This window comes from Oncorhynchus clarkii, chromosome 4, assembly GCF_045791955.1.
Source record: "Oncorhynchus clarkii lewisi isolate Uvic-CL-2024 chromosome 4, UVic_Ocla_1.0, whole genome shotgun sequence".
Taxonomy (NCBI): domain Eukaryota; kingdom Metazoa; phylum Chordata; class Actinopteri; order Salmoniformes; family Salmonidae; genus Oncorhynchus; species Oncorhynchus clarkii.
Window position 1 is genome coordinate 26230526 of NC_092150.1, and position 60948 is coordinate 26291473.

General features: G+C 41.6%; 2 protein-coding genes and 1 pseudogene across 3 annotated transcripts; 2 read left to right on the top strand and 1 right to left on the bottom strand.

Annotated features, from left to right (window-relative positions):
• Positions 1-7337: 7337 nt before the first annotated feature.
• LOC139406646 (cytochrome P450 2J2-like) lies at positions 7338-24433 on the top strand. Its single transcript, XM_071149483.1, has 9 exons — positions 7338-7717; positions 7971-8133; positions 21275-21424; positions 21754-21914; positions 22162-22338; positions 22482-22623; positions 22698-22885; positions 23149-23290; positions 23852-24433. The coding sequence occupies exons 1-9, from the start codon at positions 7535-7537 to the stop codon at positions 24025-24027; spliced, it is 1482 nt and encodes a 493-aa protein (XP_071005584.1). The 5' UTR covers positions 7338-7534; the 3' UTR covers positions 24028-24433.
• Positions 24434-29740: 5307 nt separating this feature from the next.
• LOC139406645 (protein Hook homolog 1-like) lies at positions 29741-52733 on the bottom strand. 2 transcript variants are annotated; one of them, XM_071149482.1, is made up of 22 exons: positions 52349-52733; positions 41781-41866; positions 41465-41537; positions 41081-41131; positions 40827-40959; positions 39950-40017; positions 39611-39673; positions 39226-39309; positions 37969-38132; positions 37715-37855; positions 37206-37407; positions 36873-36983; positions 36653-36740; positions 36117-36189; positions 35901-36041; positions 35741-35828; positions 35556-35587; positions 35235-35317; positions 35041-35141; positions 34806-34907; positions 34579-34647; positions 29741-34433 (listed from the first exon to the last, which is right to left on the bottom strand). In XM_071149482.1, the coding sequence occupies exons 4-22, from the start codon at positions 41129-41131 to the stop codon at positions 34275-34277; spliced, it is 1953 nt and encodes a 650-aa protein (XP_071005583.1). In that variant the 5' UTR covers positions 41465-41537; positions 41781-41866; positions 52349-52733; the 3' UTR covers positions 29741-34274. The 2 variants fall into 2 exon arrangements, with proteins under 2 accessions (XP_071005583.1, XP_071005582.1); XM_071149481.1 differs by lacking the exon at positions 52349-52733 and adding an exon at positions 49087-49373.
• An 84-nt stretch (positions 52734-52817) lies between these two features.
• Positions 52818-60508, top strand: LOC139407957 (E3 ubiquitin-protein ligase RNF170-like; annotated as a pseudogene).
• The last annotated feature ends 440 nt before the right edge of the window (positions 60509-60948 follow it).

The following is a 60948-nucleotide window of genomic DNA, read 5'->3' on the forward strand; positions in this document are numbered from 1 at the left end:
TAATATAACTCACATATATTAATTATTCCTTTTGGTTGCCTATCCTGACATGAAGTATGTTCTATAGAAAGTATTTGAATCTGATGTGTGCCACAGAAAGTATTTGACTCTTGGGGGAGAATTCTGACAGGGGGAGATTTGGAAGGCGCCTCGCGTCAGGACAGGCAAGGGTCAAAACCAGGAGGGCGAGAATAAGAGAGACTGGAAAAGCAGGAGCTGAGAACAAAAATACTGGTTGACTTGAAAAACAAGACGAACTGGCAACAGACAAACAGAGAACACAGGTATAAATATACAGGGGATAATGGGGAAGATGGGTGACACCTGGAGGGGGTTGGAGGCAATCACAAAGACAGGTGAAACAGATCAGGGTGTGACAGGATTCCCTCAAAGCATTTTCAACCCCCGTTCTCAAGTACGTTAGCTAGCCACGGTAGTCAGCTAGCTAGCTGGCTAACTTTTATCTACGTTTTTACTTCTGACACCAATGTAATGACCTGACTAGATCATAAAAGAACAATTGTCCAGACAGAGGATTGAGACAAATAAATTAAAGATACCCGTATAAAACAACCGTGACCTTCACTTGTGAAGACCAGACGTAAGAGAGAGAACATTAGCTAAACGGTCTTAACTTGCAATGCTCCATCCCCCTGCCAAACCCTCCCCACCACTACATCAATCACCAGGATCCCCGGCATCAGAACAGTCCAGGCATTCCCGTGATTGACAGATAGCAGGTTGATTGGTATGTCGGACCCCGCGAACACTGAGTACTGGTAAGTACAACACAACCAACTAACAGCACAACACATAACCCACAGCTGTCTGTGCGGGTCACTACTATATTTAGGATGTGAACACTCGGTGTGTTTGACCTGACGAAGATCCGTTTTGGATCAAAACGTTGTCAATAAGGCGGTGAATTGGGAGCTTTAACAGTGTGCGGGCCTTCTTGTTCTATACTAGTATTCTTTATTAGCCCAGCATCTATGTTTTTAAGGATGTGCGTATGATCACAAACCTTTTTAATGAATACAAACCTTTCTAATGATCACAAACCTTTCTAATGAATACAAACGTATCATCATGAGCATAGCCTCGTTTCTTCTACTCTTTTATTGTTCACTCAGTTAAGCCTGTACTCGAATGAACTATTCATGGTGTTCTGCTTTTTGCACTCTTGAACTGAGTGTTGATTCCCTATCCTGCCGCTGTGTACTTTGTATCCATTCAAAATATACAAAGGTGAATGACTTCTGGTTGATTTGAAAGCAGTGACCTGTCATTAGTTATGCTAAGTAAGGTATAGGTACAATACAAAGGCAGATAGTGTTGACTGTATAATATTAAGAGAGCAGATAAAGTACAGCTATTTGTGTTGTAAATTATATTGCACTGTAAATTATTCATCAGTTGTTAATTATTAGTTATAGTGGGGCAACAAAGACAAAGAAACATTGTAGATTCAGTAGTAGTGGAGGTGGTCTACGGAGCACGTACTGTAACATCCATTTTTTATTTTTGTGTGTGTGTGTGCTTCTCTGTAATTTGAGAACCAAGCAGTTAGAAAGCAGAGAGAGAGAGAATGAGAATGAATGATGAAGACTGTCCTCATAGATTTGCAAAAGTTCAAACCACTGTTAGCCCTATTCCCCTCTTTCCAGGAAACTCCTACTTGTTATATAATACAAAGCTAGCCTTTCCTACTATACATCAACAACCATATTTTGGCCCCCTCCTCCTCCAGCCCAGCACGAAGACCCAGGATTCACATTGATGTGTTCCATCTGACTCCCAGTCAGACATGGGTTCATGGAGCGATTTCAGTGCCAACAGAACGTTTATTTGAATTCAATCATTTTGAATTAAAACACTGAATTTGAATTCAATATTTTTGCATTTGTAATGCACAAATGTAATAATGGAATTCACAAATGTAACTTAAATTTCATGATTTGAAACTGAATCGAATTAATATTGCATTCAGTTTTGAAATTACATTTAAATGTAGTTCAATATTGAAATTCAATATTTATATATTCCGTTTCAATATGGTAAATATTGCGATTTGAGATTACGGCACCAATATAACTGACTGGGTTCCAAATCAGGCCTACTGCACAACAGCAACAACCCTTTGTGGCAAACAGAAGGTGAAGGATTTGTGCAACCCATTTAATGAGAGTGCAACCGAGGTGGTTTGGTGATCCATGAATTTGATGAGCAACCTTGTCTGAGACCTGAAGACAGGTGTTAGTTTGACTGATGGGGTTCTAATCCAGGTCTCCTGTGCGTCAGACAGGAAATTTAACTTTTCAAGTTGCTCATAATAATATATGCCATTAAGCAGATACTCTTATCCAAAGCGACTTATACATGCATACATTTCACGTATGAGTGGTGCAGGGAATCAAACCCACTTTCCTGGTGTTGCAAGCATAATGCTCTACCAACTGAGCTACAGAGGACCACACAGACTACTCATTACGCAAGCGCGGTCACTGAACTACCTGTGTTACACATCACCCCCCTTTGACCTCCTTGAAGAGACCCATTTAGCTTAGCAGGCTAACACAGTCATAACCCAGTCAGTCACATGTTACCCTTACAATGACTACCCTTGCCGGAGACTTGAAACTAACATATCTAACACAAACTAACAAGTCAAACTAGATTACCAAACCATGCTCTCTTGATAAGTAACCTTGCTGAATCTTGAAGACTTGTGGCAAAAACCAGTCTGCAAGTCATTTTTTGGGGCCCCCCAAAGTTTTGAGTGTAGTTTTTAGTAAAAAAATATATAATAATTCAGCTAGTTGCCTACCCCTGGTGTAATCGATGGGAATCTGTGAAACTCACTCCTCAGCCTGAAGTGTTGCCCCTTGCACAATTGAAAAAGGCCTTTTTCAACAGCACGATGGGTTGGATTGCTTCAAGAAGGAGGTCACATGTTTACGAGGCAGAGGTTCTGAGTTTGAGTCTTGATATTAGTTGAATCAGGAGGAAGCGTTACTTGCAGCGTGGTCTCGTTTACAATGGTGCTGCTGAAGTTGGATCTAAAATCCTAGAGCCATATTCATATGAAGAAAATAAATTGTAATTGCCACATTGGCTTCAGAAACCATTCGTACCACTAGCTTCTATTTACCAGACAGCATTTGATTCTATCTGTTCTCCGCTAGCTTTCCTGGCTGGCAAAGTACCCGGATGTTGTTTTTAGGTTTTTAATCCGAATTTAGATAACGACATTTGAAAACGGAATCTAAATGCATCTGAGAAGTTAAATGCAGAAAATGAATGCAATGTTTACCATATCAAAACTAATATATAAATATTGAATTTGAAAATGGAGTTAAATAGATTTTTTTTTTTTTACTGAATACAATATTAATTTGATTCCGTTTCAAATCATGAAATTGAAGGTCAATTTGTAAATTCAATGATAAAATCTTAATATAAATTCAAAATTATGGAATTCATATACAATTTCTGTTGGCAATTAAATTGCTCCATACATTTTAACCTAATGACAATAAGGGGGTGAAGAGGCAATCATGTGATGCATGAGTCATTTATTTAATAATTAACCAAAATATACAGCTGTCTAGCTTTCCTTTCTATAAAGAAAAGAGCGCTTGACTCTGAGGACATTTATACAGACAGAGGTGGGAGGTTGGGTAAGCCACTTACTACTGCAGATTTACTAAATGTTTTCCAGTCCAATTATAGATTATCTCAATATATGTACTGTACACATACAGTGTTTCCCTGCTTTTTACACCCTTGAACGGAGTATTGATTTCCCTGTCATATTATATATTAACCTAAATATATACTGACAAAAGCACACATAACACTATAGTACAGGTCGTGGAGGAACCTGCAATTTTCTTTGGGAGTATGACTGTCAGAAGGTCAGTTCTGGTGAAGGAAATTCTACTCCAAAATGAATAAAAATCAAATGGTCCATATTATAAGGCAGGTGTGCTATTTAGCAATAAGCATTATCACCTGATCAAATCACATTTTATTTGTCGGGTGTAGACCTTACAGTGAAATGCTTACTTACAAGCCCTTAACCAACAATGCAGTTTTAAGAAAAATAAGTGTGAAGAAAGTATTTACTAAATAAACTGAGGTATAAAAGAAGAAAAAGAAGAAGAAAAATAACAATTAAAGAGCAACAATAAAATAACAGTAACGAGGTTACATACAGGGAAGGGGTAACGGTACAGAGTCAATGTGTGGGGGAACAGGTTAGTCGAGGTAATTGAGACTATGCATATATAATAAACAGAGTAGCAGCAGTGTAAAAATGGAGGGGTCAATTGCAAATAGTCCAGGTAGCCATTTGGTTAGCTGTTCAAGAGTATTATGGCTTGGTGGTAGAAGCACTTAAGAAGCCTTTTGGACCTAGACTTGGCACTCCATTACCACTTGCTGTGCGGTAGCAGAGAGAACAGTCTATGACTAGGGTGGCTGGAGTCATTGCCAATTTTTAGGGCCTTCCTCTGACACTGCCTGGTATAGAGGTCCTAGATGGCAGGAAGCTTGGCCCCAGTGATGTACTGGGCCGTACGCACTACCCTCTGTAGTGCCTTGTGGTCGGAGGCCGAGCAATTGTCATACCAGGCGGTGATGCAACCAGTCAGTCAGTCATGTTCTTGATGGTGCGGCTGTATAACTTTTTGAGGATCTGAGGACCCATGACAAACCTTTTCAGTCTCCTGAGGGGGAATAGGTGTTGTCGTGCCCTCTTCACGACTGTCATGGTGTGTTTGGATCATGATAGTTAGTTGGTGATGTGGACAACAAGGAACGTGAAGCTCTCAACCTGCTCCACTATAACCCCGTCGATGAGAATGGGGGTGTGCTCGGCCCTCCTTTTCCTGTAGTCCATGATCATCTCCTTTGTCTTGATCACGTTGAGGGAGAGGTTATAATCCTGGCACCACACCGCCAGGTCTCTGACCTCCTCCGTATAGGCTGTCAGCAGACACTTTTATTCAGAGCAACTTACAGTCAATGCATTCAACTAAGGTACAGTTGAAGTCGGAAGTTTACATACACCTTAGCCAAATACATTTAACTCATGTTTTCACAATTCCTGACATCCTAGTAAAAATTCCCTGTCTTAGGTCAGTTAGGATCACCAATTCATTTTAAGAATGTGAAATGTCAGAATAATAGTAGAGAGAATGATTTATTTCAGCTTTTATTTATTTCATCACATTCCCAGTGGGTCAGAAGTTTACATACACTCAATTAGTATTTGGTAGCATTGCCTTTAAATTGTTTAACTTGGGTCAAACGTTTCGGGTAGCCTTCCACAAGCGTCCCACAATAAGTTGGTTGAATTTTGACCCATTCCTCCTGACAGAGCTGGTGTAACTGAGTCAGGTTTGTAGGCCTCCTTTTCCCACACGCTTTTTCAGTTCTGACCACACATTTTCTATGGGATTGAGGTCAGGGCTTTGTCATGGCCACTCCAATACCTTGACTTTGTTGTACTTACGCCATTTTGCCACAACGTTGGAAGTATGCTTGGCGTCATTGTTCATTTGGAAGACCCATTTGCGACCAAGCTTTAACTTCCTGACTGATGTCTTGAGATGTTGCTTCAATATATCCACATCATTTTCCTCCCTCATGATGCCATCTATTGTGTGAAGTGCACCAGTCCCTCCTGCAGCAAAGCACCCCCACATCATAATGCTGCCACCCCCATGCTTCAAGGTTGGGATTGTGTTCTTCAGCCTCCACCTTTTTTCTCCTTTTTGTTTCATCAGACCAGAGGACATTTCTCCATAAAGTACAATCTTTGTCCCCATGTGCAGTTGCAAACCGTAGTCTGGCTTTTTTATGGCGGTTTTGGAGCAGTGGCTTCTTCCTTGCTGAGCGACCTTTCAGGTTATGTCGATATTGGACTCGTTTTACTGTGGATATAGATACTTTTGTACCTATTTCCTCCAGCATCTTCACAAGGTCCTTTGCTGTTGTTCTGGGATTGATTTGCACTTTTCGCCCCAAAGTATGTTCATCTCTAGGAGACAGAACGGTATTGTAAGGGTTTTCCTTCTCCTCTTCGTCTGAGGAGGAGAAGCGAGAAGGATCGGAGGACCAATGCGCAGCGTGGTAAATGTCCATGGTTGTTTATTTAAGAAAACATAAACTGAACACTATGAATTAAAAAAAATAAACGTGAAACGAATGAAAACCGAAACAGTACCGTGTAGTGAAAAACACAGATACGGAAACAAACACCCACAAACAAACAGTGAAACCCAGCTTACCTAAGTATGATTCTCAATCAGAGACAACTAACGAGACCTGCCTCTGATTGAGAACCATACTAGGCCGAAACATAGAAATCCCCAAATCATAGAAAAACAAACATAGACTGCCCACCCCAACTCACGCCCTGACCATACTAAATAACGACAAAACAAAGGAAATAAAGGTCAGAACGTGACAGGTATGACGACTGCGTGGTCCCATGGTGTTTATACTAACGGACTATTGTTTGTACAGATGAACGGGGTACCTTCAGGTGTTTGGAAATTGCTCCCAAGGATGAACCAGACTTGTGGAGGTCTACAATTGTTTTCTGAGGTCTTGGCTGATTTCTTTTGATTTTCCCATGATGTCAAGCAAAGAGGCACTGAGTTTGAAGGTATGCCTTGAAATACATCCACAGGTACACCTCCAATTTACTCAAATGATGTCAAATAGTCTATCAGAAGCTTCTAAAGCCATGACATAATTTTCTGGAATTTTCCAATCTGTTTAAAGGCACAGTCAACTTAGTGTATGTAAACATCTGACCCAATAGAATTGTGATACAGTGAATTATAAGTGAAATAATCTGTCTGTAAACAATTGTTGGAAAAATTACTTGTGTCATGCACAAAGTAGATGTCCTAACCGACTTGGCAAACCTATAGTTTGTTAACAAGAAATTTGTGGAGTGGTGGAAAAACAAGTTTTAATGACTCCAACCTAAGTGTATGTAAACTTCTGACTTCAACTGTATATAAACACCAACATTCCACAGTAATACCAAAAACAAATAAATGTTACTGAGAATGTTATTGTAGTTAAACTTGTCTGTTCGTTTATTCTGTAGATAGCCTTCTTGTAACAAGATCACTGCTAGTTTTACAGCTTCTGAAAACATTTACAAAAGTGCATGTTAGGGAGAAAGTTTGTGCTCCCTCTCCTGCGTGTCTGGTATTCCTTTGTTTTTCTCATAAACTCTGAAAGGTTCCCCATTACAGAACAACACTACTCCTGAGACCACAAGTTAATGGTCGGGCAGCCTCGTTTTCATCCTTGTCACTGACTCTTATAGTTACTACTGCCAAGGATAGGCTTGGTAGTGGAGAGGCTGCTAAGAGAAAGAGAGACAGAAAGAGGAGGGCTTCAGAGAGAGAAAGACAGAAACGGAGAGAAAGAGAGAGGCTACCGAGAGAGAATATCACAGAGAGCATTTCAACCTGTCTTAGAGTCTGCAAAAACAGCTGTTCTCACCATGATTCTGCTGGCAGTATTGGACTGTTTCGATGTGAAGGGCTGGCTGGTGTTTATCTTCGTGTTTCTCTTGGTGGTGGACATCGTCAGAAACAGAACTCCAACTAACTTCCCCCCTGGACCCTGGTCTGTTCCTTTCCTGGGTAATATCTTCACAGGGCTCGACTTCAAGACCATTGACAAGGTCAGAAAAATACTCATATAATCATTGCTAATATTAATCAGAAATATTTGATTACTAATGACTTATGTTACCAATACTATATCTTTACTAGTGCAGTGAAATAATTGACACAGATTTGACTTGCATGTGGCGTGTTTTACACAGGGCACCATTGAAAAATAACTGTGGTCTCAATTGGGATTCTCTAAATAAAGGTTCAATATTTGATAAAAATGTAATAAATGTGTCCCAACCATTCCTTCCTTCCCTGTAGATGGCTGAGGACTATGGTCCAGTGTTCAGCCTGCGTCGAGGCAGTGACAGGGTAGTGTTTATCTCAGGGTATAAGATGGTGAAGGAAGCTCTGGTCAACCAACTGGACAGTTTCTATGACCGGCCCATTGTCCCTCTGTTTCATGTCACCTTCAAAGGCATTGGTGAGTGAGTGGCACACTATTCCCTACATAATGCACCACTTCTGACCAGGCCAGGCTCCAGTGAGAAAGAATGTGAGCACTAGAATGTACTCCTGTTGCTTTTTTGGAAAGGATAAACATGTTAGATATGACAATTCTGCATTATGTACATTACCAGTCAAAAGTTTGGATACACCTTTTTTTTTTACTACTTTCTACATTGTATAATAATAGTGAACACATCAAACTATGAAATAACACATATGGAATCATGTAGTAACCAGAAAAGTGTTCATCAAAATATGTTTTAGATTCTTCAAAGTAGTCACCCTTTGACTTGATGAAAGCTTTTCACACTCTTGGCATTCTCTCATTCTTTTTCAACAGTCTTGAAGGAGTTCCCACAAGGACTTGTTGGCTGCTTTTCCTTCGCTCTACGGTCCGACAGTTATACTGTTAGCATTGAGGTGGTGTGCCCTAGTAGGCAGACCCCTGTGTGCAGCTCACCCTGTACTATCAGCTCCAATATAAATAACATGAGCAAGTCTACTTCTGATAAGCTTCCCAGTAAAGCATTAAAAACAATCAAGCAAACCAGAAAAGTGCTCAAAATAACCCATGTTAACATGTGCAGCTTGAGAAGTATATAACTTGCTTGTAACAGATGACATTCATATTCTGATCTCTGAAACTTACTTAGATAATACCTTTGATGATACTGTGGTAGCAATACATGGTTATAACGTCTACTGAAAAGACAGACATGCCAACGGGGGCGGTGTTGCGGTCTATATTCAGAACTACATTCCTGTAAAGCTTAGAGATGATCTCATGTTAAATACTGTTGAAGTAATATGGCTACAGGTTCATCTGCCTCACCTTAAGCCTATTCTTGTGGGAAGCTGCTATAGACCACCAAGTGCCAACAGTCAGTAACTGGTGTGGTGGTTCATTTCTTTACTATCAAATGAGGAGAGACAAACTTATCACACAAGTCAGAGTTATACTTAAACTAAATCTTTAAAAGTGAGAGTTTGCAATAGTGATGGCTGGTCGACGAATCACCATCTCTGATGATTCGTTGAGAGCAAAAGTACAAAGGTACAAAAGTACAAAGGTCTTTTATAGCCAAGATACACCCCTTTCAACCTACATGATGAACAACAAATATATAGAATGGGTCACAAGGTTAAGATCTGTATGAAAGATACCTATAATACATAGCAGACAGTATCTGCTGTGTCAACAGTTTTCATTGTATAGACCAGTGTCTGGCCCTCCGACTCCAAACTGGAACCATCTCCCCCTGGTACGGTATAAACAGAAAACATTAACCCATGCTCTGGAATGCTCTTTAGGTGTTATCACCCAAATGACATCGTAAATCTCCTGTCAGTGTTATCCTCAGTAAAACACACACACAATAGTTAAGAATAGTCTATTCTGTTGAAATAAAACAACCATTTGATTCAATAAAAGTATTATAACATAATCTTGCACTTTTGCCACCATACTTGATAACATGTGTGAAATGCTTGATAATGTAAATGATATCAACAGAGCTATATTTTCTGGGGGATTTAAATATTGACTGACTCTCATCAAGCTTCCCACTCAATTTTTTAAAAACTGTAACCAGTGGCTGCAACTTGGTTCAGGTTGTCAGTCAGCCTACCAGAGTATTTACAAACAGCACAGGAATGAAATCATCAACATGTATAGATCATATCTTTACTAATGCTGCAGAAATTTGCTTTAAAGCAGTATCCAAATCCATAGGATGTAGTGATCACAATATAGTAGTCATATCTAGGAAAACCAAAGTTCCAAAGGCTGGGCCTAATATAGTGTATAAGAGGTCATACAATAAGTTTTGTAGGGATTTGTATGTTGATGATGTAAATAATATTTGCTGGTCTGTGGGGTGTAATGAGGGCAACTAGATACTAAACTTGACACATTTATGAAATTGCTCATTCCAGTTACTAATAAGCACGCGCCCATTAAGACAATTACTGTAAAACCTGTTAAATCACCTTGGATTGATGAGGAATTGAAAAATGGTGTGGTATAGAGCAGTGGTTCCCAAACATTTTATAGTCCCGTACCCCTTCAAACATTCAACCTCCAGCTGCGTACCCCCTCTAGCACCAGGGTCAGTACACTCTCAAATGTTGTTTTTTTGACATCATTGTAAGCCTGTCACACATACACTATAAGATACACTCATTCTTATGTTTAAAAATGTGAGTTTTTGTCACAACCCGGCTTGTGGGAAGTGACAAAGAGCTCTTATAGGACCAGGGCACAAATAATAATGTAATAATAATCAATCATTTTGCTCTTTATTTAGCCATCTTACATATAAAACTTTATTTGTTTATCAAAAATTGTGAATAACTCACCACAGGTTAATGAGAAGGGTGTGCTTGAAAGGATGCACATAACTCTGCAATGTTGGGTTGTATTGGAGAGAATCTCAGTCTTAAATAATTTTCCACACACAGTCTGTGCCTGTATTTAGTTTTCATGCTAGTCAGGGCCGAGAATCCACTCTCACATAGGTACGTGGTTGCAAAGGGCATCAGTGTCTTAACAGCGTGATTTGCCAAGGCAGGATACGCAGCCCAATCCAGAAATCTGGCAGTGGTTTCTGATTAAATAAAATTTTCACAGAACCGCTTGTTGCAATTTCGATTAGGCTCTCTTGTTGAGATATCGGTAAGTCGACTGGAGGCAGGGCATGAAAGATATAACGAATCCAGTTGTTTGTATAATTCGTTTCGGGAAAGTACTTGAGTAATTGCGCACCCAACTCACTCAGGTGCTTCGCTATATCACATTTGACATTGTCCGTAAGCTTGAGTTAATTTGCACACAAATGGAAAGACCTGTGTATTTCCTTGTTAATGCAGACAGAGAAGAGCTCCAACTTCTTAATCATAGCCTCAATTTTGTTCCGCACATTGAATATAGTTGCGGAGAGTCCCTGTAATCCTCGATTCAGATCATTCAGGCGAGAAAAAACATCACCCAGATAGGCCAGTCGTGTGAGAAACTCATCATCATGCAAGCTGTCAGACAAGTGGAAATGAATGGTCTTTAAAGAAAACTTTAAGCTTGTCTCTCAATTAAAAAAAAAACATGTCAATACTTTTCCCCTTGATAACCAGCGCACTTCTGTGTGTTGTAAAAGCATTACATGGTCGCTGCCCATATCATTGCATAGTGCAGAAAATAAACAAGAGTTCAGGGGCCCTGCTTTAACAAAATTAACCATTTTCACTGTGGTGTCCAAAATGTCTTTCAAGCTGTCAGACATTCCTTTGGCAGCAAGAGCCTCTCTGTGGATGCTGCAGTGTACCCAAGTGATGTTGGGAGCAACTGCTTGCACGAGCGTTACCACTCCACTATGTCTCCCTGTCATGACTTTTGCGCCATCAGTACAGATACCAACACATCTTGACCACCAAAGTCCATTTGATGTCACAAAGCTGTCCAGTACTTTAAAAAATATACTCTCCTGTTGTCCTGGTTTCCAGAAGACAATGTCTTTCTTAATTGACCCCCCATAAAGGTAACAGACATATACCAGGAGCTGTGCCAGGCCCACCACGTCTGTTGACTCATCCAGCTTTATTGCATAAGATTCACTGGCTTGTATGCGAAGCAGTAATTGTTTCAAAACATCTCCTGCCATGTCACTGATGCGTCGTGAAACAGTGTTGTTTGATGAAGGCATTGTCTGTATAGTTTTTGGGGCTTTTTCCCCCAGCATTGTCCCAGACATATCCGCGGCAGCAGGAAGAATTAAGCCCTCCACAATAGTTTGGGGCATGCATGTCCTAGCCACTCAGTTGCTCACCATATACGATGCTTCTAGCCCCTTCTTATGAATGGTATCTGTTGCTTTTATACATGTCTTACTACTCAAAAGTCATCTTAATTCTTACTCAAAAGTAATCTTAATTCTTGCTCAAAAAACTCCTGTGGCTTATTTTTCAAATGGGCATGTTTTGTTTCTAAATGTCTGCGCAAGAGTGAGGGTTTCATCGAGTTGTGAGATATTACTTTTGCACCTTTAACACACTGTGGCTGAGGAAAGCACTACTCCCAATATACAGTGGGGAGAACAAGTATTTGATACACTGCCGATTTTGCATGTTTTCCTACATACAAAGCATGTAGAGGTCTGCAATTTTTAGCATAGGTGCACTTCAACTGTGAGAGGCAGAATCTAAAACAAAAATCCAGAAAATCACATTGTATGATTTTTAAGAAACTAATTTGCATTTTCTTGCATGACATAAGTATTTGATCACCTACCAACCAGTAAGAATTCCGGCTCTCACAGAAGCCCTCCTGTTCTCCACTCATTCATTACCTGTTTGAACTGCACCTGTTTGAATTCGTTACCTGTATAAAAGACACCTGTCCACACACTCAATCAAACAGACTCCAACCTCTCCACAATGGCCAAGACCAGAAAGCTGTGTAAGGACATCAGGGATAAAATTGTAGACTTGCACAAGGCTGGGATGGGCTACAGGACAAATAGGCAAGCAGCTTGGTGAGAAGGCAACAACTGTTGGCGCAATTATTAGAAAATGGAAGAAGTTCAAGATGATGGTCAATCACCCTTGGTCTGGGGCTCCATGCAAGATCTCACCTCGTGGGGCATCAATGATCATGAGGAAGGTGAGGGATCAGCCCAGAACTACACTGCAGGACCTGGTCAATGGCCTGAAGAGAGCTGGGACCACAGTCTCAAAGAAAACCATTAGTAACACACTACGCCGTCATGGATTAAAATCCTGCAGCGCACGCAAGGTCCCCCTGCTCAAGCCAGCGCATGTCCAGGCCCGTCTGAAGTTTGCCAATGACCATCTGGATGATCCAGAGGAGAAATGGGAGGTCATGTGGTCTGATGAGTCAAAAACAGAGCTTTTTGGTATAAACTCCACTCGCCGTGTTTGGAGGAAGAAGAAGGATGAGTACAACCCCAAGAACACCATCCCAACCGTGAAGCATGGAGGTGGAAACATCATTCTTTGGGGATGCTTTTCTGCAAAGGGGACAGGACGACTGCACCGTATTGAGGGGAGGATGGATGGGGCCATGTATCGGGAGATCTTGGCCAACAACCTTCTTCCCTCAGTAAGAGCATTGAAGATGGGTCGTGGCTGGGTCTTCCAGCATGACAACGACCCAAAACACACAGCCAGGGCAACTAAGGAGTGGCTCCATAAGAAGCATCTCAAGGTCCTGGAGTGGCCTAGCCAGTCTCCAGACCTGAACCCAATAGAATATCTTTGGAGGGAGCTGAAAGTCCGTATTGCCCAGCGACAGCTCCGAAACCTGAAGGATCTGGAGAAGGTCTGTATGGAGGAGTGGGCCAAAATCCCTGCTGCAGTGTGTGCAAACCTGGTCAAGAACTACAGGAAACGTATGATCTCTGTAATTGCAAACAAAGGTTTCTGTACCAAATATTAAGTTCTGCTTTTCTGATGTATCAGATACTTATGTCATGCAATAAAATGAAATTCATTACTTAAAAATCATACAATGTGATTTTCTGGATTTTTGTTTTAAATTATGTCTGTCACAGTTGAAGTGTACCTATGATAAAAATTACAGACCTCTACATGCTTTGTAAGTAGGAAAACCTGCAAAATCGGCAGTGTATCAAATTCTTGTTCTCCCCACTGTAAGTGAACCCCAAATCAATGTAGTTCTCATCATATTTGCTCCTCTTCGATGGTCCAACGTCCAAGTCTGTTGTTCGGTGCTTTTCCGGGTAAGGTGGCAGTAGCTCTTCGGCTGCATCAGATTCACAGCTGTCCGTGTCCATGCTAGCTGGGCTAACAACAAATGTAGAATTACTGATGCTAGCTTTGCATGTGCCACTGCTGGTAGTAGCAGTACTACCAGTAGAACTGGTATGTGTCTCTATGGACGCTGGCCTTACTTTTTTTAACCATTTATTAATTTTCGATTAAACGGAATGAGCAGCAGCTACATTTGGCTACATACGGACAATTAGTGGAATTCTCGCGAGAGAGTAATGGTTAATGTGATTGGATGTTAATTATTTGACTAGGCTACCTGTACTTCACATTGTGTTGTTATTTCGCTGAACACTAGATGGTTTAATTTTATTTTTGGCAGTGAAATTAGGCTAATCAGGCAAGAAAAAAACCTCACCCAAATGTATAGTCCCATTGAAAAATATAAATGGACCGTTTGAAAATGTGAAAATAAAAATCACATTTTTATTTGGCGTACCCTTGGGGGTACTCCAATTTGGGAATACCTGGTTTAGAGGGATGAGGCAAAAGGTATGGCAAATAAGTCTGGCAGCCCAACTGATTGGCAAACATACTGCAAATTAAGAAATCATGTGACTAAACTGAATAAAAAGAAAATTAACCTATACTATGAAACAAAAATAAATGATGTAAAGAATGATAGTAAAAAGCCTTGGAGCACCTTAAATGACATTTTGGGAAAAAAGGCAAACTCGACTCCATCATTCCCGGAATCAGATTGCTCATTCATCACAAAACTCACTGATATTGCCAACTACTTTAATGACCTTTTCATTGGCAAGATAAGCAAACTTAGGTATGACATGCCAGCAACAAACGCTAACACTACACATCCAAGTATGTCTGACCAAATTATGAAAGACAAGAATTGTACTTTTGAATTCCGTAAAGTCCGTTTGAAAGAGGTGAAAAAATTATTGTTGCCTATCAATAATGACAAGCCACCGGGGTCAATCTGGATGTAAAATTAATATTAATATTGCCACATCTTCAATTTAAGCCTACTAGAAAGTGTGTGCCCTCAGGCATGGAGGGAAGCTAGTCATTCCGCTATCTAAGAATAGTAAAGCACCCTTTACTAGCTCAAATAGCCAACCAATCAGCCTGTTACCAACCCTTAGTAAACTTCTGGAAAACAAATTGTTTGACCAGATGCAATGCTATTTCACAGTAAACAAATTGACAACAGACTTTCAGCATGCTTATAGGGAAGGACACTCAGCAAAGCACAGCACATACACAAATGACTGAAGAATGTCTGAAAGAAATTGATGATAAAATTATTGTGGGGGCTGTCTTGCTAGACTTCAGTGCAGCTTTTGACATTATCGATTAGAGTCAGTCTACTGCCTAAAAAATGTATGTTTTATGGCTTTACACCCCCTGTTATAATGTGGATAAATGGTTACTTGTCTAACAGGACAAAGAGGGTGTTTTTTGTTACTCTTTATTCAGTTTTACACACATAAGACAACACAAAACAATATAAATAATATACAACTACAAAAAATAAAAAAGACTAGCTATAAAGATAACGTACTTTAGACAAGTTAAACACTCCAGGCAGAAGGCTACAAAGGTTAAAGTGCAATCTGTAGTACATGGACAGAGTCACCATTGTTCCTGTAAACAGACAAGGGATATGGGTGGAGAAATGTAACCACTCACACTCACAGACAGTCATGGCCACAGACCGACCATCCACTGGACTAAAAATAAAGTTTACAATGCTTTTTTTATGTAGGTGTAAACAAAATAAAAAACAGCGCAAAACAAGCTCACATTTTAGTCTCTAGGGCAAGATGAACATGGCATCCACACCAAGAAATGCTCATCCAACCCTTAAGTCACAGGGGTGTCAAATACAGAGTTCTTTTTGTTTTAATATGAATGCCATAGGTGTAAATTATTCTTCTAAACAGTCATGGGAGTCGGTATCAATTGAAGGCATATTCAGACCATTAAATAATCAATCAGCAAAGGGTATTGAGGAGATTCAGAGTTGTATAGCTCAGAGTAAAATTGTTTGAATTGATCATTTCTTTCTTTATGTATAAGTATGGTAGTACCAGACAGGGTTCTTATTGGTGGAATTAAACGTGAGGCCTCAGATTTACAGATATGATGTGCAAGGAGTTTACTGGCTTTGTCACCTTATTCATACACTCTGTATCGAGCTCGTTAGATTAATTGTTCACCTTGTCTGGTAGAAAGCTCATCAAATTCAGATTGGAGTACCTGGCATTCTTTATGTACAGTTGAAGTTGGAAGTTTGCATGCACTTAGTTTGGAGTCATTAAAACTCGTTTTTCAACCACTCCACAAATTTCTTGTTAACAAACTATAGGTTTGGCAAGTCGGTTAGGACATCTACTCTGTGCATGACACAAGTAATTTTTCCAACAATTGTTTACAGACAGATTATTTCACTTATAATTCACTGTATCACAATTCCAGTGGGTCAGAAGTTTACATACACTAAGTTGACTGTGCCTTTAAACAGCTTGGAAAATTCCCGAAAATTATGTCATGGCTTTAGAAGCTTCTGATATGCTATTTGACATCATTTGAGTCAATTAGAGGTGTACATGTGGATGTATTTCAAGGCCTACCGTCAAACTCAGTACCTCTTTCCTTGACATCATGGGAATCAGCCAAGATCTCAGAAAAAAAATGTAGACCTCCACAAGTCTGGTTCATCCTTGGCAGCAATTTCCAAACGCCTGAAGGTACCATCTGTTTAAACAATAGTATGCAAGTATAAACACCATGGGACCACGAAGCTGTCATACAGATCAGGAAGGAGACGTGTTCTGTCTCCTAGAGAAGAACGTACTTTGGTGTGAAAAGTGCAAATCAATCCCAGAACAACAGCAAAGGACCTTGTGAAGATGCTGGAGGAAACGAGTACAAAAGTATCTATATCCACAGTAAAACTGAGTCCTATATCGACATAACCTGAAAGGCCGCTCAGCAAGGAAGAAGCCACTGCCGAAGAACACCATCCCAACCGTGAAGCACGGGGGTGGCAGCGCATTGCTGCAGGAGGGACTGGTGCACTTCACACAATAGATGACTGTCCTGCTCTTTAAAGTTGCGTTTTGTGTTAGTGGATCAAGCAGCAAAAAGAGAGAAAAAATAAATAGTGAATCTGGTGTGCAATTGAAAAGCACCACTTGTAGATGTATATATTTATATTCCCAGTCTTATAACAAGCATTGAGAGAGAAAATAAATAAAATGTATCAAGACTCTCAACCAAAAACCTAATTTGATGTAAGCAATTGTAGTAAGACGACCCAAAAAAAATATATGTATATATATATATATATATATACATATATTTTGGGGGGGTCGTCTTACTACAATTGCTTACATCAAATTAGGTTTTTTATATATATATATTTATAATAATTGTCTAGTTGGACGATAAGACAACTTTACAGCCAGGACCAAAAAACAATGTATGTGCAACGTTGAAAGTTTGCTGGGCATAAATGACGTTCAAAACCTTTAACATTGAAGTGAAGACCCCCAAAAACGTGTAGCCTCGGAACATTTGCTGTTTACTGGGTCAGTACAAACAGATGCAGTAAACAAATAACCAAAAATATTTTGAGTCACTGAGACACTATGTAAACAAACTGAATAGGTGAATTAGACAGCATGGAAACAAAGGAGTTAAATAAACCCTTAAAATGCTTGTAAGGCAAGCACACTAGATGATCAAAATATTAGTTCACATCAAATAAGCCAAATAAGTACGTTATACCTAAACATAGTTGTACCACAGGTGGGCTACTTACTTACTATCCACAGTTCGCAAGCAACAGTTGCTGATCTATGGGCAAGTTCAAGACTTCTTGATGGGACGTTGAATGTGAGCCATAGCCTCATCCGGAGAATCAAAGGTGTAGTCTTTACCATCATGAGAAAGCCACAGACGGCTGGGAATCGCAGTCCATACTTCACACCTGGATGGTCCCGTAGCAGTTGTTTGGCCTGCCCGAAATCTGCGCGCTGCCTGGACACAGTGGGGGAGTAGTTAGTGGGGGAGTAGTAGATAGAGAAGCTCTGTCCTTGAAAGCTCGGAGGGGTATTGCGGGCTCGTCGGAGGTTCTCCATCTTATCATGGAAACAGTGCACTCGAAGAATGATGTCACGGGGCCTGTCATCATCCCGGGGCTTTGGGCGCAGTGACCGGTGGGCACGATCAATAAGGGGCTTCTCATCCATTGCAAGAACATCCTTCAGCAGCCCAGAAACAAAATATGTGTCGCGAGGCATTTCTGCTGACTCTGGGACCGATACCAGTCTCAGGTTATTGCGGCGAGAGAAACCCTCTAAACTCACACAACTCTCCTGTGCCTTTTTCAGATCTGAAGCCAGGCATTTTACGTAAGCACCCAGGGAGGTAGTTAGGTTTGAGACACTGGTAGCGGAGGTCTCCAGTGCTGCAGTCGTCGTTGTTTTGATTGATGTGATTGCTGGCACCGTCTCGTTCTGCAGGATGGTTAGATCTGCTTTTAAAGTATCAGAAACCTCCCGTATTTCAACTATCTCAGAGCATAGTAGTTTGATGGCCTCGAGAATGTTCATTCCAGGCCAAGCCGCACCCCCGGGTAAAGTATGAGTCTCCGGGCCCTCAGACTCAGGAGAGGACGGTGATAAGAGTGCGTCTTGTAGTCCGAGTTTTCTCAGTCATGTTTTTGGCCTTATGTTTCGTCGACATGCTGACATTGGAAAGCAAAGTGGTCTTGCGTTTTACGGAAAGCGATCACCAAACTAATATTTGAAAATAAATACGATTTTGCTGCAAAATATACATAAACTGTAAGAATACTGCAGTAGCGAACGGAAAACACGTCGGTCGCACATTGCGCCCCTAGCAGCCCCCCAGAGGGTATTTTTTAATAGAAGCCTCTCAAACATAATCCAGTTAGAATCAGGAATTGTTGTTTTGTTTAGGACCCTTACTTTTATCAATCTTTACTAACGACATGCCACTGGCTTTGAGTAAAGCCAGTGTGTCTATGTATGCGGATGACTCAACACTATACACGTCAGCTACTACAACACCTGAAATGACTGCAACCCTTAACAAAGAGCTGCATTTAGTTTCAAAATGGGTAGCAAGGAATAAGTTAGTCCTAAAGATTTCCAAAACTAAAAGCATTGAATTTGGGACAAATCATTCACTAAACCCTAAACCTCAACTACATCTCTTAATGAATAATGTGGAAATTTAGCAAGATGAGGTGACTAAACTGCTTGGAGTAACACCGGATTGTACACTGTCATTACTGTCCATAATAAAGTGTTGCTCTACCTTCTTAACAACACTATCAACAAGGCAGGTCCTACAGACCTTAGTTTTGTCGCACCTAGACTACTGTTCAGTAGTGTGGTCAGGTGCCACAAAGAGGGACTTAGGAAAAAGACAGTTGGCTCAGAACAGGGCAGCACGGCTGGCCCTTAAAAGTACACCGAGAGCTAACAATAATGACATGCAAGTCAATCTCACATGGCTAAAAGTGGAAGAGAGATTGACTTCATCACTACTTGTTTTTGTAAGAGGTGTTGACAAGCTGAATGCACCCTGCTGTTTGTTTAAAATACTTGCACACAGCTCGGACAGCCATACCCCACAAGACATGCCACCAGAGGTCTCTTCACAGTCCCCAAGTCCAGAACAGACTATGGGAGGCGCACAGTACTCCATAGAGCCATGACTACATGGAGCTCTATTCCACACCAGGTAACTGATGTAAGCAGTAGAATCAGATTTTAAAAAATACAGGAAAAAATACAACTTATGGAACAATGGGAACTGTGAAGAGACACAGAAAGGTACAGACATATACATACATTGGGATATTGTTGTATGGTGGTATTAAACATTTTGTATTGTAGATATGTAGTGGTGTAATAATGTTATATGATGCCCTATTTTATCTTTTGTTTTATATGTAATGTAGGTGCTTTAATATGTTTGTACCCTAGGAAGAGTAGCTGCTGCCTTGGTAACTCATCCCAAACCATCTCAATTGGGTTGAGGTTGGGTGATTGTGGAGGCCAGGTCATCTGATGGAGCACCATCACTCTTGTTTTTGGTCAAATAGCCCTTACACAGCCTGGAAGTGTATGTTGGGTCATTGTCCTGTTGAAAAACAAATGATAGTCCCACTAAGCACAAACCAGATGGGATGGCGTATCGCTGCAGAATGCTGTGGTAGCCATGCTGGTTAAGTGTGCCTTGAATTCTAAATAAATCACTGAGTGTCACCAGCAAAGCACCCCCACACCATCACACCTCCTCCTCTATGCTTCATGGTGGGAACCACACATACGGAGATCATCCGTTCACCTACTCTGCCTCTCACAAAGACACTGCAGTTGAAACCAAAAATCTCAAATTTAGACTCATCAGACCAAAGGACAGATTTCCACTGGTCTAATGTCCATTGCTTGTGTTTCTCGGCCCAAGCAAGTCTCTTATTCTTATTGGTGTCCTTTAGTAGTGGTTTCTTTGCAGCAATTTGACCATGAAGGCCTGATTGACACAGTCTCCTCCGAGCGGTTGATGTTGAGATGCGTCTGTTACTTGAGCTCTGTGAAGCATTTATTTGGGCTGCAATCTGAGGTGCAGTTAGCTCTAATAAACTTGACTGACCTTCTGATGTCTTAAAGTAATGATGGACTGTAATCTCTCTTTGCTTATTTGAGCTGTTCTTGCCATAATATGGACTTGTTTTCCCCCACCTTTACCTTGTCACATCACAACTGATTGGCTCAAATGCATTAAGAAGGAAAGATATTCCACAAATGAACTTTTAACAAGGCACACCTGTTAATTGAAATGCATTCTCCAAGTGACTACCTCATGAAATTGGTTGAGAATGCCAAGTGTGCAAAGCTGTCATCAAGCTACTTTGAAGAATCTCAAATTAAAAAATATAACACTTTAACACTTTTTTTTGGTTACTACATGATTCCATATGTGTTATTTCATAGTTTCGATGTCATCGCTATTATTCTACAATGTACAAAATAGTACAAATAAAGAAAAACCCTTAATGAGTATGTGTGTCTAAACTTTTGACTGGTACTGTATATATTGTCAATAATCCAAAGACGCTTGCCTACCTCGCTTCCTCTCCTTCATCTGAAATAGCTGAAAAAGGATGCCTACCAGGAATTAACTTTCCACCTGCCCAATGCACCTATCACTGCAGATGGGGGACAGGAGATAATGAGATGAAGGAGATGACATTTTAGACTATTGAGATCCACCCAATACCTGGCTCTTAATCTCCACCTCTCCTCTGACCTCAGGTATCACTCTAAGCAACGGTCTCATGTGGAAGAGCCAGAGAAAGTTTGCTCATACCCACCTGCGATACTTCGGAGAAGGGAAGGAGGGACTGGAGCACTACATCCAGCTGGAGAGCAACTTCCTGTGTGAGGCCTTCAGAGAGGAGCAGGGTATGTATACGGTACAGTATATGTAGGGTTAGGGTTACTGCTTTTTATTTAATAGAAATAACAACACTGCACTGTAGACATACACCAGACATGTACTGTACACATTCCTGTCATAACATTGTGAGAACACACTTGATACTTGCACACTCTATCAATATATCATGTCAACTGTGTCCCCTATAGAATAAGTGTAACCTTCATGTGCCTTTGGTCCACTTATACTTAACTTACTACTACTAATAATAATACAATAATAAAGACACATGCAGGACAACAGTTGATGAGAGAATCCATCCAAGCTTTGCATAGCCAGTATGTGTTACTGTCAGGGGGAGGGTTCAACCCCCATTACATCCTGAACAACGCGGTGGGGAACATTATCTCTTCTGTGGTGTTCGGCCATCGCTTCGAGTACAGCGATGAAAACTTCCAGAAGCTCCTACGCTTGGACAACGAGGTTGTGATATTATCCGGCACTGCTCGGGCTCAGGTGGGTGTCAAGTTGTTGGCTGGTCAATGGCCTTAACTCCTTCAGATGGGATGTTAAACTTAGAGCCTAGCTCTCAGTGGTCAGAGCTCATGTCCCTGTCCATCGCGAAACTATTTTGGTGAATTACCTGAAAAATCCTATCCTTTTATCATAACTATTATGCACATACAGTATAAACAGGAAAATAAACATAACTGTTCTCCTGTAGTTTGATCTGTATGTGTAACTCTGTCCCTCCCTGTCCCAGCTGTATGATGCCTTCCCACACATCATGAAATACCTGCCTGGTCCCCACCAGACCATCCACTCCAACTACCAACAGATTACCGACTTCCTGCGGGCAGAGATAGAGAAACATCAGGAGGACTGGGATCCAGAGGACCCCCGGGACTACATAGACACATACCTCACAGAGATTGACAAGGTATGGTACCAGAATAGTAGCCAACACTAAGACAAAGGACAAAGACACGCATCACGTGAATGTAGCAAACCCCTTCTACCAGACAGACAAGTCATGTTTTATTTTGACACATTCCAATCCACCTTCTCCTTCAACATTCTCAGAGGAAGGAGGACCCTAAAGCTGGCTTCAACACAGAGACTCTGGTGGTGTGTACTCTGGACCTGATCGAGGCTGGGATGGAGTCCGCTGCCACCACCTTACGCTGGGCCCTGGTCTACATGATGAACTACCCAGAGATACAAGGTGAGTCAACTCTTCCACAGCACCACTGAGTTTGATTGATCAATTGATTGATCCCTTCTCCTTTATCCCTACAGAGAAGGTCCAGGCTGAGATAGACAGAGTGATAGGACAGTCCCGCCAGCCCACCACGGCTGACAGACCCAACATGCCCTTCACTGACGCTGTCATCCATGAGACACAGAGGATAGGAAACATTGTGCCGCTGGGTTTCCCCAAGATGGCCAGCAAAGACACGAAACTTGGGGGATATTTCATACCCAAGGTAAGATACAGCATTAACAGTCCTGAGTCCCTCCATGTGTCAAGTGAATGATACTTGTTCCTGAACTTTTGTGACATTCAGCTCTCAAGGCTAGTAGAATACAAACAATAGCTACTAAAATCCATGGATGATTTGTACAGTTAGTCATTAATGTACCAACTTAACCATATGGCTGCTACAACTGATAATAGGCTATAGTCCTGCTTTGCACATTGCTGGGCAGGTGGGCAGTCTGTGAGTTACAATATCTCTGTGCTATTCAGGGGACGGTTGTCAGCACCAACCTGTCTTCGGTGCTGTTTGACAAAGACGAGTGGGAAACTCCAAACACTTTCAACCCAGAGCACTTCCTGGATTCTGAAGGACAGTTCAGAAGGAGAGATGCCTTCCTGCCTTTCTCAGCAGGTGATACAACAGACTATCCGTACAACATGTATTGTTTGTTGCTCAGGTTATGATCTCTGTGGGTTGTGTTTTCATGTTTTTATTACAAACTTGTGTGATGAGTAACCTTGCCTGTGACCGGAAAACTTAACATTAAGATTAAGAGCTCTTTATGGGTCAATTGTACAGAAGGTCCAACTGAAATTTGACATCTGCTTTTATCACAACTCGTCCGAAAGACACACGTATACAGGTTTTTGGAGAGGTGGGGGGCTTCCACACTGAGTGCCCAGGGAGCTGTTGTTTTTGGGGGGTTAAGTGCATTGCTCAGGGTTACAACGGTAGGCAATAGCATCTAGGATTTGATACCAACTACTCTTCTGTTGCCAGCTCACTTCCAGACAGATTTTGTTCAGTTGAACCCTCCGGTTGCTGGCTCGCCTCTCAAACCACTTGGATATCTGCCACTCCTGAGCTTTTGACAAATGATCCAGGTTCAAACCCAGTCAGTCACATATCTTTCTCCTTCAGGTAAGCGTGTGTGTCTCCTCAGATTAAATGTGTGTGTGTCTGTCTCTCCAGGTAAGCGTGCGTGTGTGGGGGAGCATCTGGCTCGTATGGAACTGTTCCTGTTCTTCTCCTCCTTGCTCCAGCGTTTCTCCTGGTCTCCGGTCCCTGGAGCCATGCCCAGTTTGGAGGGTGTCCTGGGGTTCACTCACTCCCCAGCAGAGTTCCTGGTCCGAGCCCTGCCACGGTGACCACCTCCTCACATTGACCACTTCCCTCTCACTCTGATCAAAACATAGAGCATCACATAATGTCTCCAAACTGGCTGGCTGGAAGAAGCAGGAAACAGCTGTGAGTGTTGTGATTCACTGGACAGGGAGAAGTAGACTACAGGATATAATTACTGTGTATTTTATTGATTCAACTACAGGTAACTGCAATTTACGGAGCACTCAATACTGAACTAATAGCAATTTACTAACGCAGATTTACTGAAATTACACATTTTCCAGGTCCAATTATAGATTCTATCAATATACGTTCTGAACATAATGTTCTTGGTGTCTTCTTTAAATTTTTTACACTTTTGAACAGAATATTGATTCCCCTGTCATACAACTGTGTACTTTGTATCAAATAAAGATATGCAAAGGTGAATGACTTAAGGTTGATTTGAACGCAGTGACCTGTGTTTAGTTATGGTCAGTAGGGGAAAGTGGGGAAACCGGGTTAGTTGAACCACCCCATGTTTCTAGGAAACCATACACAAAATGAATCGTGTGACCAAATATTTACAGTGGCTTCAGAAAGTATTTACACCTTGACTTTTTCCACATTTTGTTGTGTTACAGCCTGAATTTTAAATATTGTGTTACTGATCTACACACAATACCCCATAATTTAAAAAGTGGAATTATGTTTTTAGAATGTTTTACAAATTTGGCAAGCCTAAATAAGTTCAGGAGCAAACATTTGCTTACCAAGTCACAACATAAGTTGCATGGCCTCACTCTGTGTACAATAGTAGTGTTTAACATGATTTGTTAATGACTACACCATCTCGGTAACCCACACATACAGTTATGTAAGTTCCTTCAGTGTAGCAGTGAATCTCAGACATGGGAGGTATGTGGCAGGGTCTAAAGTCAATCACGGACAACAAAAGAAAAACCAGCCCCGTCGCGGACCACCATGTCTTGCTCCCAGACAAACTAAACAACTTCTTTGCTCGCTTTGAGGACAATATAGTGCCACTGACAAGGCCCGCTACCAAAACCTGCGGGCTCTCCTTCACTGCTGCCAATGTGAGTAAAACATTTCAACGTGTTAACCCTCGCAAGGCTGCAGGCCCAGACAATATCCTTAGCCGCGTCTTCAGAGCATGCGCAGACCAGCTGGCTGGTGTGTTTACGGACATATTCAATCAATCCTTATCCCAGTCTGCTGTTCCCACATGCTTCAAGAGGGCCACCATTGTTCCTGTTCCCAAGAAAGCTAAGGTAACTGAGCTAAACAACTACCGCCCCGTAGCACTCACTTCCGTCATCATGAAGGGCTTTGAGAGACTAGTCAAGAACCATATCACCTCCACCCTACCTGACACTCTAGACCCACTCCAATTTGCTTACCGCCCCAATAGGTCCACAGACTACGCAATCGCAATCACACTGCCCTAATCCATTTGGACAAGAGGAATACCTATGTAAGAATGCTGTTCATTGACTACAGCTCAGCATTTAACACCATAGTAACCTACAAACTCGTCCTTAAGCTAGAGACCCTGGGTCTACACCCTGCCCTGTGCAACTGGGTCCTGGACTTCCTGACGGGCCGCCCCCAGGTGGTGAGGGTAGGTAACAACATCTCCACCCCAATGATCCTCAATACTGGAGCCCCACAAGGGTGCGTTCTCAGCCCTCTCCTGTACTTCCTGTTCACCCATGACTGAGTGGCCATGCACACCTCCAACTCAATCATCAAGTTTGGAAACGACACTACAGTGGTAGGCTTGATTACCAACAACAACGAGACGGCCTACAGGGAGGAGGTGAGGGCCCTCAGAGTGTGGTGTGAAGAAAATAACCTCACACTCAATGTCAACAAAACAAAGGAGATGATCGTGGACTTCAGGAAACAGCAGAGGGAGCAGCCCCCTATCCACATCGACGGGACAGTAGTGGAGAGGGTGAAAGTTTTAAGTTCCTCGGCGTGCACACAACTAATATCAGTAGCATTGTCAAAGCTGTACAAAAAAAGTTGCCAAACAAGCACACATACCAAACGATGTGTTTACAATACCGCGTTGGTGAAAATAGACAAAATCATTAGGGTGAGGCACATGAGCTACTAACAGCTTACTACACAACATACACTTAGTATTACTTTCTTAGCTACAGTATACATTTCTCCTTTGCATATTACATAATTTATGCAGCAGCATACAATACATTTATGGACTCACCCTGTAAAGGTGGCACAGTGGTCCTTTGTTGGCAAATATTGTCATCAATCAGTCTGGCATTCTCTGGTTTTATGGTGGGAACTCGGGGGAAAAACACAGCCACTCCATTGAACAGCAGGCTAACGGAGGTTTCTTTGCAATGCTTGCAGTTAACCACTGATTTCTTCCAAACGACTCATTGTGCAAATGTGCGATTTCCAACTTTATGTACAATGACCGATGAGCCTCGATAAGTTATCATTTCTCTTCATTATTTCTCTTCATTGAACAAGGATTTAAAAGGATTTGCCAGTAGATTGCCAACTTGATGACAACTGATGATGACTGATACTTTGAAAGTAAGATGCTGACATGATCAGTCCAATCAAAGCTACTGTAGATATAATGTGATTTGATTTCATTCTATCTGTGGCCATTGACCTTGAGCCTTCTTGGATGGGCACTTCTAATATAACTCTATGGCAGAACTCAAGAGGCTAACATTTCCGAGCTCTAACTTTAGAATTGGAGAATACGTACTGTCCCATGAGTGACAGAAAACTGAGCCAATCATGACAGAAAACTGAGCCAATCAGGCCCAACTCTCTGTATTTTCTGCTGGCTAGCCCCACCACCACAGAAAGAAAGCACTGAGCTAGGCTGAAACACCTGCATTTTGGAGCTGCCTTACTCAAGAAAGCAAAAAAGAGACCATGTTTAAATGCTGCTTTCTTAACTCAATTACATTATTTTTTTTACATTGTTTGCAAACTGATATGTGACACGTATTAATGCCAAAATAACATTTATAACAATTATTATGAATCATTTATTTTTTACCTAAAAGTGTGGCGCTCAAAACAGGTGCCCTGAATGACAGGTCGCCACTGACCAGGAATCATTAACTAGATTCAGCCGTGAGACTATTTGTTCTTTAGTGGATGGTCAGGGGGACAGAACATAATTAGAAATCATTTGTAGACTGCATACAGACCGCAAGAATGCCAAAAATGTTGACTAAAACACAATTTCTATCCTTGCTCACATTTGTATACGATCACATCTCTCTATTGTGCGTGGGAATATTTGGGAACAGATTTCTTCAATTAAAAATCACTCAATCAATCTCAGGTCAATTGTCTGGGGCCAAGTTAACCTCCCCCCGTGTAAGAAAGTCATGACCATCAAGCTGTTAGGAAAAGACAACAATTTTGTTAGAACCCCTCTGAATCAGAGTGAGAGGTGCGGAGGGCTGCCTTAAACGACATCCACGTCTTCAGAGCCCGGGGAACAGTGGGTTAACTGCCTTGCTCAGGAGCAGAACAACAGATTTTTTACCTTGCCAGCTCTAGGTTTCGATCAAGCAACCTTTTGGTGACTGGCCCAACACTCCTCCCCGCCAGGCTACCTGCCACTCTCTACAGATGTTAGAAATAATGTCAAACCATTTACAGTGTGTTATGCATGTTTTCATGTTCATTTGGAGGGGGTATTTGTGTACGTCTAATTTAAGTGTTTGTACCAGTCTAATTTAAGTGTTTGAACCTGTAACGCGGCTGCATGGGATTTGTTTAGATCAGGTGTGGTTTCGTTGCATCCAATGGTAGCGTCCACGATAAGGTAACGCAATCAGCCACTTGTTGATTTGACAGCTGTAATACAGTTCCACCTCCATCAATGTCAAAACAACGCTATGTGGATGTCAATCTGATTTCATCTAGTCTATGCTGGTCCTAACCCTCAATTTATCCTATCCTAACTTCATCCTAAACCTCAATTTAATGTGCCAAGCGATGATAGTTAGAGCAGTACTTCAGGGCCATTACACACCCTGAGATACCTTTGGGCCAGAGCTTGTGCTGATCAACAAAGCTAATGATGGTGATACAAGTCTGTTCAATGACCTGATTACATAAGGTGTTTAAAAGAGCATCAGTTTCTATGTAGGTAGTGAAAGGGGCGGCAGGGTAGCCTAGTGGTTAGGAAGGAAACAAGAACAAAAGTATCTATATCCACAGTTAAACGAGTCCTATATCGACATAACCTGAAAGGCCGCTCAGTAAGAAAGAAGCCACTGCTCCAAAATAGCCAGACTACAGTTTGCAACTGCACATGGGGACAAAGATTGTACTTTTTGGAGAAATGTCCTCTGGTCTGATGAAACAAAAATAGAACTGTTTGGCCATAATGTCATTATGTTTGGAGGAAAAGGGGGAGGCTTGCAAGCCGAAGAACACCATCCCAACCGTGAAGCACGGGGTGACAGCATCATGTTGTGGGGGTGCTTTGCTGCAGAATGGACTGGTGCACTTCACAATACAGATGGCATCATGAGGGAGGAAAATGATGTGGATATATTGAAGCAACATCTCAAGACATCAGTCAGGAAGTTAAAGCTTGGTCGCAAATGGGTCTTCCAAATGGACAATGACCCCAAGCATACTTCCAAAGTTGTGGCAAAATGGCAAAAAAGGACAACAAAGTCAAGGTATTGGAGTGGCCATCACAAAGCCCTGACCTCAATCCCATAGAAAATTTGTGGGCAGAACTGAAAAGGTGTGTGCGAGCAAGGAGGCCTACAAACCTGACTCAGTTACACCAGCTCTGTCAGGATGAATAGGCCAAAATTCACCCAACTTATTGTTGGAAGGTTGTGGAAGGCTACCCTAAACATTTGACCCAAGTTAAACAATTTAAAGGCAACGCTACCAAATACTAATTGAGCGTATGTAAAATTATGACCCACTGGGAATGGGATGAAAGAACTAAATTTCGCTACTATTATTCTGACATTTCACATTCTTAAGATAAAGTGGTGATCCTAACTGACCTAAGACAGGGAATTTTTTTAGGATTAAATGTTAGGAATTGTGAAAAACTGAGTTTAAATGTGTTTGGCTAAGGTGTATGTAAACTTCCGACTTCAACTGTATATACATCTACTGTATTTTAGTCAATGTCACTCTGACATTGCTCGTCCCAGTATTTATATATTTCTTAATTCCATTATTTTACTTTAAGATGTGTGTATTGTTATATACTACTGCACTGTTGGAGCTAGGAACATAAGCATTTTGCTACACCCACAATAACATCTGCTAAATATGTGTATGTGACCAATACAATGTGATTTGACCTAGAGGCACGAGTCTAGATACCACATTGTTTTAGCTGTAGTATGTGTGTGTACATAACGTAAGAAGCATCACATGACATACTGGAATATCACATTTCCCCAAAAGAGCAAATCCAACATCTAGCTAACTGCTAGCTTTGAGCTATGTTAAGCTTCACTACAAGGCTAGGAATCCAAACCAGTAGGGATTGTAGAAAATGATCAAATCTATTGATAGCTATTTTACAGAGCTTTTCATGTTTCATTCAGAGATCCCAGTGCACACCAGAGGGCCAACATGCCCAAACACATTTGTAATTAAGAAATTCAAAAGTTGTCACTGCGTTTTTGCTTCATCAGAGAGGAACAATATTTAATCTAGGAGCTGGTTTCACAAATGCAGATTAAATACATCCAGGACAAGGTTTAATTCTGGTTTAGTTAACCCACATTTCAATATTTCATAGCACAACAATAACAAATCGGGGCCTGTGAAAGCAGTTCTAAAATCCCACGCTGGTGTTTGAACCCTGATTACAGTAGTGCTGTATAGATTATTATACTGTTGATTCCCTTCTACGCATCCAGACACAGTGCCTTCATAAACTATTCACACCCCTTAACTTTTTCCACATTTTGTTGCGTTACAGCCGGAATTTAAAATGGATGAAATATAGACTTTGTGTCACTGGCATACACATAATGTCAAAGTGAAATTATATTTTTAGACATTTTTACAAATTAATAAAAAATGAAAAGTTGAAATGCCTTGACTCAATAAGTATTCAACCGCTTTGTTATGGAAAGCCCAAATATGTTAAGGAGTAAAAATGTTGTTAAGTCACATAAATTGCATGGACCCATTGTGTGCAATAAGGGTGTTTAACATGATTTTTGAATGACTACCTAATCTCTGTCCCCCACACATTCAATTATATGTAAGGTCCCCTCAGTTGAGCATCGAATTACAAACACAGATGCAACCACAAAGACCAGGGAGGTTTTCCAATGCGTCGCAAAGAAGGGCACCTATAGGTAGATGGGTAAAAAAAAATTAGCAGACATTGAATATCCCTTTGAGCATGGTGAAGTTATTAATTACACTTTGGATGGTGAATCAATACACCCAGTCACTGCAAAGACACAGGCGTCCTTCCTAACTCAGTTGCCGGAGTGGAAGGACACCGCTCAAGGATTTCACCATGAGGCCAATGGTTAACTTAAAACAGTTACAGAGTTTTCTCCTATCACAGCCATTAAACTGAGGATGGATTAACAACATTGTAGCTACTCCACAACACTAACCTAAATGACAGACTAAAAAGTAGGATGCTTGTACATAATAAGATTCCAAAACATGCATCCTGTTTGCAATAAGGCACTTAAGTAAAACTGCAAAAAATGAGGCAAGGAAATTAACTTAATGTCCTGAATACAAAGCATTAAGTTTGGGGCAAATACAACACATCACTGAGTACCACACTTCATATTTTCAAACATTGTGGTGGCTGCATCATGTTACAGGCATGCTTGTCATGGGCAAGGACTAGGGAGGTTTTTGGGGTAAAAAGAATAGAGCTAAGCATAAGAAAAATCCTGTTACAGTAACAGACACTGGGAGACAAATTCACCTTTCAGCAGGACAATAACCTAAAACACAAGGCCAAATATACACTGGAGTTGCATACCAAGACGACATTGAATGTTCCTGAGTAGCCTAGTTACAGTTGACTTAAATCTGCTTGAAAATCTATGGCAAGACTGTCTAGCAATGATCAACAACCAATTTGACAGAGCTTGAAGAATAAAAAAAAAGAATGAGCAAATATTGTACAATCCAGGTGTGCAAAGCTCTTAGAGACTTACCCAGAAAGACTCACCGCTGTAATTTGTAAATTCAATTTCAATACATTTACAAAATTCTAAAAACATGTTTTTTTACTTTGTCATTATGGGCTATTGTGTGTAGATGGGTAATTTGTGTGTGTTTTTTAAATACATTTTTGAATTCAGGCTGTAACACAACAAAATGTAGAATAAGTCAAGGGGGTGAATACTTTCTGAAGTCACTGTAAAAGCCCAACAGTGTTCCGATAGCACATGCGCTAAGTCAGATCACAGTATCAAAAATAAACACCATTAAAAAGTCCTGGATTTCTGAGTTGATTGAATGATTAGTTGTTGCAGCACTAGAGATGCTTGTGTCAATATGGCATTACAGGATGTTGACACAGGTCTGCAGTATAGACTGCTTTTGTGTAAGAAACTAGTAATGGATCGATCTGTGCTGCAATACCAACTTTTGGTTGCCAGCACCAAATACACCCATTTCTCCTGTATTCCATTTTCACTCTGGTGATTGTGAAACACAGAAGAGGAAGATCACAGAGGTAAAACTCTCTTTGTAGTCCAATGGTTGATAAGATGACTGACTAACATCCTTTAACTGCATAGTGCGGTTCATTCATCATTTTGTTGTAGTATAAAAACATTTTATAATATCAGCTATATTCAGCATTAAAATAAGCCAATTAAGACCACATTTTTCTTATAAGCTCCAATTGTGAATATAGTTTTTAGCACATCCATAGACAGAATAACTAACATATCTCTGACTCAATACACACTGAGCGTACAAAACATTAGGAACACCTGCTCTACCCATGACATACAGTCGTGGCCAAAAGTTTTGAGAATGACACAAAAGGACCAGCTGACATCATGTCAGTGATTCTCTCGTTAACACAGGTGTGAGTGTTGACAAGGACAAGGCTGGAGATCACTCTGCCATGCTGATTGAGTTCGAATAACAGACTGGAAGCTTCAAAAGGAGGGTGGTGCTTGGAATCATTGTTCTTCCTCTGTCAACCATGGTTACATGCAAGAAAACACGTGCCGTCATCATTGCTTTGCACAAAAAGGTCTTCACAGGCAAGGATGTTGCTGCCAGTAAGATTGCACCTAAATCAACCATTTATTGGATCATCAAGAACTTAATGGAGAGCGGTTCAATTGTTGTGAAGAAGACTTCAGGGCGCCCAAGAAAGTCCAGCAAGCGCCAGGACCATCTCCTAAAGTTGATTCAGCTGCGGGATCGGGACACCACCAGTACAGAGCTTGCTCAGGAATGCCAGCAGGCAGGTGTGAGTGCATCTGCACACACAGTGAGGCAAAGACTTTGAGGATGGTGTCAAGAAGGGCAGCAAATAAGCCACTTCTCTCCAGGAAAAACATCAGGGACAGACTGATATTCTGCAAAAGGTACAGGGATTGGACTACTGAGGACTAGGAAAAAAATCACTTTCTCTGATGAATCCCCTTTCTGATTGTTTGGGGCATCCGTAAAGAAGCTTGTCCGGAGAAGACAAGGTGAGCGCTACGATCAGTCCTGTGTCATGCCAACAGTAAAGCATCCTGAGACCATTCATGTGTGGGGTTGCTTCTCAGCCAAGGGAGTGGGCTCACTCACAATTTTGCCTAAGAACACAGCCATGGATAAAGAATGGTACCAACTCATCCTCCGAGAGCAACTTCTCCCAACCATCCAGGAACAGTTTGGTGACGAACAATGCCTTTTCCAGCATGATGGAGCACCTTGCCATAAGGCAAAAGTGATAACTAAGCAGCTCGGGGAACAAAACATCGATATTTTGGGTCCATGGCCAGGAAACTCCCCAGACCTTAAACCCATTGAGGACTTGTGGTCAATCCTCAAAAGGCAGGTGGACAAACAAAACCCCACAAATTCTGACAAACTCCAAGCATTGATTATGCAAGAATGGGCTGCCATCAGTCAGGATGTTGCCCAGAAGTCAATTGACAGCATGCCAGGGTAGATTGCAGAGGTCTTGAAAAAGAAGGGTCAACACTGCAAATATTGACTCTTTGCATTAACTTCATGTAATTGTCAATAAAAGCCTTTGACACTTATGAAATGCTTGTAATTATACTTCAGTATCCCATAGTAACACCTGACAAAAATATCTAAAGACACTGAGGCAGCAAACTTTGTGAAAATTAATATTTGTGTCATTCTCAAAACTTTTGGCCACAACTGTAGACTGACCAGGTGAATCCAGGTGAAAGCTATGATTCCTTATTGATAAATCCACTTCAATCAGTGTAGATGAAGGATTTTTAAGCCTTGAAACATAGATTGTTTGTGTGCCATTCAGAGGGTGAATGGGCAAGACAAAATATTTAAGTGCCTTTGAATGGGGTATGATAGTAGGTGCCAGGTGCACAGGTTTGTGTCAAGAACTGCAACGCTGCAGGGTTTTTTCTCACTCAACAGTTTCGCATGTGTATCAAGAATGGTCCACCACCAAAAGGACATCCAGATCAACTTGACACAACTGTGGGAGGCATAGGAGTCAATATTTGGAAGGTGTTCTTAATGTTTGTACACTCAGTGTACATGTCAGGATATGTCAAGGTTAGGAATCACTGCTAGTCAGAGCCTGCTGCTAGCTAGGCTAACATAGGTATACTGTAGGGCTCAGTCAGTGTTATGTGCTAGGCTATGTGCTAAGCTAATAAATCATGTTGGTAGGGTTGCCAGACCAAACTCATTACCGGAGATAATAAACATCCTAAACTGTAGTGAGGAGTATAACTGTTACCGTCTGGTGTATCAGTGAGGAGGGAACCTGGTTTGAGTAAGTGCTCATGTTCAAGTCAGTCAGTGCATGCTTGTCCCTTCTCCAGGGACTGAGAACTAATGTGCTTAAGGTCACTTGAGTGTACATTTATGGAAAGGAGTTAGAGAGGAGCCATTTGTTTGTTTACGTCAGATGTAGGAGATCCCAGTCCTAGAGGGCCGCAGTGTCAGCAGGCCTTTGTTCCAGACCAGCACTAACACACCTGATTGAACTAATGGTTCAACATTAATAGAAGAAGCCTGTACACACGCTCGCCCACCTCAGTAGTCACCCATCCCAGGTCTACTTAGTGGTGGTGGCAGGCACGCTGACAGAGAGGTTCCTGCGGGCAGCGTTGGTGACCTGGCGCTGCTGGGTCAGGAAGGACTGACCTGGGGGCACCATGGAGGTGGAGCGACCCCCGAGACGGGCCTCGATCGCCAGCTTCTGGAAGCTCAGACTCTGAAGGGGGTGGAAGACATGCAACAGGAATGTTTAATTGAGTTGGAACAAAAGCTCTGTATAAGTAACATTTGTAAAAGGTACATTCCTGTCCTTTATTTTCAAAAGAAAATACAACATGTCTATTCTGACTACATGTTCTAACCTTGTTGTACCATGCTGTTACAATCAGCTTCTCTTCATACTCTCTCAGCTTTGCCTGCTCACACTCCCTCTACAGAGAGAGACACAGAGAGAACGAGAGAGACGATCAATACAAGAGGTTGTGAGTGCATTGTGAGATAAGTACTATGGATCCCCATGTCAATGAGTGCCTCATGGCTAATGGTTAAGTGCCAAAGGTCAGGGCCAGGGGTTAAAGATCTGTGTTACCTCCAGGCTGAGGATCCTCTTGTCTCTGTCCGTCAGCTGGTTCTTTAGAGCCTGGATCTCTGCTGTGGCTGGGTTCAGCTTGGGGTCCAATGCACGGATCACCTACAGCACCGAGACAGAGATTTCACTGGTGGAAGCAGCAGCAAAGAGAGGCATGTTCTTTTTCTGCACTTGTTATTTTTTGTCCAGCTTCTAGTTGGATGTGAGAAGAATGAATGAATGATTAAGGAATCACATTGCGTGCTTTCTCCAGGTACATCTTGTATCTCTCCTCCATGGCTCTCATGTCATCATCCTTCTTCTTCAGAGCAGCCATCAGCTCATCCAGTCTCAGAGCTAAGGGACAGATGGACAACACTCACTGGGGTTACTCCGTACTATACCGCCAGTGTTGTGGTCGCGTTATGGTTGTGTAATAGTTGTACTCACAGGTCTGTGTGTTGTCTGGCTGCAAGTCCTCCAGGAGTTCTTTCTTCTTCATGATCTCATCCTGCGCCTCGTTCAGTTGCACCCTGGATAATAAAACACCTTACTTTTTAAATGTCTCTGTCAGGAGGAAGTATGGCTGTGTTTATACAGGCACCCCAATTCTGATAATTTTCCCACTCATATCATATCTACTCACACCAGATCTTTTTCAGAGCTGATCTGACTGGTCAAAAAGATAAATTAGTGAAAAAATATCTGAATTTGGTTGCCTATGTAAACGCAGCCATAGAGGTCTCACAAAGCAGTATGGACCATACTTACATATGAGCATCTAGTTTCCTCTTCAGGTGAGACTGCAAACAAAGAGCAGTTGTCAGATAGCGAACACACAGATACTGTTACCTCACAGCTGCTACTGTACATATGAGAGGCAGTATTAAGCAATATTTAGGGTTAATGTTTGATATAGTGGTATACTATAAAGTTATATGTCTGGTTGAACTCACGTCATCAGTCTTGGCTCCCTGGCCCTGTAGGGCTTTCTGTAAATCCTCTACCTGCTGCTGCAGCTCAGTGACCCTCTCCCTGCTTAACCTGGAAGTACATCAGACACACAGGAAGTACATCACAGTCAAACCGGAAGTAAAAAACACACACACAGCTTACCTGTTGTCAGTGTCCAGTTCGGAGCAGGTTCTGTGTGCCACCTCTAGCAGTGTCTGTAGTTCAGAGATCTTGTCATTCTCTGATCCCTCCTGCTGCACACGCAACATCTTGTTCTCATGCTGGAGCCGGATAAACTTCTCCCTGTATGGACAAGGACACACACAGTTAGTGCAGTCAGTGTCTCACACACAAAACAAACAACTATTAAATTACTACCTGTACTCTACAGGTAGGATCTCAGCAGCAAGGTTATCATGGGTTGGACTACCAGCTGGCATCCCTGCCATCCCTGTGGAGAAACAGAGAGCAGATCAGTAGCCATGTGTCTCTGTAGGCTTCAGAGAGACACAGGCGGTGTTCGAAACCGTGATGTATCATGGGTAAATTGTGACTGACTGATCTGAAAATAACATTGAGTAGTTATTTATTTAACTAGGCAAGTCAGTTAAGAACAAATTCTTATTTTCAATGACGGCCTAGGAACAGTGGGTTAACTGCCTGTTCAGGGGCAGAATGACAGATTTGTACCTTGTCAGCTCGGGGTTTGAACTTGCAACATGCCGCCCCAAAATGTATGAAGCATGGTGATTTGTAGATCAGTCAGTCTCGACTAGCCTTTAAAGTCGTCGGCAATGTCGAACACGCCAACACTTTATCAACGATAACCAAACCTCAACTACAGTAAATCTGTTTTCCAATCATATGCAGCACCAGTCAGTCTACATTGTCAATGTGATGGTCCAATGAGCTACCTGCTTGTAGGAGCTGGTCCTGTTGAGCCTGGTTACATCGCAGCTCCTCATTGGTCTCCTTCAGAGAGTCTCGCTCAATGATGATCCTCTGATGACCATCATCATCAGGAGACAAGTCAACAGCATTAGATTATTGTTAAAACATTCCTTCCCCTAATGTGTTTGCATGTCAGGGGGACCAGGTAGGTTGGAATAGAAAGTGTTAGGATCCAGTCTGTACCTCTTTCTCCCTCATCACGGCGTCATGTTTCTCTTCAAACTTCTTATTTTCGTAAGCAAGGTTGTCTGCCCGCCGAGACTCCTCTGACAACTTCCCGTACAGCTCCTGGACCTGGTAGGAAACAGGAAGTAGATTTAGTAAGCCCCCTGATTGGCTGTTTGCCATTCCAAAATGATGTCTCCTCAGAAACGATTTGCTAAGTAAGGGTAAAAGCGTCGCAGAGTTCCAGCATATTGCTTTTCCCAACCCAGTTCTGTCAGACCCACAGGGCAGAAGGGAGGGGACACCTTTAGGAATTATTCTGTTTCTAGTATATTCTCAGGCATGTCTCACCTGTCTCTTGTATGTCTCTAGCTGTGCACGGGCACTGTTAGCTTTGCGTAGCTCCTCCTCCAGACTGACAGTGTTGTGCATGTAGGTCATGTTCTTCTCTTCCAGCAGTTTGACTTGTCTTCTCAAATCTCCCAGGTCCTCCAGTTTACGCCTGTATGTCTCCACTGACGCCTCCAGCTTCACAGCATGGTCCGAACAGCTCCTACACACATTTATAATTTGTTGCATTTAATTGAATTTATAAAGATAAATAAATAAAACAGGCAAATCGATTAAAGCAAGGGCCTAAACAACACATTCTTACTGGTCTTACTGTAGGCCGTCATTGTAAATAAAGAATTTGTTCTCAACTGACTTGCCTAGTTAAATAAAGGTTACATACCCTTACCTCAAACTGACCACTTCCTCTCTCCCACTCCCATTTATACACATTCCAGGTACTGATGCACATCTCAGAAGATCTGATGATTACAACTAAAATAAAGGACCTAGAATGCCACCAAACACACCTGAGGATATCGAGTTCGTCTTTAAGTGCTCGTGACTCCTCTGCCAGGCTGGTGAGTTCGTCGTTACGATGCTGAACCTCGATCAGCTGCTTCTCCAACTCCTCACAGTGGATACGGTAGTCATCCTTAGCTGCCTCTAGCCTACACACACACACACACACACACACGAAGAGAGACATCTGTAAGTGCTGTGATGAAACTCTAAGAGTCGTTCCAGTGCGATTTTTTTTCACGGACACATGACACACACACACCTAAAGTTCTCCTCCTGTAGTGTCTCTAGCTGTATCTGTAGCTGGCTGTGTTTCCGTCCGGAGGGCGTGCTCGGGTCATCAAACGAGTCCAGCTGATTGGCTCGGTCCGTCAGCACGTCGTTCTCAGCTAATAGGCCGTTCCTCTCCTCCTGAAGGACCGTCACCTGACAAGGGTCAAACTAGGGTCAGAGGTGGGCTGTGTCTCAATACCAAAATATGAATTAGTAGCGAGAACATTAAGCTCCAACCCCCATTTTTTTTTACAGTTTATCCATTAAGGAGGGACCACATGGTCACAGATGCCTGAAGAATGGGGAGAAAGGTAAGACCCGTTCTCGCCAACTGTTCAACAAACAAAGCATCATTATTACACCCTGAAAGTACAGTGCAGTGAAGCCACACGACACCTTCAACAACATCAACATCTTGACTAATAGGTTGAAAGGCTGGTTAGTTATTCTCCCTGACACAGCCTCTCCTCTGTTCATTAGTCATGCTTTATATCAGAGACGATACTTGGGAATAGAAGCTTTGTGTGTGTGCATAAAAAAAACATGTAATTCAACCCAGTGTCTTCTCTCCACCTGTTCCCAAACACTACAAATGAACACACCACGTAGTTTAAATGAGTGATACGTTAGCGACAGAGAGCACGACAGGGTATAGATATTTTAATCCGCCTCGGCAACCAGGCATTAGATGTTTTTTGTCCGCCTTGACGACGAGCAGCCATGTTGACTTACCTCTCTGTGTGTCCTTGAAGAGAGACACTGGTGATCTACTGTAACAACTCGATCTGGAGACACGAGAGGACCATACAACATGGACTTGACCTAATCAGTAACCAGTAGCAGAAATTTGTCCTGTACTATGGTTTTCCCCAACCAGGCAGAGCAGGGTATGGCAGAGAGAGCAGGTAGGGGGAGAGCAGTGGCTTAGTCTGTAAAACCACAGCCCTTCTGCTACACCAGCCACAGACAATAGCCTCTGGCATCACAGCACATAACACAGACCCAGTTTATACAGTACCAGGGTTGTGTGTGTGTGTCATTGATATTTGGCATCCTCGGCCATGTACATAGGCTTACAGTATGTGACCTTCAGATTGCAAGCCTGCCGTTATGGGCAGCCTAGCTGTGTGAAGGTGCTTTTTGTTTCCTTAAGTGTCCTCGTATGAACAACCTTTGAAATGTATGAATCCTTTATGAGGTAATGTGATTTGTGGATTCAAATAAAGTATTTAAAATCGGAATATACCTGTACGTCGAGTTCCTGACAGCGCTGGGCTAGCTCCTCCTTTTCTGCTATCAGATCTGCCAGGTCCTCGACAGCCTTCTTCAACTAGACACACACACACACTTAACAATACAGCTCTAAAGCCTACTTCAGCAGCTCCAAGGAGAGATGAGCAATATCGCAGTACTAATTAAAGAGTCTAAGACAAGCAGTCAACTATTGAGAGATACGCAAACAACAAACACCTATAATAAAGACAACAGCATTCTATTAGATGCCTAGCACAGTGGATCTCCTCTCACCTCTTGTTCCAGGTCCTCCAGTGTCAACATTAGAGAGATATGAACTGTCAGCAACAACACAACAGACTATTAGAGGCCAAACACAGTGGATCTCCTCCTCTCACCTGTGATTCTACATCCCCCGGTGGCTCTGCTCCAAACTGGGCCATGTTCTCTTTACTCATCAGCTAACAGAGAGAGAGAGAGAGAGAGAGAGAGCTTTGGTTCTGATGGTTTGATTCAGGTTTGGTTAGAGCCAACATCAATCCTACTCATTCACACGCCACAGGTGTTCTAAAATGACTTTCTAAAGCCAAAGAGATGTCATGACATGTACTTTATCAACATCACAGTATTGGTATCTGGCTTTTTTAACACAAATGGGCAATTGTAAGATCTTACCGTGCATGACAAAATATTTGAAATCAATCAGAGAGAATGGCCCTGGTCAGGCTAAGCCTCACCTCCTGAAGGGCTGTCATCACCACATGCTGTACGGACTCCTCCAGAGTCATGATGATCTGGATGTACTCTGGAGAGGAAGAGAGAAAGCGGAAGGAAGGGAAAGAGAGAGGATTACACACTAATATGCGCACATAGTTTCTGTTTTGGGTGCCAGTCTGTGACTGCACCGTGTGTGTGTGTGTGTGTGCGTGTGTGTGTGTATACAGTGCATTCGGGAAAGTATTCAGACTTGTTCCACATTTTGTTACGTTACAGCCTCATTCTGAAATGGATTAAATCAAACATTTTCCTCATCAATCTACACACATTACTGTTGAGTGGAGTCCACCTGTGGTAAATTCAATTGATTGGACATGATTTAAGGTCCCAGAGTTGACAGTGCATGTCAGCGCAAAAACCAAGCCATGAGGTCAAAGGAATTGTCCGTAGAAAATAAATAGCTGTGCAGTGACGCTCCCCATCCAATCTGACAGAGTTTGAGAGGATCTGCTGAGAAGAATGGGAGAAACTCCCCAATTACAGGTGTGCCAAGCTTGTAGTGTTATACCCAAGAAGACTCAAGGCTGTAATCGCTGCCAAAGATGGCTTAACAAAGTACTGAGTAAAGGGTCTGAATACTTATGTAAATGGGATAAAACAAAAACAAAAATGTATTAATAATTTTGAAATGTCTGAACCCATTTTTGCTTTAACATGATGGGGTATTGTGTGTATATTGAGGGGGGGGAAACAATTTCACCAATATTAGAGTAAGGCTGTAACAAAATAGTGAAAAAGTGAAAACAAAGTGAAGTGAAGGGTGAAGGGGTCTGAAAACTTTCCGAATACACTGTGTGTGTGTGTGTGTGTGTGTGTGTGTGTGTGTAAGCGTAATACCTTGCTTGCGTTCACATTTGACAGCACAGCCCAGTGTGAGCTGCAGCAGTCGTCCCAGTTCTATAGGGTCTGAGTGTTCTGCCACCTTCACCAGGTCTGGCAGGGGAAACTCCTGGATCTGCTGGCTCAGGACCTAGTGACATAGAAAGAGAATATAACCGTTATAACTAGACATTAAACAGTTATTACCTGGACCAGGTCTGGGAGGGAGAAGTTTGAGATCTGCTGGCTTCTAAATCAGTGCTTCTACTGACCTCATTGTAGTAATCCACCATCATCTGAAGGATCTTCTTCAGGTTCTTCATCTGGAGAAAGAAGTTACACACTCATCACTCTACAAAAAAAAAACAAAGTTTACACCTCAAAGAATCTCCTCACTGTGAGCTATGGAAACATTTAGAGAGGATATCTGACAGGCCAATGCCTGGCTAAAATACTGACAGGGCCAGCAGAGAGCAGTCACACTGGCTTTTAGGTCAGTAGGGGAGGGGAAGAAGGAAGGAGAGGGGAAGGAGGGATGGAAGCAGAGAGGAAGGAAGGAAGGCAGGATTGCAAGGGAATTAGGGATGTAAGTACAGAGAGAAAGAGGGAGGGGAGAGAAGGGATGGACAGAAAGAGGTATGTATGGAGTTCAGCACCTTCAGTCTCCAGTTATTCCCAACATCTTCTTTAATGTGACCAAGCCAACTCTCACTGAACCACGCTGGATCTCTGCATTGCACAACACACACACACACCCACACACATGCATAAGCATTGGACAAAAAAAAATGTCTACTAAACAACCGTATTCAAATCAGAAAATATCCAACCCCAGAATCTGACTGGGCTTTATACCCGACTCCAGTGTGTTTAATATTCAGCCAGAGTAAGACTGTCAGTATAAATTCATGTCTCTGCAGCCTGGACATATACTGTGAATTGTGTGTGTGTGTGTATATGCATGTTCTTCACATCTGATGCAGGGCCTGAGAAATGGCAGCTCCAGTGGTCAGCTCCTCTACAGTCGTACATGGTGCTGCAGTGTTGAAGGTCTGGAGCTGAGGGTGATACAAACGGTGAGAATAGCACAGGTTAGAGTAGAGACCGAGGAGAAGGGGAGACGCTGGGACAGGAATGAGAAAAGGGGGAGGCAGTTGGAGACACTGATATCTATCTCCATTTGCATTCATCGTATAGCATCATGTTGCAAAGCCTGTCGTGAACCATCAAACACATGTCATGGGTGTGCAGATAGAAAAGAGACAAACCTTGGTCAGAAAGAGAAAGCTTGTGTGTATTGAGACTGAGAAACAGCCCCAGAGAGAAATGCTTCTAAGTTCTGCTACGGTGGATTTGTGAATAATTCACCCTCCAGGACTGTTCTCCATGATGTCAGATGACCACTAGCCTCAGCTCCCAGGCTTCGCTCACGAGGTGAAAGCCTGTGACAAAGGTTGAGACCTCTAATTGTAATCAGTAATGTAACTTTTGGATTACCCAAACTCAGCAACGTAAACTGGTTACTTTCAGTTACTTTTGGATTACTTTCCCCTTAAGAGGCATTAGAAGAAGACAAAAAGTATCCATCAAGCGCATTGTGTGTGGTCAGACTCGCTCAGTTGGAACAAACTTAAAAATGTGCTCCTTTTTTTATGCTGAATTTAATTTAATTGAGAAAACAGTGGTGCTGAGTGATTAACATACATTTCGGGGGGTTTCGGTTATTAACAGTTGTGTAGTGGAGGGTTTACGCAGCAGGTATACAACGTATACCCACTCAGTAGCGGTGGGTGGGTAAAATCACTGGGGAAGCCAAGCTGATTCTGATGGTTTGATTATAATCATTGGCCAGTACAGAGAATTAAGTAAAACTATAAGTCGAAATCCTTATCTCCATCCATGGCTAATGGAAAGGCCCAATTTGAGCTAGCTACCCACCAGAGGACAACAACACAACGAGATACATCATTGACAGAAAAACTTGAATTGCTGTATGTCCTCAATGGGATTTGATAGGAGTGACGCCAAAATCCAAGCTGGCTTCCCATGACACTTCTTTTGTTGTTGCGGCAGGACCATTCACAGTTGAGCTCGCTCAGTTTAGTTCAACGCTGATTGACACATTGTGTACTTTTTTTGTCAAGGGAGGCCAGATGCTCGCCGGCTTCCCTCGCCTTCAATGCTACGGGCGGTAACAATGTCATCCTCGTTTGGATCGGACAGCATCAGATAGATGGCCTACAAGTAGAGAGACCGGGGGGCTGTTTCACTGGCTCGGATGCTTTCTACTGTGAGATACATTCAGCCTCTTGCGAATTGAAAGAAAATTATGAAACACAGAGAGAAGAAAGAAAATATTTTAGTTTTTTTTATTGGTCAATTTTTTTGGGGAAGCCTGGCTTCCCTTGGCATCCAGCCTATTTTAGTTTCCCATATGATACAAACAGTGTAATCCATTTGATCAACTTTATTTGTAGATATGATTAGTAATAGAGTTATAGTAAATAATAAAGTCCAGTTACAGCTTCTTTTGACAAAGTAGAAACGAAAAAGATAATAATATAACCAGCCAGCTGCACAGCTGAAATGATTTGCCATATTCCTAAACAAAAGCACCAGTGCATGAACAATTGTAAAGGATGAATTACATAAATAAATATTTGTAGAAAAATATTAATGACAAGATTTACAACAGTAATTTGTTGATTTTATCAAACACTGTGTTTTGCTCTTATACGCGTGCCATAACGCATTAATCAATCTCGTCTTCTCTTTATGCTTCGGGCCCACAGTCAGCACACAGTTTTGGGCTTTGCGTGCGCAAGACCAATAAACAAATCGGTTGCTCTGCACACAGTTTTCATGGGCCTTGTTTCTTGTACACCTGCCGCATGTGTCGCATAATCTCTCTGAAGCGGTTGCGCAGCATGGTGAAAGTCCACCTCATACCTATCCACATCCATGCTCTTTCCACCGTAGGCACCGCGGACATCCAGTACGAGAGTGCAATAAATGCTTTGAGTTCATCCAGAGATATGTCCCACGTACTGTTTCCTTTTCTGTGCGCATAAACAACAGTCCAATCTCTGATGGGCTGCAACATCTTCATGTCACATAAACTCGTCACTCTTTTCTACCCTAACCGTGCCATCCCTCCCAGACTCCTGTCTCGCCGTGGCATTTGGGATCCCTCTCTCCGTTGGCTCTGTTATGGTTTTTCTGCGGCGAGGCTCAGGCATCGGAGGCGGAGGCTCAAAGTCAACATCAGAATCAGATGAAGACTCTTCATCAGCAACGTCGATTTCAAGGTCAATATCAGATCCGCCATCAGACTCCAACTCATCTAAATGTTGCATTCATTTGGTCCGGATTGCCATTGTGAACTACACACATTGTATGTTACACTCCCAGGGGAAAGTATATACCATTTCCATTCATAATAAAATAATTAGACCGCACACAATTCTTCATCATCATTACACTACATTGTTCTAAATTCAATCACCCTCTTCACCCTCATCATTCAGTTCATCATTCAACTCAGTCACAGTTGAGTTATTTGACAAAAGTAAGTGTAATAGAAAGTGCAGAATATGCTCTTTCTGATACTTTATATAAATGAAAATGTTTTACCTGCAAGTGACTGAAGGAGGATTTGATAAAGTGATGCTCCTTTCCCTGCATCTGTCAATTACAAGATTATACATTCTCTTCGTGTACAATTTGATAACAAACCTAATATTATCACTCATCAGATTATTGTAAAAGTAATAGTCTATAGGCCTACTCTTATTATGTGAGAAATTAGTTTCAGTATAGTTTAGGTGTAGTTTCGATGGGCCAGCGGTGCAAGTTGACTGGCATCATTTGTTTCCTGCTCATAAACTTGTATAGCGTCAAAGATATGTTTTCAATTATTCTAAAGGCCTACTGCAACACGTAGCATGTTTTCGCTTCTGTTACAATACATTTGGTTAATAATAGAGTCAGTCAATAAAACAGTCCCATAACAGCTTATTTTTACAAAGTAAAATGTAAAAGAGAATGGTATCAACTAGAGGTCAACCGATTAATCGGAATGGCCGATTTCAAGTTTTCATAACAATTGGAAAGCGCTATTTTTGGGCGCCGATTTCCGATTATTTAAAATATATATATATATCGATATCCGATTATTTAAAAAAAAATATATATTTTTTTATACCTTTTATTTAACTAGGCAAGTCGGTTAAGAACACATTCTTATTTTCAATGATTGCTTAAGAACTGTGGGTTAACTGCCTTGTTCAGGGGCAGAACGACAGATTTTCACCTTGTCAGCTCAGGGGTTCCAATCTTGCAACCGCACAGTTAACTAGTCCAACGCTCTAACCATTGCACTCCACGAGTAGCCTGCCTGTTACGCGAATGTAGTAGAAGCCAAGGTAAATTGCTAGCTAGCATTAAACTTTTCGTAGAAAAAACAGTCAATCATAATCTCTAGTTATAACTACTGATCCAGTTTAGCAGGCAATATTAACCAGGTGAAATTGTGTCATTTCTCTTGCGTTCATTGCACGCAGAGTCAGGGTATATGCAACAGTTTGGGCTGCCTGGCTCATCGCGAACTAATTTGCCAGAATTTTACGTAATTATGACATAACATTGAAGGTTGTGCAATGTAACAATAATATTTAGACTTAGGGATGCCACCCGTTAGATAAAATACAGAACGGTTCCGTATTTCACTGAAATAATAAACGTTTTGTTTTCGAAATGATAGTTTCCGGATTCGATCATATTAATGACCAAAGGCTCGTATTTCTGTGTGTTATTATGTTATAATTAAGTCTGATTTGATAGAGCAGTCTGACTGAGCAGCAGCAGGCCCGTAATCATTCATTCAAACAGCACTTTCGTGCGTTTTGCCAGTAGCTCTTCGCAAGCACAGCGCTGTTTATGACTTCAAGCCTATCAGCCTAATGGCTGGTGTAACCAATGTGAAATGGCTAGCTAGTTAGCTGGGTGTGCGCTAATACTGTTTCAAACTTCACTCGCGTTTAGATTTGGAGTAGTTATTCCCCTTGCACTGCAAGGGCCGTGGCTTTTGTGGAGCGATGGGTAACGATACTTCGAGTGTGACTGTTGTCTATGTGTTCCTGGTTCGAGCCCAGATAGGGGCAAGGAGGGGGACGGAAGCTATACTGTTACACTGGCAATACTATGGTGCCTATAGGAACATCCAATAGTCAAAGGTATATGAAATACAAATGGTATAGAGAGAAATAGTCATAAATACTATATTAACTACAACCTAAAACCTCTTAGCTTGGAATATTGAAGTCTCATGTTAAAAGGAACCACCAACTTTCATATGTTCTGTTATATAAATATTCATACACATAGCTCATATAAACAAAGACATTCCGTCGCAAGAACACATACACCCAGCCACAAGACTGACCCCCTCTATTGGTCGGATGCTCAGGATAAGGCTCTGCTGTGCACTAATGGGGCTTCTGCTCTGGCTAGAGCAAGGCCCGCCTCCAACCCTCCGACCAGTCAAGAAGACCGAAACGACAAGACTCCACCTACTTTATTCTATGTATAAAAATGAATGTAACCGTTGTATAAGGCCTCTTTTTCACCTGACTCCTTGCCGAGTTGTATGAACTAGATCCGTGCACGTAAAACTGCGGGACAAGATATCTCTGACTCATTAAAACTGTCTTTTGTTACAACTGAAATCCACTCTGTCCAGCGTCCGTGATTTGGTCTCAACTCTCCAGTATTTAAACACTAACAGTTCTCATGTTCTGAGCAAGGAACTTAGGTTAGTTTTTTTACATGGCACATATTACTTTCTTCTCTAGCACTCGTGCGTTTTGCCAGCAGTTCTTCACAAGCACAGCGCTGTGAAGAACTGCTGGCAAGTTAGCACAAGCCTATCAGCCTAATGGCTGGTGTAACCAATGTGAAATGGCTAGCTAGTTAGCTGGGTGTGCGCTAATACTAGAGGTCGACCGATTATGATTTTTCAACGCCGATACCGATTATTGGAGGACCAAAAAAGCAGAAACCGATTAATCAGACGATTTTTTTATTTGTAATAATGACAATTACAACAATACTGAATTAACACTTATTTTAACTTAATATAAAACATCAAAACAATCAATTTAGCCTCAAATAAATAATGAAACATGTTCAATTTGGTTTATATAATGTAAAAGCAAAGTGTTGGAGAAGAAAGTAATATGTGCCATGTAAAAATGTGTGCCATGTAAAATGTGTGCCATGTAAAAAAGCTAACGTTTAAGTTCCTTGCTCAGAACATGAGAACATATGAAAGTTGGTGGTTCCTTTCAACATGAGACTTCAATATTCCAAGGTAAGAGTTTTTAGGTTGTAGTTAATATAGTATTTATAGGACTATTTCTCTCTATACCATTTGTATTTCATATACCTTTGACTATTGGATGTTCTTATAGGCACTATAGTATTGCCAGTGTAACAGTATAGCTTCCGTCCCTCTCCTTGCCCCTACCTGGGCTCGAACCAGGAACACATCGACAACAGCCACACTCGAAGCATCGTTACCCATCGCTCCACAAAATGGCACACACAACATGGCACACATTTTTACATGCCACATATTACTTTCTTCTCCAACACTTTGTTTTTGCATTATTTAAACCAAATTGAACATGTTTCATTATTTATTTGAGGCTAAATAGATTTTATTGATGTTTTAACTTAATTCAGTATTGTTGTAATTGTCATTATTACAAATAAAAATGTATTTATTTTTTTTATTTTTTTAAATTTTTAAATCGGCCGATTAATCGGTATCAGCTTTTTTGGTCCTCCAATAATCGGTATCGGCGTTGAAGAATCATAATCGGTCGACCTCTAGTTTTAACGTTTAGAAAGGTAAAAAATGATCACTTGAAAAATAGTTTTCGAAACATGTTTCATATCAGAAAGAAATAATTAATAAAATAAAATAAAAATACACTTACTGTAGCAGATTTGGGGCGGCAGGTAGCCTAGTGGTTAGAGCGTTGGACAAGTAACCGAAAGGTTGCAAGATGGAATCCCCGAGCGGACAAGGTAAAAATCTGTCATTCTGCCCCTGAACAGGAAGGCAGTTAACCCACTGTTCCTAGGCTGTCATTGAAAGTAAAAATTTGTTCTTAACTGACTTGCCTAGTTAAATAATGGTAAAATAAAAATAACATTTGCACAGATCCATATGCTGTGTGCCTCTAATTGACAAACTACCCTTCCTGCCCAGTTAGGCTTACACGCAGGTAGCTAATTAACACAGGTGGTCGTCTGTCTTCTGTCAACAAGCGATGTAACATGGAGATATGGCCGTGTGGGAACACTAACCATAACCCTATAAAAGGTGTGTAGTTATTGAACCTTTTGTTTTATAAAAAAAAATTTTTTCTCACTGACATGAAAGATACATTTCCAAAACCATACCGATAGTGATGTGTGTTAATGTTTAGACCAGCAGATCAATTGACCCAAAATCTGTTTTGAGTTAGAATAGTAGAATACAATTATGGAATTTGGTTGTGCATCAGCATTTTTTCTCATGTTATGTCACTGACAGTCACTCAATTAGCCCATGTCACCTAACATTATTTAGATTGGTAAATTAGTTTAGCCAGGTATGTAAACTTGTAGTAATCTTGGTTAAATTACCGACTGGTTTTTACCATTGATTTTGTTAGTCACCCTCGCTGAGATATCAAATACAAAACTACACATTTCTCCCCACCCTAAGGCAAAATGTGTAGAATTGCAGGAAATGAACTATAAAACTGCACATTTTTCTCTACATCCCATGGCAAAATGTGTAGAACTGCAGGTAATTAACTGTAATACTTCAAATTGTTTCTCTCTGCTGTCAAGAGGGCTGCTAAAATGTTTTGCTTGCAACAACATTTCACTTAGGGCCCCCAAAAAACTAGGACCAGCTGTGACTGCATGTGTGTATGGATGTGGGTAAACAGAGCAGTGAGCCACTGCAGCCAGTCATGATGACTGCAGATTTTTTGTGGCCCCCACCCCCATCAAAGTTGCCCATTCCTGGTTTAGAGCAAGCGTCGTGGCTCTTAAAGCGCACCCTCCCTAGCCTAAAGGTTAGCGTTTATGAATGGGCAAACACTAACCTACCTGCCATAGGTAAACGATACCGTCATCGGTAAGACAGTAGACATTCATGCAATCAGACGCTTTTTAGAGCGCTCTCTGAATGAACAGCGGAAATCATTGACATACTTACCCATATAGCAAGGCTCTCACACAACACCACTTTGTCAGTCTCCATTTCTCCGCGTCGGGTAAGGCTAGACATGATTGTTCACTGCACCTGTCAACAACGACGCGGTTTCCCTTCCCTCTGCATTTGACCTCACCTGCGGCGGTTGGATCTCTAGCGCTAACTGCGTAATGTAGGCATGTTTCCTGGTCACTACGCTGTAAAAGCCCCGTGAGTTTCTACGTGAATAGCCGCCGCTTTAACGTTTTCGGTTGAGACGGATCAGGGATTGACGGGATAAATAGCAAAAACGAGGAATGAAACGCCTATGGCACTGAGCTGACTGTAACAGACAGACCAATCAGATTGAATATCCGACTAACTGACTGACAGGGCTGTGGGGATACGATGGAGTCAGTCACATAGCAAAATCAAATGTTTGTTAACCTCAATTATCTGAGATAGTTTCTCTCCCTATTTCAAGATTTCTCCTCGACCTCAACCATGATAAAAAGAGTCATGTGAGGAATTAACTTTTTATTACAATTTAGTTTGACACGAATAGAATTAGGGAAACTCAGGTGCCTGGTCTCATGAGAAGAAAATCCCCGTCCTCCTTTACCAAACCCAGGGCCGGATTAGGCACTGTTCGCAGACCCAGATTGAGTTAAATCCTGGACTAAAAAGCACTTTCATTTGAGATTTTCTATTAAGCATGCTTAGTCCAGGAGTAGGCTTAATCTTAGTCCAGGAGTAGGCTTAATCTTATCCAGGAGTAGGCTTAATCTTAGTCTGGGAAAATATTATCAATACATAAATAGATAAATGACTGATATTGGCACAAGATGGAGGGAATGTTGGAACATAACTAACAGTTAGAGAATGTGCGCTTAATCCAATATACATTTATGCATAGCATTTATTTCACAAGAGACAAAATTAACAAATTCTACAGAACAATGTAGAAGGAAAAAAATGACTCAATAAAGTCCAAAACTTATGGGCGGAGTTAGAAAGTTGGCTGTCAGAAGTATTACAATGTAAATGTACTTTTAATCCGTCTGTCTGAATATTTCAAGACATGGAATAAGAGGGTGCAGTGAGATACTCATCTTGAAAAAATGTATAGTTAAAAACTGGAAATCAAACCATCCTCAATCGATAACACAATGGAATGGTCAAATTGTTTATTGTCTAAGTGTTGAAAGTATGTGGGCAACAGAGAGAAATCAAATGATGCAGTTTGAGGCCATGTGGCGAAGAGTGATGCGGGCGCTGGAGATGAGGGTGTGATGTGAATGTTTGTGAGCGTCTTTATGTTGTTATTTGTATGTGTATGCTTTGTATTGTAAAAAAATAAATATATACCTTACCAGTCAAAAGTTTGTACACACCTACTCATTCAAGGGGTTTTCTTTATTTTTACTATCTTCTACATTGTAGAATAATAGTGATGACATCAAAACTATGAGATAACACATATGGAATCATGTAGTAACCAAAAAAAGTGTTAAACAACTCAAAATATATTTTATATTTGAGATTCTTCAAAGCAGCCACCCTTTGCCTTGATGACAGCTTTGCACATTCTTGGCATTTTCTCAACCAGCTTCATGAGGTAGTCACCTGGAAAGCATTGCAATTAACAGGTGTGCATTGTTAAAAGTTCATTTGTGGAATTTCTTTCCTTAATGCGTTTGAGCCAATCAGTGTGACAAGGTAGGGGTGGTATAAAGAAGATAGCCCTATTTGGTAAAATACCAAGTCCATATTTTGTTAAGAACAGTTCAAATAAGCAAAGAGAAACAACAGTTCCATCATTACTTTAAGACACGGTCAGTCAATGCGGAACATTTCAGGAACTTTAAAAGTTTCTTTAAGTGCTATAGCAAAAACCATCAAGCGCTATGATGAAAATGGCTCTAATGAGGACCACCAAAGGAAAGGAAGACCCAGAGATACCTCTGCTGCAAAGTATACATTCATTAAAGTTACCAGCCTCAAACATTGCAGCCCAAATAAATGCTTCACATAGTTCAATTAACAGACACATCTCAACATCAATAGCTCAGAGACTGCATGAATCAGGCCTTCATGGTTAAATTGCTGCAAAGAAACCACTACTAAAGGACACCAATAATAAGAAGAGACTTGCTTGGGCCAAGAAACACGAGCAATGGACATTAGACCAATGGAAATCTGTCCTTTGGTCTGATTAATCCAAATTTGAGATTTTTGGTTCCAACCGCCATGCCTTTGTGAGCCAAAGAGTACGTGACCAGAAGATCTCCACATGTGTGGTTCCCACCGTGAAGCATGAAGGAGGAGGTGTGATGGTGTGGGGGTGCTTTGCTGGTGACACTGTTGGGGATTTATTTAGAATTCAAGGAACAGTTAACAAGCATGGCTACCACAGCATTCTGCATCGATACGCCATCCCATCTGGTTTGCGCTTAGTGGGACTATCATTTGTTTTTCAACAGGACAATGACCCAAGACACCTCCAGGCTGGGTAAGGGCTATTTGACCAAGAAGGAGAATGATGGAGTGCTGCATCAGATGACCTGGCCTACACAATCACCCGGCCTCAACCCAATTGAGATGGTTTGGGATGAGTTGGACCGTAGAGTGAAGGAAAAGCAGCCAACAAGTGCTCAACATATGTGAGAACTCCTTCAAGACTGTTCAAAAATAATTACCGCTGAAACTGGTTGAGAGAATACCAAGATTGTGCAAAGCTGTTATCAAGGCAAAGGGTTGCTATTTTGAAGATAAAATAAATTATATAATATATTTTCATTTGTTTTAACACTTTTTTTATTAGTACATGATTCCATATATGTTATTTCATAGTTTTGATGTAGTAAAAAATAATGAAAAAACATTGAATGAGTAGGTGTGTCCAAACTTTTGACTGGTACTCTATATATACACTACCGTTCCAAAGTTTGGGGTAACTTAGATATGTCCTTGTTTTTGAAAGAAAAGCTACTTTTTTGCCCATTAAAATAACATGAAATTGATCAGAAATACAGTGTAGACATTGTTAATTTTGTAAATGACTGTTGTAGTTGGAAACGGCTGTTTTTTAATGAAATGTCTACATACTGTAGGTGTACAGAGGCCCATTATCAGGAACCATCACTCCTGTGTTCCAATGGCACGTTGTGTTAGCTAATCCAAGGTTATCGTTTTAAAAAGCTAATTGATCATTAGAAAACCATTTTGCAATTATGTTAGCACAGCTGAAAACTGTAGTTCTGATTAAAGAAGCAATAAAACGGACCTTCTTCAGACTAGTTGAGAATCTGGAGCATCAGCATTTGTGGGTTCAATTACAGGCTCAAAATGGCCAGAAATAAATAACTTTCTTGTGAAACTCGTCAGTCTATTCTTGTTCTGAGAGATGAAGGCTATTCCATGTGAAAACTGCCAAGAAACTGAAGATCTCGTACAACACTGTGTACTACTCCCTTCACAGAACAGGGCAAACTGGCCCTAACCAGAATAGAAAGAGGAGTGTGAGGTCCCGGTGCACAACTGAGCAAGAGGACAAGTACATTAGAGTGTCTAGTTTGAGAAACAGACGCCTCACAAGTCGTCAACTTGCAGGTTCATTAAATAGTACCAGCAAAACACCAGTCTCAACGTCAACAGTGAAGAGGCAACTCCAGACTCTAAGTGACCCCAAGCATTTGAACAGTAGTGTATTTTGTAATGTTATATATTTAACCTGGACTTACTGGCCAGCCACGATGGGTTAGTAAGGAATCTGGGACAAATCGCTAGTAATCAGTGTGTGTGTTTGTGTGACATGGGACTTTAGCCATCTCCAGCGGCAAAATCACTGTTTGTGGCCCCTGTGACATCGATCAACTCTTGTTGTAATTAGACATTCTGAGGCATTTTGACCTTCTTCTTTTGGCCAAAAACTGTAAGGTAAACGTTTGTGTAAATGTTTTTACTCATTATCATGGCAGACTGTGGGAATTCAGTTGTAGTCTTGACCTTGGGCATTGCTAATCTGTATCTACCAGACGTGACGTCTGGAGGAAACCTGGCACTATCCCTACAGTGAAGCATGGTGGTGGTAGCATCATGCTGTGTGGATGTTTTTCAGCGGCAGGGACTGGGAGACTTGTCAGGTTCGAGGGAAAGATGAATGGAGCAAATACAGAGAGATCCTTGATGAAAACCTGGTTCACCTTCCAACAGGACAACAAGCCTAAGCACAGCCAAGACAACGCAGGAGTGGCTTCGGGACAAGTCTCTGAATGTCCTTGAGTTGCACAGCCAGAGCCCGGCTTGAACCCGATCGAACATCTCTGGAGAGACCTGAAAATAGCTTTGCAGCGATACTCCCCATCCAACCTGACAGAGCTTGAGAGGATCTGCAGAGAAGAATGGGAGCATGTTGCATTTACAATTTACAACTAGTCCTATCATGAAATGATTTGAGCCAGTGCATGTATGGCTGTGGATTGACTGCATTGTTGGAATGTAATGTTGACATATTGTCAGTTAATTAAAAACATTTATGGAATCATTCCTCTAAAACTGCCTGGCTAGCTAGCTAACACACATACTGTACAGTGCAGATCAATTCTTCACATTCATTGTTTTACACAATATCTTATCACAGCACTAGCAAACTGTGCTAGACCAACTTCCTGACCAACATGGCTGACATTTGGACCATTAGAAGGATGTTAATGTTTATTTGAGTATTCTAATTTCTAATTACATGGCCATACATGCCTTCAAACCACCATAAAACCCTTAAATGATGCACTTACCTAAGGAAATGTTTGAGAGGCTCGATGCAACACCCTTACACAATTCCCTTTGAGAAGGAGAAATTATACCTTATACCTTACCTAAGGTAAACCCTTAAAGGGAAATGTCAAAGAAGTTCAACTTCATATTCATCATCTTCAGCACCAACATACTGTACATGAAAATAACATGTTTCTATGTTTTGTAGTCAAAAAGAGAGGAGGATAAGTGTTTCCAATGACATCACCAACTAACTAGTAGACAATACCCCCCCCCATTGGAGTCATTAAAACTCGTTTTTCAACCTCTCCACAAATTTCTTGTTGGGCATCTACTTTTTGCATGACACAAGTTATTTTTCCAGCAATTGTTTACAGACAGATTTATAAACTTATAATTCACTGTATTACAATTCCAGTCGGTCAGAAGTTTACATAGCACAGTCAACTTAGTGTATGTAAACAGCTTGGACAATTCCAGAAAATGATGTCATGGCTTTAGAAGCTTCTGATAAGCTAATTGACATCATTTGAGTCATTTGGAGGTGTACCTGTGGATGTATTTCAAGGCCTACCTTCAAACTCAGTGCTTCTTTGCTTGACATCATGGGAAAATCAAAAGAAATTTAGCCAAGACCTCAGAAAACAATTGTACACCTCCACAAGTCTGGTTCATCCTTGGGAGCAATTTCAAAACGCCTGAAGGTAACAAATTCATCTGTACAAACAATAGTACGCAAGTATAAACACCATGGGACCACGCAGCCATCATACCGCTCAGGAAGGAGACGTGTTCTGTATCCTAGAGATGAATGTGCTTTGGTGCGAAAAGTGCAAAACGATCCCAGAACAACAGCAAAGGACCTTGTGAAGATGCTGGAGGAAACAGGTACAAAAGTATCTATATGTATCTATATCCACAGTAAAACGAGTCCTATATCGACATAACCTGAAAGGCCGCTCAGTAAGGAAGAAGGCACTGCTCCAAAACCGCCATAAAAACGCCAGACTATGGTTTGCAACTGCACATGGGGACAAAGATCGTACTTTTTGGAGAAATGTCCTCTGGTCTGATGAAACAAAAATAGAACTGTTTGGCCATAATGACCATCAATATGTTTGGAGGAAAAAGGGGGAAGCTTGCAAGCCGAAGAACACCATCCCAACCGTGAATTACGGGGTGGCCGCATCATGTTGTGGGGGTGCTTTGCTGCAGGAGGGACTGGTGCACTTCACAAAATAGATGGCATCATGAGGAAGGAAGGAAAGGAAAGGAAACTTATGTGGATTTATTGAAGCAACATCTCAAGACATCAGTAAGGAAGTTAAAGCTTGGTCGCAAATGGGTCTTGGACAATGGACAATGACTGTCACGAGTCCGACCGAGAGTGGTTTCCCTTCCCGGGCGGGTGGCGCTCGGCGCTCGTCGTCACCGGCCTATTAGCTGCCACTGATTGTCTTTCCTCCCCCTCCTTGTATGTTTATTGGTAGCACCTGTTTATGAATGATTAGTTTGTCTTTATTACACAGCCGCCCCGCCTGGTTGTTGTACGGGATTATTTATTGTAACCTTAACCCTGTTGTAGAGGTACGTGTTAGTGCCTGGTCGTGCATTTTCAGTGGTACATTTTTCATTCCCTGTGTTTGGGGCCGTTACTATTGTGAGCACCCTGTGGTGCGTTGGTGCAATTAAAGAAGCACATCATTGCACTCTCTGTCTCCTGCGTTTGACTCCACACCCACGACACCCGGAGCATTACAATGACCACAAGCATACTTCCAAAGTTGTGGCAAAATGGCTTAAGGACAACAAAGTCAAGGTGTTGGAGTGGCCATGACAAAGCCCCGACCTTAATCCTATAGAAAATGTGTGGGCAGAACTGAAAAAGCGTGTGCGAGCAAGGAGGCAATAAACCTGACTCAGTTACACCAGCTCTGTCAGGAGGCATGGGCCAAAATTCACCCAACTTATTGTGGGAAGCTTGTGGAAGGCTACCCGAACCGTCTGACCCAAGACTAAACAATTTAAAGTCAATGCTACCAAATACTAATTGATTGTATGTAAACTTCTGACCCACTGGGAATGTGATGAAAGAAATACAAGCTGAATTAAATCATTCTCTCTACTATTATTCTGACATTTCACATTCTTATAAAAAGTGGGGATCCTAACTGACCTAAGACAGGGAATTTTTACTAGGATTATATGTCATGAATTGTGAAAACTGAGTTTAAATGTATTTGGCTAAGGTGTATGTAAACTTCGAACTTCAACTGTATGTTGATGTTGGGGTGGTGCTGGAGATTTTTTAAGTGTCCCTTTAAGGATAACACTTAAGATGTTTTATGCAAATGCCATGAAGGGTTCTAAGCCCTAATGTGACAACCAATACAATCACACAGCAGTGTCCATCAAAAGGTACAATAGCCACTACAAGATGTTGATCATTTTTTGTACACTCAGTGCATGTCCGTTTAAAAGTGGTTACAATTCATGACATTTTGATGACGTTAGTATGATAAACTAACAGAAACGTACATTTTCATCAAAGTTTCGTCATTTTTATTTTTACTTTTTGAAAATACTAATATTAACGGACCAAGCAATCTTTAAATTAACTGATAACTCTTACTAATAACCATTAATGTTATTAATAATGCTGAGAACAGAGGCAGTCTGGAGTGAAGGAGGAGATCGTAGAGCTCCATCCAGCTGGCAAGCTAACTTAGACCTTGATAATTTCAGAGCTGATATTTCCTTATGATGGAATGCAACGAAATGTGCTTCCCAGGAAAATAAAAAAATAAATATTTATTACACAACAAATGTAAGAGGATAAAAAAACGAAAGAAAAACAATAAAGACCGAATGACTAAAAATCACGCTAAGGAAAAGCAAAGCTAAAATGGTGTGTTTTAAGATCTAGTTTAAATATAGTATGTCCACAGTTTCGGCACCCCTCAGGTACGCTGTGCCAATTGTGCGCCGTACTATGGGACTCCCGATCACGGCCGGTTGTGATACAGCCCGTGATCGAACCTGGGTCTGTAGTGACACCTCAAGCACTGCGATGCAATGCCTTAGACCGCTGCACCACTCGGGAGGCCCACATCTGGCATTTCTAATTGCTATGAATGTGCCAAGTTGCTCTCAGAATATCATAATGGAGCTGCCACTGACTTTCTCCACTTCCGCTCTGCCTTTCTGCAATTTCTCTTGAATTGATTAGTTTCCTCACTCATCCAAGGGGCTCTCTGTTTGGATGTGGCCTTTTTCAACCTTACTGGAGCTATGGTATCAATGGTTGCACTTAATTTGCTACGAAAGTGATCAACTAAATCATCACAAGAGGAAAGCAGAGTAGGTGATCGAGTATTGTTCATACACTCAATAAAATCTGTAGCCTCTTCAGAGGTAAGATGCCGTTTCTAAATAATGCGTTCAGTATTACCCTGTGTTATGGGCAACAAGGTAGTACAAAATACACAGTGGAGATCAGATAAAGCAACTATAGAAGATATGTCAATAGAAAGCCCCTTGGTAATAACAGGTCCAGAGTATGGCCACTGTTATGGGTGTTCCCAGTAACATGTTGGATAAAGTCCATAAAGCTCAAAAGATGAAGAAATTCAATGGCTTTGGAGTCAGTCTCTTTGTCAACATGAATATTAAAACCAACACAATTATTTGATCATTGTTCTCAAGTACAATAGACAATAGTTTAGAGAAATCAGTGAAGAAAGTGGGGCAGTGCTTTGGTGGACAGCACTGGTGGCTGACATTGAAACAGTATGGCATGATGCTCAAAAGACCCAAAGTCGCCAAACAAAATGCCCTTACAGCTGAGAGCAGTAGTTAAAATAGATAAATACTGTAAATACTGTAGTGCCGCTCTTATTGAAGCCTCCCCCTGGATTACAGCTTTTCATACTCTGTCAGAAAAGGGAAAAAGGCTGTTCCCCACCCTTTTCCCTTTTAAAAACTGTAATCCAGCAGGAGGCTTCAATAAGAGCGGCACTACAGTCTGAAGACAGCCATGTTTCAGTGAGAAACATGCAATCAACTTTGAGCTCTGTAATGAGGTCATTCATGAGAAAGGTTTTACTAGTGATTGCTCTAACATTTAAAAGTTCCATATTCAATGAGTGTGGGCCACTCTGCCCCTGGGAGCATCTGCCTCAAGGTAACAATGGAATAACAACCAAATGATTAACGTTTCAACCACATTTTCTGATAATCTCCAATCTATCAGAATGGTAGGAGATGACAGTTTGCATAAACTCACTAGAAGGCAGAGTCAAGGGAACATAAATGAAGTTACTCAAAATAACCCTAGAGCCGTTTCTACAGGAGTTGATGCTTTCCAAATCCTCTGTTCCTTATTCTGACAGGGAGAACTAGAGCACTACCAGACCCTGTCGGTCTGTCTCTAAAACAGTTTGTAATGACGCTGGAAATATTCCTGGAACCCCTGCGGTTATATTAAAAAGTGCAGCGGTCCCCAAACTTTTTGAATCGGGGCCCCCCCTTCCAGCATTGGGGATCCACGTCTATTTCTATGAGCACAAGCAGTGTTCATGACACAAACTGTTCATAGAATTTTGCAGGTTTAAAGCTCATTTCCTGCAATTCTACACATTTTATCACGGCGTGCAAAAATCATTTTGTAGTTTTTAAAGCACATTTTCTAATATGTATTCATGTGGTATTTGAATGACTCAAAGATTACAACAATATCTTGACTACAGCAGCAGGTCAATCTCCTCTCCCTCTCCTTCACCATTGTCTGTGTCATCATCACGTGATGCAATAACTACTCCACCCAACCTGCCCCTCTTACCCATGCCTCCCCCTAAGAGAGAGAGGAGCTGTACTTAGTTAATTAACATTCAGTAGACAAGGTCATGTCACTTGTTCAAAAGCGTCTCATGCTGCCATCAGCATTTTGCTCATACCCGCATTTTGCTCAATCCCGCACTAATATGAACACATTACACTAGCAATATGACAGTTTCCCTAATGGTGAATCATCATTTTTGGGGTACAAATATTAATGGAAAGAGTAGTGATTGAGTACTTATTTATGTTACCTTGTTTCTCTGTCTGCAGCTCCCTGTCTGATCTCGTACTGGAGACTTGGGTCCTGGCTGGATGCCATCAGCTGCCCTCTGTGTAGACAAAGGGTAAGAAAGACACCCAACTGCAACCGCAAAATGCGGGTATGAGCAAAATGCTGACGGCAGCATGAGAAACATCCATTATTACCATGATATTACACTTGTTATCCGACAAGAAAAATAGCAAAATTATGTTGAATAAAAGTGATAAATAATGGTTCAGAATTGATTGAATGTAACTTGAATGGATTCTCTCTCTCTCTCTCTCTCTCTCTCCTTCTTTTCAGGTCAGTGTCCTGTGTCATCTATTTTGGTGAGGGTCGGTCAGAGAGAAAGGAGAGGGAGGTTCTGGGAGAATTTACAGACTACAACAAACGTTACTCAGGAACCCCTCGAAGGGTCAGTACCACCATAGACCATATATTACATTGTTCTATCTCTATGAGTACCACACACAACGTTTATTAAAACATGCTACAACCACACTACAACCTAGTAACACACAAAACCTTCAGATAATCTTTACCAATTAAACCATACAACACATTCTCAAGGGTCTTTCTGCAGGTATTTTTTGCACGCTAGACTAGAGCTTCATAGCCTTTGTTATACTGTAGATAGCTTGATGTCTCTCGCGTTTTATGAACATATCAGGTTCTGTGATTTAATTTTGACCTTGAATGCGGCTGCAGAAAAGATGGCAGTATTTACATGATAATAAAGGTAAGTTCCTTTCCCATCCCTCTGAGAATGGTTTTGTAACTGGAATACTGCTTACGCAACCACCGCATAGAGACTGTATTGTACAAGGACAATGGAAGGATATCACACTAAAGTAGAATACAATTCTCTCTCACCCCTGTGGTTGATACTGTTGGGTACATCTCAATACTCTAAAGTGGCCAACTCTCCTCATTTTCTTTACTTCATCTGGACTGATCTAAAATAAGAAAACGTTACAAAACCTGTTGCTACATCATGCTCTACTCTAGTGAACACGAGCCAGATCTCTATCCCACCTGAAGCCAGGTGAGGTGACCGTGACACCCTCTACTCACACCTGTGCCCCTGTCTTGTCTTCTGTCCCTTAGGTGACAGACTACTTGTGTGACACGCCCCTGTTCCTGCAGCTGCTAGCTCGCGGCCTGGGTGCTATGGGGGGGGGGGGGGGGGGGGGGGTGAGTAGTGCCCGTGTGCCCCTTCTTTCTCATAGTGGTGCTCTGCTGTCTTGGGGCCATGGTGTCCCTCTCCTCTGCCCCCCTGGACACTTCATCCTCCCTGTCTGGCTTCCTGGGGGTCCTGGATGACCTGGTGGTGGTCTTCCTGCTGCTCACCTGTGTTAACAACATCAACCAGCAAATGGCGCCAGAGTGGGAACTCCTCAGCACACACAGCCACACAGGGAGTAGGTATGCTCAGTAACTCGCTGTAGCAGCAGAGATGACAACCTGCAGTGATTTAACCTTTGTTTCAACAGGAGATCTCAAGGTGAAGAAACTATTTTTGGATTGAGACCTGGCAAAATGTCAGCAGCGTCCGTCTGCTGGTTTTCATCCTGGTGTTACCAGGTGTTGGACTCACTGTAGCACTAGCATAGACAACCTTTAGGTTTACAGCTAATTACAGGCGAACAGCAGGCAGTCTAACCAGGGGCCCAGTTTATGCGTTGATGAATGTATGCTGACGTACATGTCTCAACTGTCTCACACCTTGCCTTCTTTCTTTCCTTCATGACCAGTGATCTGGTGAGATGGTGAAAGCTACATGGTGGAACCTACACAACTAGTTTCACCATGCGGTGTAGGCCTACCAGTGGAGGCTGGTGGGAGGAGCTATAGGAGGACAGGCTCATTATAATGGCTGGAACGGAATGGTATCTAACATAATTCCATTCTAGCCATTACAACCAGCCTCCACTGAGTCCTACTCAACTAATTTGAGAGTGGGCATGTTTGATGGATTACGATGTAGCATTTTATTTTGTTTTTTGTGT

Bases quoted from the DNA above. Each gene is read 5' to 3' on its own strand.
- LOC139406646 (XM_071149483.1), top strand. From the start codon at position 7,535: ATGATTCTGCTGGCAGTATTGGACTGTTTCGATGTGAAGGGCTGGCTG. The intron at 7,718-7,970 runs GTCAGAAAAATA...CCTTCCCTGTAG, and splicing joins ACTTCAAGACCATTGACAAG to ATGGCTGAGGACTATGGTCC. The intron at 21,915-22,161 runs GTGGGTGTCAAG...TCCCTGTCCCAG, and splicing joins CCGGCACTGCTCGGGCTCAG to CTGTATGATGCCTTCCCACA.
- LOC139406645 (XM_071149481.1), bottom strand. From the start codon at position 49,158: ATGTCTAGCCTTACCCGACGCGGAGAAATGGAGACTGACAAAGTGGTG. The intron at 41,867-49,086 runs GTAAGTATGTCA...TATCACCCTCAG, and splicing joins GTGAGAGCCTTGCTATATGG to CTCCAGACCTTCAACACTGC. The intron at 39,310-39,610 runs GTGAGAGGAGGA...GTGTGTGTCTAG, and splicing joins CGGGGGATGTAGAATCACAG to TTGAAGAAGGCTGTCGAGGA.